Source organism: Suncus etruscus, chromosome 1 (genome assembly GCF_024139225.1).
Source record: "Suncus etruscus isolate mSunEtr1 chromosome 1, mSunEtr1.pri.cur, whole genome shotgun sequence".
Classification (NCBI taxonomy): domain Eukaryota; kingdom Metazoa; phylum Chordata; class Mammalia; order Eulipotyphla; family Soricidae; genus Suncus; species Suncus etruscus.
Window position 1 is genome coordinate 1,285,193 of NC_064848.1, and position 71,113 is coordinate 1,356,305.

General features: G+C 45.7%; 3 protein-coding genes across 3 annotated transcripts; 1 reads left to right on the forward strand and 2 right to left on the reverse strand.

Annotated features, from left to right (window-relative positions):
• The first annotated feature begins 2,237 nt into the window (after positions 1-2,237).
• CHRNA5 (cholinergic receptor nicotinic alpha 5 subunit) lies at positions 2,238-9,793 on the forward strand. Its single transcript, XM_049778456.1, has 4 exons — positions 2,238-2,279; positions 5,307-5,416; positions 7,925-8,756; positions 9,632-9,793. The coding sequence occupies exons 1-4, from the start codon at positions 2,253-2,255 to the stop codon at positions 9,791-9,793; spliced, it is 1,131 nt and encodes a 376-aa protein (XP_049634413.1). The 5' UTR covers positions 2,238-2,252.
• An 8,192-nt stretch (positions 9,794-17,985) lies between these two features.
• CHRNA3 (cholinergic receptor nicotinic alpha 3 subunit) lies at positions 17,986-34,436 on the reverse strand. Its single transcript, XM_049778696.1, has 6 exons — positions 34,346-34,436; positions 33,109-33,248; positions 32,954-32,998; positions 32,251-32,360; positions 26,542-27,556; positions 17,986-18,187 (listed from the first exon to the last, which is right to left on the reverse strand). The coding sequence occupies exons 1-6, from the start codon at positions 34,407-34,409 to the stop codon at positions 18,059-18,061; spliced, it is 1,503 nt and encodes a 500-aa protein (XP_049634653.1). The 5' UTR covers positions 34,410-34,436; the 3' UTR covers positions 17,986-18,058.
• A 7,643-nt stretch (positions 34,437-42,079) lies between these two features.
• On the reverse strand, positions 42,080-56,985 carry CHRNB4 (cholinergic receptor nicotinic beta 4 subunit). The gene is made up of 6 exons (XM_049777904.1): positions 56,917-56,985; positions 50,982-51,130; positions 49,627-49,671; positions 49,413-49,522; positions 46,364-47,309; positions 42,080-42,407 (listed from the first exon to the last, which is right to left on the reverse strand). Exons 1-6 carry the CDS (start codon positions 56,969-56,971, stop codon positions 42,267-42,269), a joined length of 1,446 nt encoding a protein of 481 aa, XP_049633861.1. The 5' UTR covers positions 56,972-56,985; the 3' UTR covers positions 42,080-42,266.
• Between the last annotated feature and the right edge of the window lie 14,128 nt (positions 56,986-71,113).

The following is a 71,113-nucleotide window of genomic DNA, read 5'->3' on the forward strand; positions in this document are numbered from 1 at the left end:
TCCTCCTTTGTGCTGCTCTATAGTATAGGTTTCTAGGAGATATATCTCTGGGGCTAGTTGTAAATTTATGGATTATTCTTTTACCTTTTTTTATTTTGTTTTGGGGTAATACCTGACAATGTTTTGGGGTTACTCCTGGCTCTTCACTCAGAAGTCATTCCTGGCATATTCTGGAGACCAAACCCAGATTTGCCATATGCAAAGCAAGTGCCTCACCTGCTGTATTATCTCTTTGGCCCCCTTTTGCTCATGTTACGTGGTGCTGTTTTAACTGGGTAGGAGGAAATTTTGTAATTTTCATTTGATTCTCAAAGATGTCAGAAAGCATCATAGATGGTATGTTTCCCTAACTATTAATACTTATGTTTAGGATTTTTATCTCTCAGGAATATTCAGATATTGGAACATCAGTTACTGAAAATGATGTGTGATTTGGGGCAGGGGTAGAGCTGGTAGGGAAGTTTCCATGTAGGTGTTTTGAGTTTTAGATTCTATTCTACCATTAGTTGGTAATGTGACTTTCGGCAATTTTCTTCACTGATCCAGTTTCTCTATTTACAGAATTGAGACATCAAAGTAGGTAAAAATAAATAATAAGTATTAAAAGTCTCTATCCTTTCCAGCACTGCATTTTTATCATCTACTTTTTGGATCTAAGGCTTTGGTGGGAAAGCCATCCTGTTTCCCAGGACTTCTTCCCGTGGAGGGCCCAGACAACAGGCCATTGTCCCTAGGGATGTGCTTCTCAATGGTCACCTCCTCTTACCTGGGACATTCACCTGTTGTTGGAGTGGAAGAGAAAATGGAAATTCTCTGGTCACCTGTACTGACAGCCATCACACCCCTCTCTTCTGCGCCACTTCCCTACCCCAGGCCTTCTCTCCACAGCTCTAGGGATTGCTTTATTGAGATAACCTGTAGGATTGCCTTAGGCTGCAGTTCATGATCATTCGTGATCATTCACTCGCCCCTATCCTACCACAGACTAGACTAGGAATGCTCTCACTTTGGCCTTGAAAATTCTGTGGTGACTGGCAAAACCAAGCAGGAAGGTAAAGAGGAAAGTACCAAGAACTCTTGGTTTTCTAGAGAGGTAGAATGTAAAAACATGATAAAATCACCATTCGGACACTGGAAAGATAATGCCGTGGTAAGACTATCTATCTGGCCTATTCTGCCAACGGGATTTAATTTCTGATACTACAGATGGGCCCCTACTCATCACCAAGAAAGATCCCTGAGCACAGAGCCAGGAATACATTTTGAGCATCATTAACGGATGTGGGCCCCCAACTAATAATAATGTATAAAATGACTATTCAAAGCTATGGCCCCAGTGTATTTTTTAATAAAGCAGTCTAAGAGAAACCCAGAATCATGCATCAGCAGAGGCAAAGGAGACAAGTTACAGCCCCTTTGTAATGCACAAAAATTCTCAGTGACATGAAGATGCATGCTTCCTATGTTTTAGCCTTTCTGATAGGAAGATGCTTACTAATAGCAGCTTAACCTTGTGACTCATTTTCTTTCTTAGTGCTAAGTACTTAAAATAGTGCTGTGCCTATTTCTTAGATTGTAGCTTAGATTAGAGGAATTTAATATTGCGACTATGAATGTTAAATCTTAAAAATGCCTTGGGCTGGAGAGAGACCACAGCTGTAGGGCATTTGCCTTGCAAGCAGTCAACCCAGGACAGATGGTGGTTTGAATTCCAGCATCTCATATGGTCCCCTGAGCCTGCCAGGAGTAATTTTTGAGGGCAGAGCCAGGAGTAACACCTGAGAGCTGCGGGTGTGACCCCAAAACAAACAAACAAACAAACAAAAATGCCATTGGTGGGGTTGGAGCAATAGCACAGCAATTAGGGTGTTTGCCTTGTACGTAGCCAACCAGGGTTCAATCTCTGTCACCCCAAATGATCCTTCAGGCTCACCAGGAGTAATACCTGAGTGCAGGGCCAGGAATAAGTCCTGAATACCACAGAGTGTGGCCCTAAAACAACAGCAACGACAACAAAAGCCATTCATGTACATTAGGGCAGTTGATCTGACATTCAGTATATATTGGAAGAAATAATGTGAATTTAGACGGGAAAGAGTCTACATTTTGAGAAGACAAGATCAATGTGCAGAGTATAGATACTATATGAAAAGGAATAGTATATAAAACCGAAAAAAATGGAAAGTTTTCTGTAATGGAAATAATCAGCCTCGTTTAAATTTTTATTTTTCTAGGATGAGAAAAATCAGTTGATGACAACAAATGTCTGGTTGAAACAGGTATGTGTAAAACTCAAAATCCGCCTGACTGGTGACTGTCACGACAGTTACAAGATCTGTAAGGGGAAGGGACAGGAGAGTAGGGTCTCAGTGGGTTGACAGGGTGCAGAAAGTGTTCCTCTTAGAATCAGTAGTCTTGGGATGTGATCTTTGTTGGGGAGGGAAGTGGCACACCTAGTGGTGTTGGAAGGTCCGGCAGTCCAGAAACTGCTCTGACGCGGAGAAATGAAAAGACGATTACTCAGGCAAAAGCTCAAGTGGGGTCTTTATTCTGGCCGGCCAGGGTGCCTTGCGTATTCAAAACCGGACAGAGGCAAAGGACCTCGTGGCTTTCTACATCCTTCCTTATATACTATAGGGGGGGGAAGGGGTAGTGACGACTTCCTTAGGTGCGGGACATCCGCCAAGGTTGACTTCCCTTTTCAGTGTTGCTCTCTGATCTGCTTGTGGGGGTCACTACTGCTAGTGCTTGGGGAATCAAGCAATGCTGAATGTTAACCCTGGCCCCCAGCTTGCAAAACATATTGTGAGCTCTTTGAATGATTGCTCTGGCCTATCATTCAATAAATAGCTGCTTTATAACCGGCTATGTGCCAGTCACAGAGAAATGGTAGTGAGCACAATAGATAAAATTCCCCACTCTAAATAAAATTTATTGTAGTGGTAAGAAATAAATAGGTAAGTTGTACAGCGTCTTAGAAACTCTTAAGTTTGGATGTAGGCTTCTGGCACCAGGTCTCCTGGCAAGGCCGATATAAGGGTGGGTAAGGGTCTCTTCCAGCTCGTGGCCTTGAGGCCAGACTTGGGAAAGAGAGGGAAGACTGAGCCACAGACCACTCACAGGGAAACATTATCAGAGCAATGGACTTTGTTTATTGAAGGTAGGGACAAGCTTTTAAGGGTAATCTTTAGGCAGGAAACAGAATGTGGGCAATACAGTTTAGACATTACAGCAACAAGATGGTATGCAGAGACAACAGTCACAAGGTACATGGCATCGTTGATTTGGATGGTATGCAAAGATAGCAGTTACAATGCCAATGGCATCATTAAATCAGGAAGCATCTAAAGATAGCGTAGCAATGCCCATGGCATTAGGAAGCATGTAAAGAGAGCGTAGCAATGCTCATGGCATCATTAAATTACGAAGTATGTAAAGATAGCGGTTGCAATGCTTGTGGCACTATTAGCCTAGACAGGTTGTTTGACCTGGATGACTTTCTTCTGCACTCATAACAGCAAGGACACAAGTCTCTAAACAGACTTTCTTTTATATTCAAGGTCAGCTTGCAGCCTTTCTCCCCACATTTGGAGAAAAATTACTTTGGGAAATTGGATAGGGCTTGTTTGGGACTGTACTTTCAAATAGGGTTGTCAAATGCGGTACCATCTCATGCCACAGAAACTGGCACACATCATAAAGAACAAGAACAATCAGTGCTGGTGGGGATGTGGGGAGAAAGGAACTTTTTTTTTTTTTTTTTTTTTTTTTTGCTTTTTGGGTCACATCTGGCAGTGCTCAGGGGACCATGTGAGATGCTGGGATTCGAACCACCAACCTTCTGCATGCAAGGCAAACATCTTACCTCCATGCTAGCTCTCTGGCCTCCATTTCTCTCTTTCTTTTCTTTTTTTAACATTTATTTCTTAAGCCAGACCCAGCAGTGCTCAGAGCTTATTTTTGGTTTTGTATTCAGAAATCACTCCCTATGATTCCAAGTCTGTACTCAGGGGACCATATATGGTGCCGGAGATTAAACCCAGGTCTGTGTGTGCAAGGCAAGCACCCTACCCATGCCTACCTTGTTGTTTTCTTTATCATCCCTGTCATTTATTACTTGTTACCAGCTCCTTAACCCCAAACTCTGAAAAGGCAAGAGTACTTTTCTTTAAATACAAGTCTTTTTTTCTTCTTTCTTTCTTTCTTTCTTTCTTTCTTTCTTTCTTTCTTTCTTTCTTTCTTTCTTTCTTTCTTTCTTTCTTTCTTTCTTTCTTTCTTTCTTTCTTTCTTTCTTTCTTTCTTTCTTTCTTTCTTTCTTTCTCTCTCTCTCTCTCTCTCTCTCTCTCTCTCTTTCTTTCTTTCTTTCTTTCTTTCTTTCTTTCTTTCTTTCTTTCTTTCTTTCTTTCTTTCTTTCTTTCTTTCTTTCTTTCTTTCTTTCTTTCTTTCTTTCTTTCTTTCTTTCTTTCTTTCTGTTTTTTTTTGAGCTATAGCCAATGGTGTTCAGAAATCAGTCCTGACAGACTCGGGATCATAAGTGATGCTGGGGATTGAACCCTGATTGGCTGTGTGAAAGGCAAATACCCTACCCATTATGCCATTACTCTGGTGAATGCAAGTCTTGACGTGACATTATAGATTTGTGATTATGTGAAGCGTGGACTTGTTTAGATATTCAGAATGTGTAAGAAATCTGTCGTCCAGGTGGCTGAGCATTACAGCCAGACACAATACTATTACTAAAATACCACTAGGATTATATTCTAGATATTTTATATATATATTATATATATATATATATATATATATATTGGCCACACCCAGCGGTGTTCAGGGGTTACTCCTGGCTGTCTGCTCAGAAATAGCTTCTGGCAGGCACGGGGGACCATATGGGACACCGGGATTCGAACCAACCACCTTCGGTCCTGGATCGGCTGCTTGCAAAGCAAACACCACTGTGCTATCTCTCTGGGCCCTATTATTGTGTTCTTGATAGAAAGCACCCTTTGATCCTGGATTCTAGATGACCAGGGCTCTAACTTCTGGGCTTGATGAGTTAGTATGAGTAAAGGAGTTGGGCTAAGTCCAGAATGTGTCCAACTTTGGTTCTAATCTGTGTCTCATGTTAACCATGGTTTGAGACTTGCCTGACAGACAGGCTCACCTCTGGTGCCCATGCAAAGCTAAGTGGATGTTAGTTTTCCCTGGGTGGGGAGTAGAGCTAATTTTATGTGCAAATTTTCTGTGCAAAAGAGCTGAAAAGGCCATTCATGTAATTGAAAAATAAGGTAGAATTATTTGTTTTTAAGGAATGGAGAGACGTAAAATTAAGATGGAACCCTGATGACTATGGTGGAATAAAAGTTATACGTGTTCCTTCCAACTCTATCTGGACCCCCGACATTGTTTTGTTTGATAAGTAAGTTATCTTCCAAATACAATTTTCTGCTTTCAGACGAGAATTTGTGTACTTATATTAGGCACTGTCATTTTTCCCCCTTTTGAAAATTATTTAGATATAAAACTGAATGACTTGATTGGTTTTGGTTTCAGGAATGGCTTCTTTGGTTTCAGAAATCTACAAATAGGTATGGTTGGCTCTGGCCTTTTTTGTATATATTGTTTTCTGATCATGAAAGTGTTCTTTGATTGCTAAAATGTGTATAACAATTGGGATATCTGGAAAGGTACACTAAAGTTGTGTGTTGGTGGGGGGTGAAACCTATATCAAGTCATGTAGAAGTGGAGGCTCTGGTAATACACTTTCAGGCTCTCCCACATGACTCATACTATGACTGACATTGTGCTGTTGACTAGGTGCAAATGGCTTCATGTGATTCTCAGGATAACTTTATTATCTCAACTTGAGTCCAGTCTCCTTGGCAGATGAGGGAATATGTTAGCCAGCTTGCTGTACAGCACATCTGGGAGGATGGTCTGCTATCAAGTCTGATTCATCTCCTCACTTATCCTCTTTTAATTGCCTTTGTGTTTGACAGAATCTATCCCACGTTTTCTTTTTTACTGCTTATTTAAATAGTTGAGGTCAGGGCCAGAGATATGGCACAGCGGTAGGGCATTTGCCTTGCATGTAGGACAGTGGTTTGAATCCCGGCATCCCATATGGTTCCCCGAGCCTGTCAGGAGCGATTTCTGAGCATAGAGCCAGGAGTAAGCTCTGAGCGCTTCCAGGTGTGACCCCAAAATCAAAAATAAATAAAAATAAAAAATAAGAAGAAAATAAATAGTTGAGGTCATACTTTATGTTTAACTGTATAGCCTTCTAATTTTGTATGATATGGTATCATAATTTTTCCTCAATAAGGAATGTTAGATTAATTTTGGGGGACACTCCCAGCAATTCTTGGGGCCATCAGGTCTACCTCCAACAGTGTTTGGGGTGCCAAAGAATGGGGGCTCAATCTAGGGCCTCATATATGCAAGACATGTACTCTACTCCTTAACCCAAACCCAAAGCCTTTTACTTATAATTATAGGCATTTGATTTAGGTGTGTGGAATATTTTGGCAATTATTTATAGTAAGATAACATGGTTTACAGCAGTTTCCATATTCTTGTTTCATATTTGCAATGCTGCTTCACCACTTCCACCACCAGAGTGTCACTAAACCTCCACCATTGTCCCACGACCCCTTCTCTAATATCCTTTTGTAACCTCACTTTGCTGATCTGTTGATTATCTCAGAGTTTTCACTGGGGGACTGTCTAGTTCCTTGTTTTGTGTCTTTATATTCTACATACGATTAAGATTATCTAGAATTTATCTTTTTTTTTTTTCTCTGACTCACTTCACTTAGCCCCAGGTTACAAACAAGTTGCAGTAAATGTCAAGATTTCATCTTTAGTTTGTTTTGGGGCCACTCCTGGCAGTGCTCAGGGAACAATGGTGCTAGTGATAGAACCTAGGTCATCTGTATGCAAGGGTAGCTCGTTATTTACTGTGGTCCCATTTTCATCTTTTCTCAGAGGTGTATACTATTCCATTGTGAACATACACCACAATTTCATTAGCCATTTCTCTGTTACTGAATGATTTGGGACAATGTCACGATGAATATGCTTGCAGATTTCTGTAGTCAGCTGCATGCAAGGCAGTGTACTACCTCTCTAGCCCCTAAGTGTTTTGAAGATATTTTTTTTATACTGAGTGAGGCTAATTCTGGACACAAGTTTCATTATTTTTCTAGGATTACTCAAGGGATCCCACAAAATCTTGTAATTTGTGTTTATCTTAAAGTGCTTTGTCTTATGCAGGAGTGCATTTGGTATGAGACTAGAACTAATACTAAGCAAAAATATTTTTCTATTGAAACCTTTACCTTCATCCTTCTCCATATGTAAGGTGTGAACAAAGCTGACAGGTAGCAAGATACAACTTCCTTAATTTTACACCAAGTTAGTATTTTCCCAAGTGGGATATCTTGCCCTGGGATAGGGAAGGGGCACTTGAACAACCCAGGGTAGCAGTAGCCCTAGGAAAAAACTGGGGCTGCTTTTTGGTGGTGACTCCTTGAGGTACTTAGGGTATTATGTTTGATACTAAGGATCCAAACCTGGTTTGGCCACATACAAGGCAAGCCCCTAATCCCGTACTCACTTTCTGGCCACATCAAATACAGTCATTTAAGAAGTGTATCATGGGACCAGAGTGATAGTACAGCAGTAGGATGTTTGCCTTGCACACAGATGACCAGGGACAGACCCAAGTTCAATCCCCGGCATCCATGGTCTCTCGAGCCTGCCAGGACTGATTTCTGAGTACAGAGCCAGGAGTAACTCCTGTTTGCTGCCGGGTGTGGCCCAAACACACACACACACACACACACACACACACACACACGTGTTTCATGCTATGGGATGGGCTTTGGATGGTTTCATCACTGTATTGTTATTGTGTGTGTTCCAGCGCAGATGGACGCTTCGAAGGGGCCAGCACCAAAACAGTTGTCAGGTATGATGGCACGGTCACCTGGACTCCACCGGCAAACTACAAAAGTTCTTGCACCATAGATGTCACCTTTTTTCCCTTTGATCTCCAAAACTGTTCCATGAAATTTGGTTCTTGGACATATGATGGTTCACAGGTTGATATCCTTTTAGAGGATCAAGAGGTAGACAAGAGGGATTACTTCGATAATGGAGAATGGGAAATTGTGAGCGCCACTGGAAGCAAAGGGAACAGAAATGATAGTTGCTGCTGGTACCCTTATATCACTTATTCATTTGTGATTAAGCGCCTGCCTCTATTTTATACCCTGTTCCTTATTATACCCTGTATAGGGCTCTCATTTTTAACTGTACTTGTCTTCTATCTTCCTTCAAATGAAGGTAAAAAGATTTGTCTCTGCACTTCTGTCCTTGTCTCCTTGACTGTCTTCCTTCTGGTTATCGAAGAGATCATTCCCTCCTCTTCCAAAGTAATCCCTCTGATTGGAGAATATCTGGTGTTCACCATGATTTTTGTGACCCTGTCCATCATGGTGACCGTCTTTGCCATCAACATCCATCATCGCTCTTCCTCAACACACAGTGCCATGGCGCCGTGGGTCCGCAGGATATTTCTCCACCAGCTTCCAAAGCTGCTCTGCATGCGAAGTCACGTAGATAGATACTTCACCCAGACAGAGGAGGCTGCGGGCACCGGTGCACCATCAGCTTCTAGAAACACCTTAGAGGCTGCACTCGAGTCTATTCGCTACATCACAAGACATGTGGTGAAGGAGAACGATGTCTGTGAGGTCTGTACTGGGGGGCACCTGCAAACATGGGGCTGCTTCTGTGCTCGCTGCCCTTGCACTGAGAGCACACTGGGGGCCAGAGAGGTGGACAGACTTGCTCTCTAAAAGGCTCTACTAGTATCTGCTGTGATACCCTATTGTGAATAGGGCACCTTCACAGAGTTCTTCACTTTTTTTTTCTTTGTACCCCTCTACTTTTCCTCCATAGCTTTGAGGAAAGTGTGAGGCTGGCTGCTCTGTTAGTCTATGAACTAGGATTTTTTTTTTAACCTCTAACAAGATTGACTTTAATTTTATCTTCATAACTTTGTTTCTGGATTCTGTGGTACTGTTCAAGCACTGCTGCATTAACTTAATCAAGTTAATGGTACATTTTTGCTTTGGGGCTGCACTTGGCAGTGCTCAGGGCTTACTCCTGACTCTGTACTCAGAGATGGTAAGGCAGGGCATGGAGCACCAGGATTTTATTTCAGGGGAAAAAATCTTAAAAAGCAGATGTTACCATTCCCTAAATTCTATTTGATCCCACAAACTAGGGTGTAGGGACCCGGGTTCCCATGCAGTATAAAATGTTCTGAAGGCTCTGGTCAAGACCATGAAGGGAGTCTCTGCTGCTCAGGTTTGTCTTCTTGCCTGTCCTTCCCTCAGTGGCTAAGGTCACTGAACCAGCCTTCCTGCATAGACTGCCGGAAGGAAGCAGCTCTCGAAGATAAGAGTAGGAACTTTCCTCAACTTTTCTGGTTTTGATAGTATATGAACATCTAGTCCCTTCTCTTTCAGTATTAAAGTAAGGCAGTGCAAGCCCAGTGTGTTATCTTAAAATAATTTCATATTGTTTGATGACCAATTTAATGTTTTATTTATTTTTGTAACAGGTTGTTGAAGAATGGAAATTCATAGCTCAGGTACTTGATCGGATGTTTCTGTGGATCTTTCTTCTGGTCTCAATTATTGGATCTCTTGGGCTTTTTGTTCCCGTGATTTATAAATGGGCAAATATCATAGTCCCAGTTCACATTGAGAATGCAAATAAGTAATACTTCTTAAGGACTTGTAGGAAGAATTTAGATACCAAAATTCACATTTACTGTATGGTATTATAAAATTGTGAATATGTAAGCAGTATTGGACATCTGGTATAAGCTTCAACAGATTAACAGTTGCTGACATCAATTTACCTTCTGGAGTGTCTGGTAGTATATCTACCTATATGTTTGAAGTAGTGATTCAGTCAGTAGCATATGATCTCCTAAAAATGGCTACATATCATGCTAGTGAAAAACCTGTATTTTGGCAAATATCACTAATTTGTAATGAACAGTGATAATTATTCTTTTGATTGTGCTGGAAAATTCTTGTTGTATTGACTTATTTCCGCTTTTAGCAGCTGGTATAAGTATACATTTTTTTTGGGGGGGCCACACCCGGTGGTGCTCAGGGGTTACTCCTGGCTGTCTTCTCAGAAATAGCTCCTGGCAGGCACAGGGAACCTGGGACTATGGGATTCGAACCAACTACCTTAGATCCTGGATCGGCTGCTTGCAAGGCAAACACCGCTGTGCTATCTCTCCGGGTCCAAGTATACATTTTTTAATTGAATTTGTAATTTGTTCACTAGAAGATAGCCAATTTGCACACATTATTTTTACTATGTTAAATAGTTGATTCCTTGATATAATAACAATTTATTGTGAGACTGCTTTTCTATAACTCTTGCTTTTAAAAATGAAAAAGAGGGAGCTGGAAACTTTATTAAAACTGGATTCTGGGGCCGGAGAGATAGCATGAAGGTAAGATGCTTGCCTTGCATGCAGAAGGACGGTGGTTCAAATCTCAGCATCCCATATAGTCCCCTGAGCCTGCCAGGAGCGGTTTCTGAGCATAGAGCCAGGAGTAACCCCTGATTGCTGCCGGGTGTGACCCAAAAACCAAAAATAAATACATAAATAAATAAATAAGTAAATAAAAAAATAAAAAAGCTTTTATAGGCCGGAGAAATGGCACAGCAGTGTTTGCCTTGCAAGCAGCCGACCCAGGACCTAAGGTGGTTGGTTCGAATCTCGGCATCCTATGTGGTCCCTGTGCCTGCCAGGAGCGATTTCTGAGCAGATAGCCAGGAGTAACCCCTGAACACCGCGGAGTGTGCCCCAAAAACAAAAAACAAAAAAAAAAAAACAAAAACAAGAAAATAAGACATTTATTGGGGCTGGAGAGATAGCATGGAGGTAAGGCATTTGCCTTCCTTGCAGAAAGACAGTGGTTCGAATCCCGGATCCCATATGGTCCCCTGTGCCTGCCAGGGGCGATTTCTGAGCATAGAGCCAGGAGTAACCCCTGAGCGCTGCCAGGTGTGACCCAAAAACCAAAACAACAACAACAACAACAAAAACCCTGCATTCTTTAGATATTTAAACTAATTATATTAACTGCTTTTATAGCTTTCTTTGTAAAAATCATACAATGACAGCTCTGGGGCACATGTGGCAGCATATCCCTGATATTTCAATTCCCTTGGCCAGTTACCTTTTCTGTAAATTATAGTCAATCTTTTTTATCTTAATCTTATAAGAATTCAATACAATTAAGTGAATTTCATGGGGAGAGGAGTGAGGTCACTCCAGGCAGGCACAGGAGATCATATGGGATGCCGGGATTAAAACCACCATCTATCCTGAATTGGCTGCGTGCAAGGCAAACACCCTACTGCTGTGCTTCAATATTAGCTTTTTAATTCTAATACTCAATCAAAAGTTAAAAGGACATTCACAGAGACAGGTCTCTGTTTATCCATGGCTTTGCTGTCTGTGATTTCAGTTACACATGGTCAACCATGACGCTACAATAAGCTAGTTTGAGAGAGACAGAGGGAGAGAGACCATTCACATAATTCTTACAAGTAGATTGCTATTCTGTGTTATTATAGTTTATTATTATGGAGTTGAGATATAGTACAGGATGCGGGCACTTTCCTTTCATACAACTGACCCTGGCAACATATATGGTTCCCTGAGCCCTACCAGAGTAACCTCCAAAATAAAACAATATAGTTATAATTCTGTTTTATTATTATTGTTAATCTTACTGTACCTAGTTTGTAAGTTAAAGCTTATCATAGTACAGGGGCAGCTCCCGGCCAAAATGAATGCGGCTCTTCACTTCTTATCATTCTTTTGTATACTGTGGCTCTTTGCCAAGTTTGGATTTTGTTCTGCTGCTTCTGAGGAGGGACCTCTGAGGAGAGATCTCGGAGCGCATAGTCCCACCCCCAGTCTGCGTCCTCTCTTTTCCCATCCCTCGGGAACAACTGCATGGGCCAGCAAGTGGGGGACCCTCAGTGGCACATGTTGGGTCACATCTTGCTGTTAGTTCTGAGTGTGGAGGACGAAGCACACCCTCACCATCACTGCAGGATTTTGACCCTCACTCAAAATGGCAAAATGCAATATGTGTTTCATAGATTATTGTTAAAATGAGATGCTTTTGTGTGAGTGTTTGTCTGTTTTGGCAGGTCACTGCGTGGTGTGGCTCTCTGACTCTCACAGTTTAAAATTTTGGCTCTTTGTGTCGAATTTGTTCACCACCCCTGTCATAGTATATAGGAAATAGAGGACTATCATGAGCTAGTTTACCAGTTGCCATTTAGTATGGCTTCAGTGCCACAAGAAGAAGAGTTAAATTTTTGCTTCCAGTGTCCTGGAGTTTCTGCTCTGACTAGGGAAGAAAATGTTGATAGAAATCTTGCCTTCAATTTAGAATTCTTAGCTCTTGACATGTATTGTATATACTAAGTAATCCAGCTAAGTTCAGATCATCACTGCTGGAAGGTGGAGGAGCGTCTCTCCAATCTGCATTTTATCATGCCAGGTATTTAATGCCATTTAATGAGTGAAACTCTGATTAGATGAATCTAAATGGCCCGTTATTTTCCTGTGTGTACATCCTCTCTTACTTTCTCATTATTGTTAATTCAATTTTTTATGTAAATAAATTCGACAGAAACCTTTATTGATTTAAACAGGAATCACAGTGGGCTGTACTTTTTTCAGCTCTATTTATTTTTTTTGCCATGGAAACACATTGTGACTAGTGAGAAGATAAACACAAGCTCTGGGATTCATTGGTTCCTGCCAGGGGTTATTCCGCCTTTGAAGTATAGGATGGAACACTCTTTTCCTTAGAAAGCAAGCTCTCCTTCCAAATTGAGAACCAGTGTGCTCTGAGGGAACACTGAACAATCTTTGGATATATTTTTGCTTGTTATAACTGTTGGGATACAAGTTTGTTATTGGGGGGGGGCCATACAGTGGCTAGTACTGAGAGACAGTACAGTGGGTAAGGCACTTGCCTTTCATGCAGCCAACCCAGATTCGATCCCCAGCATCCATATGATCCCTCAGGACTGATTACCAGGTGTGGCCCAAAGCAAAGCAAATAAAAGCTATTGGCTTGAAGTGGGTAAAGGCGAGACATTACTCATATCTGCCAATATACAGACAGACGTTCCCTTCCTACCTGATTCAGAATTATATGGCCCCAAATATCAGTGATCTAAAGATTTGTCAACAGTGAGGAGTGATTTCTCAGTTTCTCAGCATCTCATAGGCCATGGGGACATGGCCCTCAGACTTCTGCACAGCGGTCAAAAACAGAAACCATGGGAAATCTATTGTGCTACTGAATCAAATGGATTTTTGCGTATCTGAAAGAGTTTTATTTTTTTATTGGGGGGTCACACCCTGCAGCGCTCGGGTTACTCAATGCTCTGTGCTCAGAAATCACTCCTGGCAGGCACGGGGGACCATATGGGGTGCCAGGATTCGAACCACCATCCATCCTGGGTCGGTGTGTGCAAAGCAAATGCCCTATAGCTGTGCTATCTCTCTGGCCTCAGAAAAAGTTTTCTATCTATGTCTCAACTACTGGAAAAAGTAGATTTTCATATCTAGCCAATTTTTACATTTTCCATAGCACAGTCCACTTTTGTAGAAGAAGTATATTTTGGCTTCTGTTTTGTATTTCGGGACCATACCCTGTGGTACTAGGGACTGGATCAAACTCAATCATCCTGGATGCAAAGTATATACTATGCCCATTCATCCATCTCTTGCCAATCTCTAATTTGACTTTTGAGGAGGTGAGAGGTAGGAGGGGTAGTTGGCTATCGCCAGCACTGCAGGGGACATTTCTGGCTCTATGCTTGGGAATAACCCCTGGTGGTACTCAGAGTTGTAACAAGCAACTACAGATATGTAGTGCCAGGGAACTGAAGCAAGTTTGGCAAGGCAAGCATGTTGCCTCCTGAATTAATTCCTGAATATTTTTTCTAGTCCTTGGCTTTCTTTTTGCTCTCTACTCTTATCCAAAAATCTGGTTAAAGTTCATTTAAATTTGTCCACAATAACTACTTGCGCATTTTATTTATTTTTTTCTCTCTTTTTGGTGACATCAACTACACTTAGAGTCTGAGCTCAGGAATCACTTCTGGTGGTGCTCAGGGATGCTAAGGATTAAACCCAGATCAATGGCTTACAAGGCAAGCACCCTACCTACTGTACTATTGCGCCAGCCCCCATATACTTATACATTTTACTTGCATGAAACTTTTGAGACAAAAAAACAAGACAACTGCTATAATGCATGTAGGAATCTCAGGTTCTCTCCCAGGTACCACAGCATCCCCCAGGCACCAAGCCAGGGTAGCCCCTGAGTGGTCCCAGGTTTGTACTCACTCCTATCCTCTAAATGAAAACAAATGCAAAAGATAATGCCCCTAAATTTATGGGTGAGGGTGAGGGAGATGAATTTAAGGACTGGGGTACTTGCTGGGGTACTTGGTATGAGATCACTGAGCCAGGAACAGCCCAAGCACCACTGGATTTGTTTGTATGTGGAAAGTACTGAATTGTATGACAAAAGTTTTGCAGCACTGAACATGGCGATGATTTCTGAGATATGGCACACAAAGCATAAGTAAAAGAGAAAATAGAAAAATTGCACTTCATGAAAATGCTTTAAAGTATGCACCTAAAGATACCATCCAAGAGTAAAATAAGCAAGTTACAAACTGGTAGAAATATTTGCAAATTCTATCTCATGAGGTATTCTTCAGACATCTTAGATATGAATCCCTTAACTACATCAGCCTTATGCAACTGAAGGGCATAGAAGATAAAATTCAATAGCCTTTATCTATACTGTCTTAAGAGAAAAAGATCAGATAAATCAGAAATAAAGAGGACATCACAGCTAAAGCCACAAGAAACAGGCTCATCCAAGCTTAGTGTGACCAATCACATGTCAACAAATGAGAAAATAGTTAAGTGCTAGAAATGCACAGCACACATCGAGACTCATCAGAAGTAGGAAATACAATGAACTAATATTGGACTAGCAGAGGAATAGAATCAGCATTCAAAAGTCTCCCAATTCAAATAGAAAAAAAAAGTTCCTTTTTATAGTCACTCCAGTAATGACTAAAAAAAGTAAAATCTGTTAAGAATAGTTTGAAAAGACCAAGATCTCTGCAAAAGATAGTTTGAGAGACCAAACTATATATATAAACTTTACCAAAGTAAATATTGAAATGTAAAAAAAAAAAATAAGCTTCGTTAAACATTCACAGAAAAATACCGATCTGCCATTTCTTCACAGACACTGAGAAAGAGGAAACACTGTCAAGCTTCTTTTTGTTTTCTGCTTTGGACCACACTCAGCAATGCTTACTGGTGACACTGTGCTCAGGGATCACTCCTGGAGGTCCTGCATATGGATGCAGTGCGCTAAACTGCATTCAAGATGAACACTTGACCCAATGTACTATCTCTCCATCCTAGGAGAAAATATCAGCTATAGTAATCACAACAGTAGGATTTTTGTCATGAAGAACAGACACACAGATCAATAGAGAACAGAGAGCTCAGAAATGAACTCACACATATGGGTAATTCATTTACACCAAAGGATCTGAGAATATGCAATGGGCAAATCACAATATTTAATGAATGGTGCTGGGTAGTTCTATTTTGAAGAATTAAAGATCATTATCTGACACCAAGCACAAATTAATTGTATTGATTAAAGATTATTAAACTAATATCTAAAACAAAATACCTAGAAGAAAACAAGCATAATATGTTATTTGAATCTCTCTGTGTGTGTGTGTGTGTGTGTGTCTGTGTGTGTGTGTCTGTGTGTATGTGAGTGTTTGGGGGTCACACCTGGCAGTGCTCAGCAGTTACTGGTTACTCCTGGCTCTTCACTCAGAATCCCTCCTGGCAGCCTTGGGGGACCATATGGGACGTTGAGATTTGAACCACCATCCATCCTGGATCAGCTTGGTGTAAGGCAAATGCCCTACTGCTGTGCTATTGCTCCTGCCCGGCGGTACTCAGGAGTTACTCCTGGCTCAGAAATCGCTCCTGGTAGGCTTGGGGGACCATACGGGAATGCCAGAATTAGAATCATCGTCTGTCCTGGATCAGCTGCTTGCAAGGCAAATGCGAGAGCACAGTGCTAGAGCACTGTGATATCTCTCTGACCCTGTTACTTGAATCTTGGCATGATTTCTTGGATCTACCAAAAGTTAGAACACATGGACAACATCAAACTTTATATAGCCAAGGAAGTCATCCATGAAATGAAAAGGTGCCCTTCTGAAAGAAAAAAAATCAAATTCCACACCTGTCTGATAAAGAATATGAAAAATACATAGAATAAGTAATAAAGCAGAATAAGCTACCCAAATTTTTAAAAGGACAATGGAATGGAACAGATTTTCCCAAACAGGTAACCAACAGGGAGGTGAAATATTGCCTGTCATTAGAGAAATGCAAGTTAAAGCCATAATATGTCCCCATATATGTTAGAATTACTTAATTATCAAAGGGACAAATTAGCAAGTGTTGGCAAGACCGTGGAGGAAGGAAAATCCCCGTGTGCTGTTAGAATGTGAATGAGTGGCCACTGGGAACATTGACAGTTTTTTCAAACATTTAAAAATAGAATTATAGGCTAGAGCTATGTAGTCCAGTGGGTAGGGTATTTGCCTTGCACTCAGTTTCTATCCCCAGAATCCTATATGGTTCTCCCAAGCCACCAGGAGTGATTCCTGCATGTCAGGAATAACCCCTGATCACTTCTGGTATGGCCCTAACAAAATAATAAATAAAAACAGGATTACACGGGGCCAGAAGGCCATTAGTTCAAATCCCGACATCCCATATGGTCCCCCGAGCCTGCCAGGAGTGATTTCTGAGCATGGAGCCAGGAGTAACCCCTGAGTGCTGCTGGGTGTGACCCCAAAAAACAAAACAAAACAAAAAAATAGGATTACACAAGCTAGCAGTTCCACTTTATGTACATGCCCCAAAGAATGGAAAGCAGAAACTTATTTGTGTGTGCATGCCCACTGTGACATTACTTTAAATAGTTAAACATGGGAGCATCCCAGTGCCTATAAAGAAAGCAAAAAGTGATAGATACATGCAGTGGGCTCTTCAACCTTAGAGAAGGGAATTTGAAAATGGACTACAATAATGGAAAAGCCTTTGGGACAGTAAGTAAGTAAAATAAGCCAGTCACTAGATTTAATCAAAATTCTAAAGACAAAGTAGAAATGTGATTGCCAGGGGCTTAGATAGGAGTGGAAGCAAGAAGAGGGAATTATTATTTAATAAGTATAAAGTTTTTATTTTACAGGATGAAAAGGGTTATGAGGATGGAGGTGGTTATGTTACACAGTAGTGTGAATATTGTACTTAATATTACTGGACAGTCCACCACAAAATGGCTGAGATGAGGAAAATGGGGAGTTTTATAAACTTAATGTTAACAGCCTTGAGAATCAGTGACAGAATGTTTGGAGGTGAAAGGGGATTTTAGTGGAAGATTCTGATACTATGCTGATAGGTGCAGTGGCAAATAAAAACTGAAACTAACACTAAGACTATTGTAACTCACAGGGCCTTGATTAAAATCGAAGCATGTTAACAAATAAGAAGTAAATTTTATGTTCAGTGCACTTCACACAGAAACATTAAGTTAAAAAGAAAAAGTCCAGGGCTGAAGAGATAGCATGGAGGTAAGGCATTTGCCTTTCATGCAGAAGGTCATTGGTTTGAATGGGGGCATCCCATATGGTCCCCCGTGCCTGCCAGGAGCAATTTCTGAGCCTGGAGCCAGGAGTAACCCCTGAGCACTGCCGGGTGTGACCCAAAAACCACACAAAAAAAAAAAAAAAAAAGAAAAAGTCCTCCCTGCTATATACACACATACACACAGTCGTGAAATGTAGAATTCAATACTTAGGCATCATCCCTGATCATTAAGGGCTGCAGAAACAATCCAGCTGTCCCTAAAATACACACCAGGATGAAGACCCACAGGAAAATACGATCAATCACCATGGCAACATACTTCCAATCATCTTGAATCTGAAAGACAAAAGCAAGAATTGTGAAAGAGGAGAAGTTTAAACGCAAAGGTAAAGGCAATGTACACTCCTTCAGTGTTGAGTGTTTAATTGTGTTGTAGTAGAACATTGTGACTTCAACATGCAGGATACCTGGACAGTTTTTTTTTTTTTTTTTGAAATCACAACCAGGCATGCTTAGGGCTTACTTCTGGCTTTCCACACTTACTGCACTCAGGAATCACTTCTGGTGGTGCTCGGGGTCCATATGGGATGAAGGGATCAAATTAAGGTTGGTTTCATAAAAGGCAAGCACCTTACTATCACTCCAGCCCCCAAACTTTGTTTTCTAGCTGATGTATTCCAAGGAAATCTAGTCATATTTCTGTTTCTGTAATAGAGAAATAGAATATAGAATGTGGGGGCTGGAGCGATATCACAGCAGTAGGGCATTTGCCTTGCACGTAGCTGGCTTAGGACTGACCCTGGCGTCCCATATTGCCCCCTGAGCCAGGAGTGATTTCTGAGTACATAGCCAGGAGTAACCCCTGAGCATCATTGGGTGTGGTCCAACCCCATCCCAAAAAAGAATATAGAATGTGTCATGTTAAATCTGTAGAATATGTCATGTTAAATCTGTTCCCAATGAGAAATTTCTGAACCTATATATGGCCTATACTTTCTAAAAATTGAATTCCAAAGAAAGAGAGATTGAGAGAGTTGAGAGAAGCAAATCATCTGCCCTAGAGACACGTGGTGCTGGAGGTATGGGAGGGAAAAGGGAGACTTTGGTGACGGGAAGGGTGTACTCGTGAAGGATGGTGTATATTGTATGACTGAAACCCAACAATGAATAATTTTGTAACCATGGTGCTTAAATAAAGCAATTAAAAAAATAAAACCAGATCCCTGACTGGAGATCCTCTTTGGGAGAATTTTTGGTTATTGAAGAGTTAATACAACCCAACATAATTACCATTGTCTCCAAGTACTCATTCTTGTCCAATTTTAGATAATAATTTCCTTTTTAACATGTCTTCTATAATATTTTTCTCCTACTGTCCCATTCATAATGACAAACTAATCAGGTATCATCCCTAAATTACAGGCCAAAGTGTCACAGAATACTTTATATTATAGGCCAGGTTGAAAATAAAAAATAATTGACAATAGAGTAAGATGGAAGAAAGAATAAGACTAATTGTATATAATATGGTTTCAACTTAAGCTCAGAATAGGAAATACAATGATATGTTAATTACACTCTTAGACAACTCAGAAAGCAAGGAAACTATAATTGAATTGAGGAAGAGAGAACCTATGAATCAACTCATTTGAAGAAATAATCACATCACAAAGAGGCAGCATGTGATTTAGTAATTTAATTAAGTGCATTGAAATGGGACTGGGCGACCAGGATTTTATTTCCCTATTATGAATTTGAGTAAACGCATATCTTGGTAACACTAGGACATCAGAGGTAAAACTAAAATTCTAATGACATATTAGCCACAAAGTACTTTATTTGAATTCCTATGATTATGGTTTATAAGTACTTCAGCCATACAATAGATGTGTGATTCCTTCCCACTCCCCACCAATTGAAACTCTGGGCTGTAGGAAGCAAAGGGCTTGCAAGCAGAGAATTGGAAACAGGCTTGGATTTTAATACTAGCTCTGTTCTGCTCTTGTCATGAAAATGACCACGTTGAACCTTAATTTATTCCCTCAGCTGGATGTAGTGATAAGAAGAAACCTTAACTCAAAGAGCCATTGTGAGTTGAAAAGCCATTGCCTGCAGAATCCATACTGAAGAACATCTCTAGTATTAATTTTGTTGATCAGGTTTGGGAACTAGACCCAGCAATTTATTGAGGACAACTTATTTGGAGACTACACCAAGACTTATCCTAGTGTGGATAAGATTGGGGTACATAAGGCCTGGAGAGTGAGAAATAGAGAAAATCTAGACAGGGAGGAGAGAATTAAATGAGCACCAGCCAGGAATAGCCACTAAAAGAAAACAGGCTGCAAGCAGGGGCCTGTGGACCAGATTTCTGCTGCTTTGAGAAAAAAAGAAGTCCTCCCCTCCCACCATGAACCCCATTCCTTGTTGAGCAGAAATGAGCAGCACTGGCCAGAGATGAACCATCTATGTACCACTGCTCCGCTACCCAATCCTCACCTTTCCTTAAGTGACATTTTTGTTTGTTCTGATTCGCATCTGGTGGTGCTCTGGGCTTCCTCCTGGCTCTGTGCTCAGGACCACTTTTGACAGTTCAGGGTAACACATGGTATCAGGGATGGTATCTGGGTGGACCAGTTGCAAGGTACTAGCTCTCCAGCCCTAGTCACAATTTTAAATTACCTTTTTATTGGGGTATCATAGTTTATAATTCTACTGAAGTCATTGTTGTAAAGCTCCCCCTCCCCCCTTTTTTTTGGTTATTGTTTTTGGGGCACACCTGGCAGTGCTCGGGGTTTATTCCTGGCTCTGCACTCAGGAATCACTCCTGGCAGTTCTTGGAGGACCATATGAAATCAGGGATTGAGCTGGCTGTGTGGAAGGCAAGTGCCGCCCCTCTGTACTATTGCACTGGCTCTTTTTTTCTTTAATGTCTGTCTCTATACCGAAGGTCTTTGGATGATGCCTAGATAGCAGTTTTTGGAGCAAATGTCATGTTTACTGTACGAATAATACAAAGGCCAGACTGTACACTTGGATCTCATTCTTTAGTTAATTATTGCTACTGTCAAATGATTTAATAGAGGGTGCTGAAAAGAGATAAAGTAATATGCATGATACCCCTTCAGTAACAATATTGAAAACCACGGTGTCTAAAAAAAAATGAGAGAGAGAGAAGTGAGAGAGAGAAGTCTCGGGCCCGGAGAGATAGCCTTGCAAGCAGCTGATCCAGGACCAAAGGTGGTTGTTCGAATCCCTGTGTCCCATATGGTCCCCCGTGCCTGCTAGGAGCTATTTCTGAGCAGACAGCCAGGAGTAACCCCTGAGCAACGTCGGGTGTGGCCCAAAAACCAAAAAGAAAAAAAAAGAGAGAGAGAAGTCTCTAGAGATGTCTGCTCTAGAGATGCGGGGGGGGGGGGGTGCGGGGAGAGATGAGGGACAGGGGGAAGGAAACTGGGGATACTGGTGGCAGGAAATGTGAAGAGTGTTGTACATTATATGACTGAAATTCAATCATGAACAACTTTGTAACTAAAAAATAAACAACTGTAATTGCTGTGTTTAAATAAAGTAAAAATAAATAAATAAAATTAAAATCAAGAGTCTAAAGCAGTTTTATGACAGTTTTTAAGGGTCAGACACCTTTTCCACTCATCACTTACTTAAGGTCCAACAGTTGCTTCATCTTTAAAAATGATATGTTTTTGAGGGAAGGCATCTTTCACGCAGCCTCCTGGGGGTCTGGCGGTCCCCCCCCATGATACCAACCCGGCCTGAATTTAAGACTTGAGCTCAGCTATGCTGAAAGCCACTAGGCTCCCACCTGAGTAGACCCTGCAGAAGGGACAGAGCATATGGCGCTGGGGGTGGAACTTGGGGTCTTGCACACGTAAGGCCCCCTCCCATAACCCCAGTGCCACTTCCCCAGCCTGCTCCCAACAAATCAAAGACAGGACTGACTCTTTGGCTAAATTATAAGCAGCAACAGGGGTTATGCTTTATGATAGTTACAAGACACACTCAGAGCTGCGGGGACAGTGAGGGGAAGATCAGCTGTTTCTTCTCCAGTCTTATATGCACTCACAGAGGAACCAAAGAGGCACCATACTGCTCCATCAACATTAATTACTTCCAGCACATCAGGAGCTGACATTAGCTGGTAATTAGCTCTGTGCTAATTATCAAGTTAAGGCAAAGCCAATTAATTCCACAGCAGATCTTCTTATGGAATTACTGAGCTCGAGTCTGGTAACCCTGGGGGTAAGTAAACAGAAGGTTGGGGAGCCCCCAGAAGTGGGGGTCAAATTCACCTATTCTCAGCACTCGACATTAGTTCTCACATCAGTGTGGGGAGGAAACCACTCACCCAATTTGAAGACTGGGTGAGCAAATTTAAACAAGACAACTTGAAAGATATTTATATGACCAATAGACACATGAAAAAAGAGCCTTAATCATAACAGCCTAGGACAATGTTCATTAAAATAGCAAAGATCTTCCTCTTCACACGTTCTGGCAAGGATGCAAAACCACTGGAACTTCGAAACATTGGTGTGAATGACAATTGAGTCAAACACTTTGGAAATTTCACAGTATCCATTAAAGTTAAAAATACCTCTCTCTGGGGCTGGGAAGGTGGCGGTCGAGGTAAGGTGTCTGCCTTGCAAGCGCTAGCGTAGGACGGACCGCGGTTCGATCCCCCAGCGTCCCATATGGTCCCCCCAAGCCAGGGGCGATTTCTGAGCGCCTAGCCAGGAGTAACCCCTGAGCGTCAAACGGGTGTGGCCCAAAAACCAAAAACCAAAAACCAAAAAACCTCTCTCTGGGTCGGAGAGATAGCACAGTGGTAGGGCGTTTGCCTTGCACGCAGCTGATCCAGGATGGACGGTGGTGGTTTGAATCCCAGCATCCAATATGGTCCCCCGAGTCTGCCAGGAGCGATTTCTGAGCACAGAGCCAGGAGTAACCCCTGAGTGCTGCCGGGTGTGATCCAAAAACCAAAAAAAAAAAAAAAAAAAAAAAAAAACAAACAAAAAAAACCAACACACAAAACCCAACTCACCACCGCCCCCAAACCAAATCTCTCTCAGGACCAGAGCTATAGTACAGTGAATAGGGTTCATGCCTTGCACAAGGCTGACCAGGATTGGATCTTTGCCACCCCATATAGTCCCCTGAGCCCACCAGGAGTGATCTCTGAGTACAGAGCCAGGAGTAAGTCCTGAGTATAGCCAAAGCAAAGAACAGATGACATTAAAAAGGGGGTCTTCATACAGTCTCTGTTTTGGTATCATGTTTCTGTATTAAAGATCCCGGAATCTGCATATCCTACATAGAAGTCAGGATGTGGAGCGTCCTCTCGTTTCACCTCACCATTAAAGGGCAATGCAGGAAGTTTGTTGGCACTACAGACAATGTCTTGGATTGGACGATCTAACTTGCCTGGAGCCTAGAGTTGGTCTTATGCCAGGAAACTTCAGGGGTCGGGTCTCTTTGTATTTAGGCCAAGGTTATTTCTTTCCATGCCTCTCATATTTTGGTGGGCCTATGCAAACAACAATTGCCACTCTAACACCATTTTTACTGTGTTCCTTTTACTCTAATCCTTAAAAAAAACACTTAAAATTTGAGGTTAACTTAAGCTAATATGCATGTACAGGGAAATGTAAAAGATACTATGCCTCTAATGTTTAAGGAGCTACGTAAGTTTTATGGCTTTAGATTGCCTTGTGTGCTGTTAAGAAATATTATGTGTTACAATCTGAGGACTTGAGGGACAAAGTAATTGTACATGGATTCTATTTTGTTTGTCTTAATGTTCTTTGGCTGAAAGTTCAAAGTTAAGATATCAGCAAGGGGACTTCTTCTGAGAATTATGTTATGGGTGATTGTCCTTCCACTGTAACTTTACTTTGTCCTCTTTCTTTGCATCTTTGTTCTCATAATTAAAAATAAAAATTTTTAAAAATTAAATAAAATTGAACTATTAAAAAAAAGGGGGTCTTCCCCCTTGATATCAGACCTGAACCCATAAGGTACATAGAGAAAAACACAGGCAGAACTCTCCATAACATAGAAGCTGAAGGCATCTTCAAGGATGAAATATTACTGACTAAGCAAGTGGAAGTGAAGATAAATAAATGGGACTACATTAAACTAAGAACCTTCTCTACCTCAAAGGAAATGAAGACAAGGGTACAAAGACTACCCATGGAATGGAAGAGATTATTTATTCAATACCAATCTGATAAGGGATTAATATCTAAAATATAATATAAGACACTGGTAGAGATGAATAAAAAAAAGCATTCAGCCCCACCAAAAAATAGGAGGAAGCAATAAACAAAAACTTCCTCAAAGAAGAAATACAAATGGCCAAAATGCACAAGAAAAAAGCCATTAGGGAGATGCAAATCAAAACAAATGATATATCATCTCATACCACAGAGACTGGCACTTGTCAAAACACAAAAACCAAGCACAAGCAGTGCTGGTGTGGATGTGGGGACTCGCAATCATTGCTGGTGGGAATGTAGACTCGTAGGAATGTGCAGCCTTTGGGGAAAGCACTATGGACTTTACTCAGAAGATTAGGAAGGGAGCTTCCATTCAACCCAGCATTGTTTTTGGACCCCTGGGGATATGCCCTCGAGATCCAAAAACAGTGCAGAAAAGGCATCTGCACTCATGTTCATTGCAGCACTACTCACAATCTGGAAACAACCCAAATGCTTGAGAATAGATGAGTGAGTAAAGAAACGAGTTCAAAGATGGAGCTTATCATGTTGAGTGAAATGAGTCAGAGGGAGAGGGACAGAAAGAATGATCACAATAGTGGGTTATCTAAAAAAATAAAGCAAACAAGTATGAGAATAATATCTAAAGACAATAGGAACCAAGGCCAGGAGGACTGGCCTATGGTAGAAAGCTTGTCACAATACTGGGAAAAATGCAGAGAAGATACCATTATGACAGTAGTGGCAAGAGTGGTCAGAGATGATTAATCTTGGGGCTGGAGCAATAGCACACACACAGGAGGGCATTTGCCTGTGTGCACCCGATCCGGGACAGACCTGCGTTCAATTTCCAGCATCCCATATGGTCCCCTGAGCCTGCCAGGAGCAATTTCTGAGTGCAGAGCCAGGAGTAACCCATGAGTACCGCCATGTGTGATGCAAAAACAAACAAAAATTTATTACTCTGGACATTAATAGGTGCTGAGTAGGAGATAAAGTGATATTCATGATACCCCTACAGTAATAGTATTGCAGACCACAATGTCTAAAAGGGAAAGGGGGAAATAAGGAGAGAAAAAAAAAGTGCCATAGTGGCAGGCTCAGAATGGAGGAGATGGGAGGAAAACTGGGGACATCAGTGGTGGGAAATGAGCATTCCATGAAGGGACGTTGTTGGAACACTGGATGACTGACATGCGATCATAAATAACGTTGTAAGTGTATCTTACAGTAATTCATTTTTAATAATGGAGGTCTTCCCAGATCAGAGGGGGCTATCATCTGGGTGGAGACAGGAAGGATCTTTACATGGTCACGGCTATAAGATGTAACAACTCAGTGGACTGTACCCAGAAGAAGTACTTTGTACTGTACAATACTCCTGAAAGTGGGGAATACAATTAGAAAGTAAAAACCGCCATGCGGGTTCATTGGTGGTGGTGTTGGTGGAGTATAGTAACTTCGAACACCAAAATCTATCACCAGGTTACCTAAACTACAATACACTCTAGCAAATACATTATCATCAAAAATTCTAAGAAAAGGGCCGGAGAGATAGCATGGAGGTAAGGCATTTGCCTTGCATGCAGAAGGTCGATGATTCGAATCCCGGCATCCCATATAGTCCCCTGAGCCTGCCAGGAGCGATTTCTGAGCGTAGAGCCAGGAGGAACCCCTGAGCATTGCTGGGTGTGACCCCCCCAACCCCCCAAAACAAACAAAATATATAAAAATTCTAAAAAAGGAAAAAATTTAATTGTAGGTTCAGGGACAGGAGAGAGAGTTCAACAGGCTGGGCACATGCTTTGCATACAAGAGGCCTGGGTTCCATCCCTAGCAGTGCTTGGTCCTCTGAGCACTAGAGTAGCCCTCAGCACTAAGCCAGTAGTATCAAATAACTGGCAGGCATGATCCAGAAACCATTAATAAAGATAAACAATAAGTTAGTAAATAAAAATAAATAACAAAAAATTGTATATAATTAAAACCCAACTACAGGGGCTGGAGAGATAGCATGGCGGTAAGGCATTTGCCTTTCATGTGGAAGGCCATTGGTTTGAGTCCCGGCATCCCATATGGTCCCCTGAGCCTGCCAGGAGCGATTTCTGAGCATAGAGCCAGGAGTAACCCCTGAGCACTGCCGGGTGTGACCCAAACCCCCCCCCCCAAAAAAAAACCCAACTACAAACATGCTTTAATCATAGTGCTTAAATAAAGATATTTTAAAAAAGAAATAAAAATAATTAACAAGGAGATACAGTGGATCAATACTGATGCGGAGATGATCCAGTCTCATGCCTTTTCCTGTCACTGTGCCAGCCCTCACTCCCTCTCTTCCACCATGGATGTTCTGAAGGCCCCGCTGCACTCAGAAGCTCTACACTCCCACCTTAGAGGCAACGCAAGGAGCCAATGTTTGCAGAAAGACCTACCTAGGCCGCAGCGTTTCCTTACCTCTTTGGCTTCGTTTTGTGCTTTCATGTTTTCGGCAATATAACGGACACTTTGGATGGCCTCTCTGATCTCCGGTGACAGGGCAGAGAGGGACATCACGGCCTCCAGGGACTCGGAACTGGAGCTCCTGGTCAGGTTGGCGTTGAAATTGGAGACTTTGAGCTTGCGCCTTCGGCACGAGCCGCAGGGTCCATCCTGGCACAGGAAACCCTCCTGGCAGCCTTTGGTCTCCCGTGGGCGAAAGCAGTTCAGGTTCGAGAGCTCAGCGCCGTGCAGGGCTTTGGGCTGCCGAGCCAGGGGGTCCTCACTGCTGGCCGGTCTGGTCATGAACATGACCCTGGGAAGCACGTCCAGGAAGATGGCCTTGACCCAGGCGGGCATGGTGTGCGTGGTGGGGGTGCGGTAGTGCACGTTGAGCACAAACACGGTGATGACGATGGACAAGGTGACGAAGATCATGGTGAACAGGAGGTACTCGCCGATCAGGGGGATGACCAGGGAGGTGGACGGGATGGTCTCGGTGATGACGAGCAGGAACACGGTGAGGGAGAGCAGCACCGAGATGCACAGGGTCACCTTCTCGCCGCAGTCGGACGGCAGGTAGAAGACCAGCACCGTGAGGAAAGAGATAAGCAGGCAGGGGATGATGAGGTTGATGGTGTAGAACAGCGGCAGGCGACGGATGTAGAGCGAGTAGGTGATGTCGGGGTAAATCTCCTCGCAGCAGTTGTACTTGATGTCGTGCTTGTAGCCTGGTGCTTTGATGACTGCCCACTCGCCGCTCTCCCAGTAGTCCTTGAGGTTCATGGAGGAGCCGATCAGCACCAGGTCGATCTTGGCCTTGTCGTAGGACCAGGACCCGAATTTCATGGTGCAGTTTTGGTAATCGAATGGGAAGTAGGTCACATCGATTTTGCAGGAACTCTTGAAGATGGCAGGGGGCATCCAAGTCACTTCCCCTGTGTACTTGAGTAAAGCTTTGGTCTTGTCGTCCACCTGGAAGTCTCCGACGACACTGGGAAGACAAAGAGAGGGCGTGATGGCCTCTGGTCTTCAGAGCAGAGCCACTGAGTCCAGCTGCTCATGTGACAATGTCTGAAATGAGGGACAGGGGAGTCAGTCTCATGAAAGGGACCCAATCTGTTGCCACCCTGCTCCTCTCCCCAACAGATCACCTTGCCACCACATGGTTCATTCCACAATGCCTGACTCTCCACCTACACGTCAGCGTCCTCTTTAAAAACAAACTGATGTGGGAAAAGGAGGCCTCAATGGGCTGAGCACATGCTTGCATGTAGGAGATACAGGCTCAATTCTTGCTGCTGCACAGACCCCAGAGCATATAAAATATGGCTCCCAAATACCCAACAAAAATCAATGAAATCGGGCCCGGAGAGATAGCACAGCGGCGTTTGCCTTGCAAGCAGCCGATCCAGGACCAAAGGTGGTGGGTTCGAATCCCGGTGTCCCACAGGGTCCCCCGTGCCTGCCAGGAGCTATTTCTGAGCAGACAGCCAGGAGGAACCCCTGAGCACTGCAGGGTGTGGCCCAAAAACCAAAAACCAAAAAAAAAAAAAATCAATGAAATCAACAAACATTGTCTTCTTGGAGGCAGGGTTGCTTTTTGTTGTTTTTTGTGGTGGTGGTGGTGATGGTGCCCCACACCTGGAAGTGCTCAGGGCTTACTTATGGCTCTATACTCAGGGATCAATCCCAGGTTGACCACATGAAAGGCAAGTGCCTTCTTTACTCACTTTATTATCTTTCTGTCCCCTAGAAACTATTTTCATCAGAACACACAACCGTGCCCGATTGAGATCTATGGTCAACAGCTGTGTTTCAGACTAAAAAGCAGAGCCAAAACTATTTATTGTCAAGCACTTTCCAGAAAAAAAAAAAAAACAAAACAGAAAGAAAGAAAGATTGCCAGCCCTCACACTCTTCCATGTCCCAGCATTTTACAGAAGATAATAGGGTTGACCTGTTCAGGGGCCACAGAGAGTAGGGTGCTGTGAGGCAGAAGGGAAACTGAGGACACTAGTATTGGGAAATGTGCACTGGTGAAGGGATGGGTGTTGGAACATGGTGTGAATGAAACTCAATCATCAACAACAACTTTGTAATTCACAGCGATTTAACTTTTAAAAATGGGGTGGGTGGGGTGGGGGAAACAGTTATAGTCCAGGAAGTTAAATAAAGAACTGAGGGGAGAAAACCATTTCTGACAAAAAACTAAACTAAAAGCACCAGAACAGACATCACAGAAAGCACAGTGATGAAATTAAAAGCCAGAAGGTAACATTTCTAAAAAAAAGAAATTCATCTGAGAAGAAGGAATATGGACAGAATACAGGTAAAGAAGTTCCAGTAAGTGCCAAAAGGAACTGGGGAGAAAAATCAAAACAAAGGAGTTGAACAAATCTTTAAAAGCTGTAATTAGAAAAATAATAAAATCTTGTCTCTGGGACCAGAGCTATATATAGGGCATTTGCCTTGCAAGTGGCTGACCTCAGGTTCAATTCCTGGCATCCTGTATGGTCCCCTGAATACCACCAGGAGTGATCCCTGAGTGCAGAGCCAGGAGTAACCCTCTGTACTACTGAAAACAAAAATGACAGAGAGAGAGAGAGAGAGAGAGAGAGAGAGAGAGAGAGAGAGAGAGAGAGAGAGAGAGAGAGAGAGAGAGAGAGAGAGAGAGAGAGAGAGACTTTTCTGTAATACAGGAAGATGCTGTACAGGGTAAAATAACTAAACTGTAAAGTCAAAGGCAAAAAATATCTTTTGCTGGCCCCAGAACAAAGAATGATCCTCTCTGACATTCTGGCATGGATGCCTGCATGTGCCACCCTAGACTAGCACACACTTATTACCTTACCCACAAAGAAAATCAGCTTAGTATCACATTTTGTCGGCAACACTTCTCCACCAGAACACAGTGGGTGAGAAGAGTCAAGACGGTCACAGATGAGCAGCAAAATTTAAGAACTGGGCTTAGAATCTAAGCTGGGCTTTCCATGGCAGTAAGATGTAGTGGTCAGGGGTACCTAGATGAGGGGTGTGAGGGATTTGAGACAGTGGTGGAGAAAAATAGACACTCTAGTAGGGGGTGCAGTCTTGGAATGTTGTCTTCATGACATCCTGTTATTGACAATTTTGTAAATTTATAAATTACAGTGATTAAAAAAATTTATTTTAAAGATTGTCCTGGATGGAGACAAAGAGCCAAGCAAATATCCAGCTCAGAAACCTAAATTTAAAGGAGCTACAGGCATTAGAAACTTATGAATACCTATGCCAGGTCATATCTATGAGCCATTTCTGAGGATTCCACTAGAGAATAAACTTCCAAAAACAAAAATGTCACAGGAGAAACTTTGGCAGGAGGTCAAGGGTGTTTCTGGTGTGTTGAAATCAAGAGGACCCTCCACTGAGGTCCAATCCTTAGAAACAGAATCTTTGAACTAGGGCAGAGAAGCAGAAAGATTTTCTCTAAAGGCACTTTCGGGCTGTATTCCAAGGAGATTCCTTATGCTATCTGCACCTCTCTACATCCAATTTGGAGCATTTGCCGTGTCTCTCAGCCTTGTTAAAAAATCACACATCCAGAAGCACTCCAGCTGTTCGCCTAAGACTGCCAGCAAGAGAACAGCTAGAAAATTCCAATCAGGAGATGAAAATGTTGACTCAAGCTCTTTATTCAAAATGTCTCACCAGCCTGCCCAGCTTTATAAGGGGCTCTGGACCAGTGACAGCTCCCCTTCTGCAAACCAATGCAGTTCAACCTCTGTTCCAGTTCCTCAGAGATTATTTTACACATAGAAATTGCCTGAGGGGCTGGAGAAATAGTACAGGGTATAAGGTCTTTTTCTTGCATGAAGAGTTTGATTTCCAGCATCCCATATGTCCCCAAAACACCACCAGGACTAATTCCTGAGTGTAGAGCCAGGAGTAACTCCTGAGCGTTGCCAAGTGTGGCTCAAAAAAATTACATGAAATTTGGTGTTGGAGAGATAGTACAGCGGCAGGGTGCTTGCTTGTATGTGGCATACATAGGTTCAATCTCTTGCATCCCATATGGTCCCCTGATCTCTCTGAGGAGTGATCTCTGAGTGCAGAACCAGTAATAAGCCCGACCACTGCCAGATGTGGCCCTCAAAACAAAAAGAAATTGCATGAAAAATATTTATAAATGTTATGTTTCCCTTGGAAAATAGCAAATAAGATTCAGACTGTCATGGAAGTGGTAAAGAGGCCCCTTATTTTTGCCAGTGACAAAAAGAAGAGTTAGCCAAAACCAGCTTTTTTAATCCTCTTAGGACATCAAAACCTAAACTCAGAATACTTCAAAAAATATTTTTAATTTTGCTTTACATGCTTAATCCTAGTTTTGAACTCAACGATCACTCCTGGCAGGCTCAGGGGACCACATAAGTGCCCTACCCACTGTACTATCTTTCCAGCTCCTAAACTCAGAGTACTTTTTCTACAGAATTCAATACAAAACAGTAGATTGGGCTTTCTGAGGAGTGAAATTGTATTCCTAAAACACAGAGAGTCATAGAAACCTATATTATCTCAATAAAAATAATCAGATTAAAAATTATATATTGGTTCCGGTGAGGTGGCACTAGAGGTAAGGTGTCTGCCTTGCAAGCCAAGAAAGGACTGTTGTTCGATCCCCTGGCGTCCCGATCCCCTGGTGTCCCATATGGTTCCCCCAAGCCAGGGGCAATTTCTGAGCACTTAGCCAGGAGTAACCCCTGAGCATCAAACGGGTGTGGCCCCCCCAAACAAAACCAAAAAAAATTATATATTAAGTATTTTGGCTGTGAAAATAAAAGACAAAAACATTGTAACATAGAGAGAAGAAACACAGGGGCAAAAATGAAACCTTTCAGCACTCAGAGGACATGCTAGTTGACATCACAAAGGGCCGATTAATGGCTGTGATATAGTGGCAGACTAATTGCTTTGTTTGGGCATGTGCCTCTATGAGGCCCTGGCTTGATTTCTGGTAATGCTTGATTCTCCAGCACTGCTAGGACTCCTGAGCACTAACCTAGGAGTAGTCCCTAACCATTACCGGGTGTGGCTCCATAACAAAATAATCAAAAAGTTTCTTGCCCCCACTATAATGCATTGACATTTTTGTTGCCTAATAAAGTAGCTTGAATGTGGAGAGTGTTGCTTCCTGAAGGCTGAGGAAAGAGACGGGTCTTGGAGGTGCTGTAAGAGCAGGATGCCATTGTTGGGGGCAGTACACTCTGGGGAACACAGGGGAGCACAAGCATAGGGTCAGCAGGTACACAGGCGAAGGAGATGCTCAGAGGCTGAGTACATGCTTTGTATGTGAGAGCACTGGTTTTGATTCCGCCAGTCCAAACGGAATGCAGGTACCCTGGGCACACAAGGGTACAGGGAAGCAGTGTCCCAGGCCCAATTCAATAGGGACTGCTTTGTGGGTTTCCAGATGTCAGGCCTGCGTTACAGAAGTGTGCTTGCAGGGCAAAAACCCTCTCCCCCTTCCTTCAGCACCTGCCTGTTCTCTTGAAAGCTGCTCCTCCCTGGGGTGTGGAAAACCCCTGGAAGAAGGGGGCTGTCTGCATGGTGCATACCTCTGTCCCTAGCCCCTGTAAAGAGCCCTTTGTCAAAAGTCAGGAAAACCCTATTCTTTACATCACTAGCTGGGGGCCAGGTTTAGCACCTTACTTATTGTACAGCACGATGTCCGGCTTCCAGATCTTCTGTGCAGGGACGCGCATGAACTCTGCCCCGTCATAGTCAGAGGGGTTCCACTTCAGTTTGTAGTCATTCCAGATCTGTAGGCAGCGAAGGGCTGGGCTGTACTGCTGCTACTACTCACTTGGGAGACTCCCACCCCCTTGCCCGGCCCTGAGCCTCCTGGGGCTGCAGGCCGAGACCACCCTGCCGCACCCCACCCAGTTACTCCGGTGGGTGGTGCCCATGGGAGTGATGGACAGGAAGGAGGCATCGTCTAGTAAGAACTACTAGTCTTTTCTCATGTTGCCTCCAGTGCCAGGTCCAGGTTGGAGCCTTCAGCTCTTCACACCCCTGAAATGGGTTTTCAGAAGCCTTTTCAGACAAGGTCCTTGCCATCACCTCCAGGTCTAATGGGTTGGCCTTTGAAGGGCTCTAGGGAAGGAGCCAGGGAGGGGCTCATTGGGCCCAAGAGATGTTCAGAGCAGAAACCACGAGCTTTGAGCCTGAGCACCATAACTCTCGCCCAGACAAGAGCTGTGACCAGAGGAGCCAGAGCTACGAATGCCCCCAATCCCTCCCATGCAACCCCCCAAAGAAGAGCTCCCAAGCCTTGGGAGAATTCTGCTCGATTCACACTAACAAATAAGACATGACCACCAGGGGGCGGCAGTGTCCAGGCCTGGTCACTTACTTGCTTGAGCCACAGGTTGGTCTCAATGATCTGGTTGACTTCATCCTAGAGAGATTCAAGTTGACTGTGAGTGGCAACAACAAGACTGGGCTTGGGAAAGGCACCTCCAGAAGCCCCCGTACCCCATGGCCATGGCTGGCGGCTCCGGGACTTACCACCTTCACCAGCTGAGACATGGACACCTCAAACTGGATGATGACTGGGTCGGACACATTGGCCACTGGCCGGATGATCTCGTTGTAGTCTTCAAACAGCTTCTCAAACAGGCGGTGCTCCGCGTCGGAGGCGCTGGCCACTGAGGACAGAGACCCGTCAGACTCAGCTGTCTGAGTCTGCCTAAGTCCCTCACTCCCCTCCAGGGTTGAGGGGCCTCTGTGGCGACCCAGACTCCCAGATCTGCCGGCCCCCCGTGTTACAGACTGAGATGCAGGCCCTGAGAGTCCACTGGGCCTCTCACGTTTGGTGGGAAGTTCCAAGGTCCAAAGCCTGGGTCCTGGTTTGGAAAGATCTCATAGGTCCCAGATAATTATTGTGTGAGCGCTGGCTCACGGCTGAGAGCATTTAGGGCTGGTACTTGGGAAGACCCTCTCTGTGTTGACGATGAAGAGATAGATGACTGGGGCGGGGGGGGGGGGAAGCAGGCTACCCAGGGCAGATGGTCTGCCTTCTTGCCTGCTGGGGGTGCACCGCGGGTCTCCCTCATACTGCCCTACTTCCTGCCCAAGATCCTGTCAAGGCCTGACCACTGACCCGCTTAGAAAACACGTTTTGCCCACGTGGGTCAGTGACCTCAGAGTGTGGTCCTGGTTCCTGCTGGTTCTGGGACAGCGGCAGCCTTCACACCCTGAGCCCAGCGCCTGGCCTCTGGAAGTCTCTTTATTCCTGAACCACACCTGGGGCATCTTAGGCAGCTGTTTCCTACTTAACGGATCTGGGGACAGTCTGGGAGAGGAGAGGAGGAGACTTGGCGCAGCTCCATCTGGTTTCTTTCTCCAGAGACCGAAATGGCCCCTTGCCGGCTCCCTCCTAGAGTTCTTCTGGCTTCCTGGGGTCCCTTGTGGCTCCGCGGAGACGCGCTCCAGATGCGCTCGGCTCGGCCCTCGCCAGGGGTCTGCGAGCCCTGCGCCCTCCCCGCCGCGCCCCTTCTCCCGACGGTGTTTGGGTCGCGCCTTTAACAGCCTATGGTGCTGTGGCCTCAGTTTCCCCACCTGCTCCTAAGCAGGGAGGCGGTAGGCAGTCCTACCCTCCCGGACTCCGCTCCCGTCCCCAGCGCGCCGGTTGGAGCTGTCCAGGCGCGCGCCCTAAAAGCCGGCAGGGCGAAAGTCGGGGCACCCGGCCTCCCGCAGCCCCTCCCGGCTCCCCGCGTCTCCAGCCCGGCCCGTTCCCCGGTACCCGGCGGCAGCAGCAGCAGCAGTAGCAGCAGCAGGTGCGGCGGCGCCCGGAGCGCGGTGGGCATCGCGGCGCGCGCTCGGAGGCGGCAGGGCCGGGGTTGCGGGGTTCGGGGGCCGGAGCAGAGAGCGGGGCACAGGCTGGTGCGGCGGCAGCAGCGGCGGCGAAGACGGACGAGCTTCTCCCGGCTTCTAGAGCCGCCGCCCACCGGGGTGTGGCTAGCCGCGGGGCTCGGCCTTCTGGTGCCCGCCGGTGCCAGCGATCGGAGTGCCCGCCCGCCCCGGTCCGCGCCTGGGCAAGCCCGCGGGAACGGGCGCTGGTTCTGGCACAGCTGCGGGAGGGGACGGAACCCCCAGCCCGCTCCCCAGAACAAGAAACTTTCGGCTTTCGAGGCTATTAGGCGATTGGTGGGGGTGAGACAAGACAGAAGATCCTCAAGGCTGGGGAAAGGGGGCGCAGAGAATCGAGATCCGTGGAGACCCCTGCGTACTTTATAAGCTGCGCCTTCGTACCCAGGGGCCACTGTGCCCTGTCCACTCTCCTCCACAGTTCCCATCGGGTGAATCTGTAAAAAAACAAACAAAAACAAACAAACAAAAAAAAAACAACAAAACGAACCGATGGGAAATAAAACCCCTTTCAGAAGTGAACCCACCAGCCCGAGTCCCTTTTGTTCAGGACTCAGCTGTACTGAAATTTAAGGAGAGGGCAGGCACCTAGAGCAGAGCCGAAGCTCCGGGTCACTAGGGGATGGATGGTTGCTGAGGCTGGATGGGGAAGGTTTGAAGATGTGTTTAACTCCTCCGCAGAATGTCTGAAATGTGTTTGATCGTGGGACGAGAACAGAAGTTTAGAAATGTCCTCACCTGGAGCTGTCACAGAAGGTACTGTGTATCTCCCCTGAGCTGCATCCCCATCTACCCCCGGACCCCTGATGCTCCATCATTGGGCCAGGCAGATCTGCCAGGGCCTCTCTGATAAACCCATCAGGACAGGCTGGGGCACCCCCACAGACTTCTTGAGGGACAGAAGCTCAACTGAAGGACCGGTGAGTTGACTTTATTCACCCATGGTAAATGTCTTAAAGATTTTGAAGGAGCCAGAAAATGTAAGACTCGGGGCTTATCTCTTGGGCCCTCATTTAGAGCATTCTCATTCTTCTTAACTTGCTAATTTGATCAACTTTTATGGGGATGGGGAGAGTTCTGTCACACAGTAGGTGCTGAGGGGTGGTGCTGGTGATTGCTTGGATTGGGTACATGCAAGGCAAGTGTCTCCCCCTAATCTCCCTGCTCCAAACAATCTTTTTTCCTCCCTCTGTCTCTAGTTCATTATGCTTAATTTGAAAAGGGCTAAAAATCACTTGTATTCAGAGCACATAAAGAATCCTTAAAAGGTGAGAACATTTAGAGCCGGAGAGAGAGCACAGCGGTGTTTGCCTTGCAAGCAGCCGACCCAGGACCTAAGGTGGTTGGTTCGAATTCCGGCGTCCCATATAGTCCCCCATGCTTGCCAGGAGCTATTTCTGAGCAGATAGCCAGGAGTAACCCCTGAGTACCCCCCCAAAAAATGAGAACATTCATGGGCCTGAACAGCGGTAGGGAGTTTGACTTGCATGCGGCTGACCCAGGAAGGACCTTGGTTAGATCCCCGGCGTTTCATATGGTCTCCCAAGCCAGGAGCGATTTCTTAGCTCATAGCCAGGAGTAACCCTTGAGAGTCACAGGATGTACCCCCCACACACACAAAAAGTGAGAACATTCAAACCACGCCCACAAATGCAGTCACCATGTTTGAACCAGACCAACTCCATAGACTCGTTCTTTTCATGATTCAGATATAAACCAAGCTTTGAAAGATTATGGTTACACTGGCCCATGCAACAGAAAGCTGGCCATCTCCGGAAAAGGGCGGAGCAAATCCTACCCTCTAAAGCCAGGCTTGCCTCCTCCATCACCCAGAATCACCATTTCCCCAATGACCCTGCCTCATCACTGACCCTTTACAATTCCCCGTGGGGACACCAATCTGACCACAGTTTCAGGTACATCTCAGTTTGAAGGAAGATATCACCAGGGCTTTTTGGAGTGAATGTAGGCATTCCTCCTCCCAATCTTCCTTCTTCCAGGAGGCCTGGAAGCTGAGTACATCCTCTAAAAGTCAGAGTATCAGTAATAGTGCCTTGAATTTCTGGACAACTTCATTTGTTTGATGCTGGCATCCCTAATTAGCAAAATGGACAACTAAAAGAACTTACTAAACCCTCTGCCATTGTACTAATGACTTCATTGAAGATACAATAATTTTCACAAATGTGTTTGTTACTATACTTTTTCCTTTTCCTTTTTTTTCTTTTTAAAACTCAATTGATTAATTGGTTTCTGGGCCACACCCAGCAGCACTGAGGGGTTACTCCTGGCTCTCCACTCAGAAATCACCCCTGGCAGGCTGGGGGACCATATGGGATGCCTGGAACCTAATGGGTTCCTCCCAAATCGGCTGCATGCAAGTCAAACACCCTACTGCTGTGCTGTCTCTCCAGCCCCACTTTTTCCTTCCTTCCTTTCTTTTTTCTTCTCTTCCATTTTAGCTTTTCATTTTTCTTTTTAATTTTTTCTTTATATTTTTTAAACAAATATGATTTCACTTATCTGAAAACAAATGTGTTATGATCAACTATGTCAACTATGTGATAAATTTTCTTTAAATAAATAAATTAAAATAAGAAGAAGTGAGAATACTCAAAGGTAATCCTAAAACTGAACTAAGAGGATACACTTACAAAGACTCATTGTATTGTTCATTTAATATGAGGACATTTAGGACCAGAGAGATAATGCAGAAGTTAAGATGCTTGTCTTAGGGGCCGGCGAGGTGGCGCTAGAGGTAAAGTGTCTGCCTTGCAAGCACTAGCCAAGGATCAGGACCACGGTTCCATCCCCGGAGTCCCATATGGTCCCCCCAAGCCAGGGGCAATTTCTGAACACTTAGCCAGGAATAACCCCTGAGCATCAAACAGGTGTGGCTGAAAAACCAAAAAAAAAAAAAAAAAGATGCTTGCCTTACATGCAACTATGGCCATGAATCTGATTAAACCCCCCAGCATTGCATATAATCCCCTGATCATGGCCAGGCATGGTTCCTCAACACCTCTGGGTACAGCAAAAATAATAAAAAGGCCAGAGGGTATATTAGCCATCAGGAAAGATGAAGTCATGAAATTTTCCTATACATGAATGTACATGGAATCTATTATGTTGAGTGAAATAAGTCAGAGGGAGAAAGACACAGAATAGTCTCACTCATCTATGGGTTTTAAGAAAAATTAAAGACATTACTGTAATAAGGCCCAGAGACAATAGAGTTAAGGGTTGGAAGGGTCGGAAGGACCGGCTCACAATTTGAAGCACATCACAAAGAGTGGTGAAGGCTGTTAGGGAAATAACTACACTAACACTAGCATGACAATGTTAAAGAATGAGAGAAGTAGAATGCCTGTCATGAATACAGGCAGGGGCAGGAGATGTGGTGGGGATGTTGCACTGGTGAAGTGGGGGGGGTATTCTGTTTATGACTGAAACCCAACTACAAACATGCTTGTAATCATGGTGCTTAAATATTTATAAAAAAAAGGGCCCGGAGAGATAGCACAGCGGCGTTTGCCTTGCAAGCAGCCGATCCAGGACCAAAGGTGGTTGGTTCGAATCCCGGTGTCCCATAGGGTCCCCCGTACCTGCCAGAGCTATTTCTGAGCAGACAGCCAGGAGCAACCCCTGAGCACCGCCGGGTGTGGCCCAAAAACCAAAAACCAAAAACCAAAAAAAAAAAAATTATAAAAGCAAATAAAAAGGCCAGAGGGATAGTACAGCAGGTAAGGCACTTGCCTTGCACACAGCCAAACTATGTTTGATCCTCAGCATCCCATATGGTCCCAAGTACTGCCAGGACTGATCCCTGAGTGCAGATTGTGGTCCCCAAATGAAAACAACCAAAAATAATAAAATGAGTGCATTTGCTAGATGGTGATGTGACTCAAGTGGTAGAAGGCCCTGGGGAATTCCTCCCTAGGCATCCAAAAACTACAGAGGCTCGGCTGGGCTCAGAGCACTCCGCATGCCAGGATTTCTGGGTGTCTTTGCCTGGTATGTTGGGGCTCTGGGCAGGACAGCTAGCCACAGGCCCCCTGGGCTGACCACCTAGTCCAGGGGTCCAAGGTCCCCCAAACCTGGTGGGTCTTCAAGGACATGCCTGGTTAATTGGGCCCTGGGGGGAGGGGGGGGAGAAATTCCTCCCTAGGCATCCAAAAACTACAGAGGCTCGGCTGGGCTCAGAACACTCCGCATGCCAGGATTTCTGGGTGTCTTTGCCTGGTATGTTGGGGGCTCTGGGCAGGACAGCTAGCCATAGGACCCCTGGGCTGACCACTTGGTCCAGGTGAACAAGATTCCCCCCACACCAGGCGGGTCTTCAGGGCCACGCCTGGTTAATCGGGCCCTGGGGGGAGGGGGTGAGAAATTCCTCCCTAGGCATCCAAAAACTACAGAACCACGCGGGGGCTCACGCCCCCGCGCGTACTTCATGTACTTCATGTATTCAGAATATTCCTTATTCTTATGTTATGTTTTGCATATACAGAATGTTCATTTTGTATTCTGCCCTTTCCCACACCCATACAAAGCTCTTTTTTACTCCTTAACTCTCTAACCCCCTCTCAAACATCACTAACCTACATTACTCTTTTTAACTTCAGTAGTGTACAATCCTAATCACAGTCCAAAGCTGTGCATTGTGTGTGACAACCCCAAACTGTTTCAAGATACATAAAATGGACACGTATTTCTTTAGAATATTTTGTGGTTTTTTTTTGGACAGCTATAATTCTTTTTTTTGTGTGTGTGTGTGTGTGGTTTTTGGGTCACACCCGGCAGTGCTCAGGGGTTATTTCTGGCTCCAGGCTCAGAAATTGCTCCTGGCAGGCACAGGGAACCATATGGGGCGCCGGGATTCGAACCGATGACCTCCTGCATGAAAGGCAAATGCCTTACCTCCATGCTATCTCTCCGGCCCCCAGCTATAATTCTTACTAAATTTTGTCTTATACAGTGATGATTCTAACCACTTTTTATCTTCTCTTTTTGAGCTGTTTAACAAGGAATTTTGGTGGAAGAGTCCCCCAGTTTAATTCTTATGATTGAACCATGTCATGGGAATCATTGGAATTGTTCTTATGGCCCCCATATGCGCCAATAACACCACGTGGCATTGCTTCTTATTTGCATAGGCACATTAAAATGGGAAAATACTATACATACAAATAAGATCCTATCTGATAGAGATTGGAACACACAAATCTTGTAGTGCAGAGGGACCTTACACCCTGAACATTGACATAACGACCTGGCACAGACCTCAGAAGAAAGGGCATAATCCATTCTCCCCTGAACCAGGGAAGCCATCCACGAAACCTCCAGGCTGGTCTATAACATCACCTGGAAGCAATCCTCTACCACGGAAGACCTACACTGCTCAGACTTTGACCTGCTCAAAAGAGACTTCCCTTAACACTGAGAAGACTTAACAACAACAATGACCTGCTTACAGGACAGGGCTCCCTGCATTGCCCTTTGATTGTGAGGTGAAAGGAGAGGACGCTCCACATCCTGACTTCAATGTAAGATATGCAGATTCCAGGATCTTTAATACAGAAACATGATACCAACAACAGAGACTGTGTGAAAAATAAAAGTGTGTTGGCACTACAGACAATGTATTGGATTGGACGATCTAGCTTGCCTGGAGCCTAGACTTGGTCTTGTGCCAGGAAACTTCAGGGGTCTGGTCTCTTTGTACTTAGGCCAAGGTTATTTCTTTCCATGTCCCTCATATTTTGGTGGGCCTATGCAAACAACAATTGCCACTCTAACACCATTTTTACTGTGCTCCTTTGACTCTAATCCTTAAAAAGAACTCACTTAAAATTTGAGGTTAACGTAAGCTAATATGCATGTATATGGAAATGTAAGAAAATACTATGCCTGTAATATTTAAGGAGTTACGTAAGTTTTATGGCTTTAGATTGCTTTGTGTACTGTTAAGAAATATTATAATGTGTTACAATCTGGGGACTTGAGGGACAAAGTAATTGTACATGGATTCTGTCTTATTTATCTTAATGTTCTTTGGCTGAAATTTCAAAGTTAAGATATCAGCAAGGGGACTTCTGAGAATTGTTATGGGTGATTGTCCTTCCACTGTAACTTTACCTTGTCCTCTTTCTTTGCACCCTTGTTCTCATAATTAAAAAACAAAACAAAACAAAACAAAACAATGCATCAACAATACTGTAAAATTGTACACTCTCGTGAGTAAAATAAAATTATTTTAAAAAGGAAAAAAAAAAAAGAAGAAGGCCCTGGGTTTGATTCTGGGCATTACCATTGTTCTCGCATCTCTATTCCAACAGTGATGTTTGTCACCCTGCTGGACTGAATACAGCACCGTCAGGAGCTCCCCCTCAAGAGGGTGAATAATATGATGCCTGCATCAGACCTTACTAAAATGGTTCTTAGGAACTCAATAGTAAGAAAGCTAAATCCAAGCAAAAGAGGGCTGGACAGGTGGTTCAGTACTATTACATGCGTTGGATGTAGAAGGCCTAGTTTGATTCCACAGCATTGCATGGCTCTCCCTGTAAGAACTACTCGGTGTGAGTCCAAAACTGAAACAAATAAAAAGGACAAGAATAATGAAGTATTGGGGATGGAGTGATAGCACAGTGGGTAAGCCTTTACTTAGTATTGCGGCCAAGCCAGGTTTAATCTCCAGTATCCCATATCGTCGCCTGAACACCACCACGAGTGATTTCTCAGCACAGACTCAGGAGTAACTACTGAGTTCCACTAGGTATAGCCCCCAAACAAAACAAAACTAAAAAGAAGCCTTTTACCTTCTCTTACTAAAAAGAAGCCTTTTATTCATTTAAAATGAATAAAGACACATGAAGAAACAATCAACATTACTAGCCACTAGGGAGAAGCAGATTGTTTCTGTTTGTTTTGTTCTTAGGCCACATCTCGGCTTACGCTTACTCCTGGCTCTGCACTTAAGAATCATTCTTGGCAGGCTCCAGAACTGTCTGGGTGCTAGGAATCAAACCTGGGCAGGCCATATGCAAGACAAATAACCTTCCCACTGTACTATCACTTTGGCCCCAGAAGCAAACTAAAACCAGAATCAGTGAGCTAGATATGGTGGAAGTGTGCTCAGAAAGGAATAAGGAATATATATCCGATCAATTTCATTTAACAGGATTAGGAAAAAGTGTTCTTCACCCTCCCACTGGGCACCTTGCATGGGGCATCTGTGAAGGAGTGGAGTTCAGTGCTAAGGGGTAGGGGCACCAGAGTTTGAAGGAGGAAGTGGAGCCACTCACTCATTGAGCAAAAGTTTATTGAGTTTATTGATCTCCCACTGCAGTGCTAAGCCCTGTGCAGGACAGACACAGGTGTGAGGCCAGTTCACACATGGCCCAGAACCTCAGGCATGGAGGGGCGTAGGAAGGTGGCCTGTGGAAAGATTTTAGAAGAGTTAACGAAGGAAGACACCCTAGAGGAGGGTCACGGAAGGAAGGGGGATCTGGAGAGGTTTAGGGAAGAAGGGTGAGCAGATACTTGGAAGGCAGTGGGGACTGGGGGCGCTGAGCGGCAGCCAAGAGGGTGAAGGCAACAGGGGAAGGGGTCTTCCCTCTGCTGGACGAATGAACTACACCAAGCAGTTTCATGCCAGGGTTTCCAAAGGTTCCTCCAAGGCCCAGGCACCCACCCAGCCTCTCCCCTCCCTCGCAGGGCCCTGGGAAGGGCTGTTGATCACAGTTCTCACTATTTCAGACTTGGCAGGGGCCATCATCTTCTCCAACCCGGGCAGCCTAGGGTTGCTCTGGAGGTTTGTGGGTCTGAAAGAGGGGAGGCAGGAAGAGCCCCCCGGTGCCGAGCACACACACGACCACAAACACCCACAGGAAGAGCCGGTCAACCACCATGGCCACATATTTCCAGTCTTCGACCACCTGCAGGTAGAGAGCAAAGTTACAGGGAACCATCCGGGGGCCCCCTTCCAGCCAGATCGTCACTTTGCCCAGTGGCATCATTGGCCTTTCACAACTTGGAGGGGTTAAATCTCAGTGGGTCAGGGGGACACTGGTGCATATCTTCTGTGACCTCCTCCCAGCAGAGCCACAAGAATCTGGGTACCACAGGAAAGTTGAGATTATCCCCCTCACACTTGGGGGACTCTGAAACCAAAATAAATCATAAATAAGGAGTCTGGGGATGGAGGGTCACAAGTGCCTTCTCTCATTTGCACCCCCCATATTCCTGCCTGAGGTTTATCCCAACGAAGGTTTGAGGCCTGTGGAGCTTGGAAGCCTCTGGTGCCTGCAGAGCCCCTGGAAATCCCGCTGTTTAATTTGCTTAATTTGCTCAATTCAGTCCTGTAATTAAGATCCAACTTCCTCCTCCTGCATTATCTAGGTTGTCTCTTCCACCCACCCTTCCCCAGAGTCAGCTGTGGGATGTGGAATTGGCAGAAGCAGAGCTGGCCCCAGGAGGTGGGACCTGTCTGCTCCACTGGCTTGGAAGAGGGACCTAGAAGTCCTGATGCCTGATACCTCTGTGCTATCCATCAGCTCCTTGGAGCAGGCTCCAGGGTAGAAAGTCAGGAGTGGCCGGGCCAGCTGACAGGAGCGACCCAACAGTACCTCCAGGATAATCCTGTATCCCTAGAGCCTTGACACATGCACACATATGCACACACACACACACACACACACACACACACACACACACACACGAAGCTGCCTAGCCCAAGTGTGTGTGTGTGTGTGTGTGTGTGTGTGTGTGTGTGTGTGTGTGTGTGTGTACATGCACCTGCCTTTCCACTTTTTATACTTTTTTTTTTTTGGGCCACACCCGGTAACGCTCAGGGGTTACTCCTGGCTATGTGCTCAGAAGTTGCTCCTGGCTTGGGGGACCATATGGGACACCGGGGATCGAACCGCGGTCCGTCCAAGGCTAGCGCAGGCCAGGCAGGCACCTTACCTTTAGCGCCACCGCCCGGCCCCCTCACTTTTTATACTTTTATGCTATTTACAGAGTCCACTGATTCACAAGGGAAGATGCAGTGCTAAGAGAAACATTCCCTACTGGCTTTGGGCAGGGGGGCCCAACCTGGGTCAGGGAGAAAGCCTCTTCTGTCTATCCAGTGGGAAACTACTGGACCGGTGAGTATGCTGGCTCACAGCAGGGCAAGGTATCTTGAAGACAACAGAAGGATCCATGTCTGGTGCTAGGCTGCCCAACATCTGCTGTGAGACCCAAAACGAGTCTCTCTAAACCTCACTACCCTCTGCAAGCTGAGACCCCGTCTCACTGCAAGGGGCCAGCAATACTGGGAGGGTTGACAGCAGCATGCTGGTAGGCCAGATCTGGCTAATACTGACAATTGCAGGGAGAGTGGGTTCTGCTGACTTCTTTCAAGAGCCTTTTAATTAATTGGGTTAGAAAAAGCAGGAGGCCTCAGCGTGCCAAAGGGGCAGGGAGCGCTCTGGAGAAGAAAACTTCGGGCACATGCTGCTCAGTCAGGGGTCAGGCAACCAGCCCTTCCTGACCCCCACTAGAGGTTGGGTGAAGAAGGCAATTCCTGGATACCTCCATGAAGATCGGGCCAGCGGAGGTTCCCCCTTCTAGGCTGGGGCTTGAAATCTCATGCCTGTGCAGACCTCACAAATCAAGACACAGCACCTTAGACTGGCCATCTGGGGGCTGCTGTAGTTGGAGCAGCAGGACTGCCTGGCTTTACATATACAAGAACCCCAGGGAATCCTCTTCAGGAAGTGAAATCTGATGAACCTCTATGGCTGGATGAAGTGTGTGTAGTCCTCCCAGGTCGGGGCTGCAGATCTGGAGTGGCGAGCCTGGGGCAGGAGCAACACCCTAGTGGCCAGGATAGAACCTGCATCCTACTTGCTGCTGTCAGCAACTCTGCTCCCCACACTGGGTGGAGGAGCTTCTCCCATCTATTCTTTTCCCTCCCTCCAACTAAAGAAGAAACCCCAGCACCTTCCCAGGAGCCCAGACCTGGACACTGGGCAGGAGGAGGCTCTGACAGTGCAGCTGCCTCCATTTCTTGTTTCTCAGGCAGCTCACTGTGCTCTGATAACTAGTTGTCCTCAGCTGGGACTTGTGGAAAGGAGGATGTTTGCATATCAGCCCGAGAGGTGTGCTTCCTTGTCCAGTACAACTGAGGGAAAATTTCCCTCACTCCAAACCCCATCCAACGTTCTATGACTAGAAATATGTCCCCCCAGAAGCATTATTCACTCCAGGAATTTGCCCAAGTACCCTACACTCCAGTACTAATCACTTTGTAGTACAAAAAAAGAACCTGAAAACCTTGAAAATAGATCTACATCTGGGGTCTCAAACTCAATTTACCTGGGGGCCACAGGAGGCAAAGTCGGGGTGAGGCAGGGCCACATAAGGGATTTTGCTTACCGAATATTCGTAATAAAAAAAATTGCATTAGTAAGAAAAAAAATCACAAAAAATCGTATTAAACATTTCCACAAACCGAACGCAACTGCTCGGGGTATGCAAATGTTTAATGCGATTTTTTTCTTACTAATGTGATTTTTATTGTGGTTATTCGATAAGCGAATAATCACAAATACTGTGATTTTTTTTTTGTTTGTTTTTTTGGGCCACACCTGTTTGATACTCAGGGTTTACTCCTGGCTAAGTGCTCAGAAATTGCCCCTGGCTTGGGGGACCATATGGGACGCCAGGGGATCTAACCCCGATCCTGATCCTTGGCTAGCACTTGCAAGGCAGACACCTTACCTCTAGTGCCACCTCGCTGGCCCCGAATACTGTGGTATTTAAAGGCCAGCCTCGGGCCACAAAATGTTGTACGGAGGGCTACAAACGGCTTGCGGGCCGAGAGTTTGAGACCCCTGATCTACATATAATGTGATTGTAACCATCCCAGTGGATCATATATTGCATGTTTTGCTGGCCACGATGTTGTGTTTCTTGACTTCTCAACTCTGCAGTGTCTGTGTGGTGAGCCTGATAGAGGATTGAAGCTACACCTAGTAGATTCATTGTTGCCCAAAGGCTACAGAAGGAAGGCAGCACCAGTCTCTGGGAACTCTCCTGTAGTCTCCTCCTTTGCTTCAGAATCATAGCTGCATCTTGCTGCTGGCTCCAAAGTGAGCAAGAGTTTTACATTGGGGCCTTTCTATCTGTGTAGATGATGGCAGATGCCAGGCTCCCTCCTAGGAACTGATTTTTAGGCTTCTCCTTAACATCCACGGTGTTTTCCAGAATGCAGCCCTCCACCCAGACCCTATTTCTCTGCCTTTTCCTGCTTCCTTTCCTCTCTTTTTTCTATAAAGTTACTGGGGTCTTTGTTCAGAGTAACTATCTTGACCTGGGTTCTTATTTTCATGGTCTGCCTTTTAGGAACCCCCAAAGAAACAAAGGAAGGGGACTTGTACCTCCTTCTCTCCCTCATGCATGAAAATATAATAAAACCTGTTTGTTTTAGGTTCAGATTCTTTGTTTGTTTGTTTTAGCTATATCCAGCGGTGCTCAAGGGTTACTCCTGACTGCACTGAGAAATCGCTCCTGGTAGGCTCGCCACATGGGATCAAACCTGTGTCCATCCTGGGTTAGCCATGTGCAAGGCAAATGCCCTACCATTGTGCTATCACTCTGGCCCCCAGATATGGATTATTTGTTTTTGTTTTTGTTTGGGGGCTATGCCTGGTGATGCTCAGAAATTACTCTCAGCAAGCTCACGGGACCATACAGGATGTTGGGATCAAACTCAAATTGGCCACTCAAATTGCCATTGCAAGGCAAATGTCCTACCCGCTGTTCAATCCCTGGGGTCAGGGAAAGGGAAGCTCGAGGCCCCTCCCATGGATGAGACCCTTCCTGAAGGGGTGGACCACCAACTCACGCTCTGATCTTGGTCTTCACTCCGCATGTGCTGAGCTATGAAGCTGACGCCCTCCATCGCCTCTTGCACCTCCTGCTGGAAGCGCCCAGAAGGTCGCAGCCGGACATCCCCAGGGAGCCCCATGGAGTCCGAGCCCGCTGGAGACTTGGACTCCACAGAGGCAGGATTCACAAAGAACATGGAGTTACCATAGAGGTGGGGGGCTCTGGCTGGGAGGGGCTGGCTAGGCTGGGAGCTACATGGGGGGCCACTGTCTGGACGCTTCATGAAGAGGAAGGTGGGCAGCTGGTGCAGGAAGTAGCGCTGGACCCAGGGCGCCATGCTGTGTGTGCTGGGCGAGCGGTGGTGCACATTGAGCACACACACACTGGTGACGATAGAGAAGGTGACCAGCACCATGGTGAACATGAGGTACTTGCCGATGAGGGGCACATCCAGCGAGGTAGGGGGCACGATCTTGGAGATGAGCAGCAGGAAGACAGTGAGCGCCAGTAGCACCGAGATGCACAGTGTCATCTTCTCGCCACAGTCCGACGGCAGGTAGAAGACCAGAATGGCCAGGGAAGTGATGAGCATGCAAGGGATGATGAGGTTGATGGTATAGAATAGTGGCTTGCGCTTAATGACAAAATCGTAGGTGATGTCCACATAGCTGGGGTCCTGTGGGTTCACTGTCCTCCGCCCTGGCAGGGCCACGATGTCCCACTCGCCACTAGGTGTGAAGTCGTCCATACTGGCTGATGGTGACTTGAGGACCATGTCGATCTCTGTGTGGTCGTAGGTCCAGGAGCGGAACTTGAGGGTGCAGTTCTGCTGATCAAAGGGGAAGTGCTTCACCTCAATCTTGCAGGCACTCTTGTAGATGGCAGGAGGCACCCACATGACACTGCCGTTGGACCACACCAGGGCATTGGTATAGAGGGACACTTCATAGGACCCATCCGCGCTGGGGCAGGACATAAAGCAGAAATTAGGAGACCCACAGAGAGGCCGGTTCTATGCTCTGAACTCACTAAAGCGTTGTGAATCTTTCTGGAGAATCACACACTACTAATCACCCTCTAAAGCAGTGCTTCTCAATTTTTTTCTGTCATGCCCGCCTGGGAAGAAGAAAATATTTTTCGCAGCCTCCCCGCGTGACTGTAAATAGTATCTTTATTAAAAAAAAAAAAAACTTTAGGGGCCAGGCGGTGGCGCAAGAGGTAAGGTGCCTGCCTTGCCTGCGCTAGCCTTGGACGGACCACAGTTCGATCCCCCGGCGTCCCATATGGTCCCCCAAGCCAGGAGCAACTTCTGAGCACATAGCCAGGAGTAACCCCTGAGTGTTACCGGGTGTGGCCCAAAAACCAAAAAAAAAAAAAAAAACAAAAAAACTTTAATCAGCAAAACAAAAATATATAAAATAATTTGAGCTGATTTTTTTAATCAGAGGCAATGTCTGGATTAATGGCTCCAATGAGCACATTTTGCAATGCATAGCTTTTTGAAGTGGGGTTTGAAGCAGGACACAGCGACTCTCAGCTCCAGACACATACAGAAACATAAACTCGGGGCTTAGCTTGTTAGGACAGTGTTTGCTAAGGTCAAATGTGCCCTCCCTTTATGGAGCCTCCTGCCCCCCCTGAGGGCGTGCCCTACCATTTGAGAACCATTGCTCTAGAGGCACCTCTCCTGTCCCATCCACAGAAAAGGAATGCCTCACCTGGTAATCGTGGAGTCGAAAAAGCCTTATCAGTCCAAAGGACCACAGCATGAACTCATTTAAACATAGCAATCACCCAACAGGACTTAGCCTCATTTTACAGATGGGAAAAGCAAGGCCCAGAAAAATCTTGTGAATTCTTCAAGGGCAGTCTGACTAAGAGAGTATACATCTGAGATTTGAATTTAGTCTTTGTTTTGTTTCTGGGCCACATCTGATGATGCTCAGGGGTTACTTTTAGTTCTACACTCAGAACTCACTCCTGGCAGGGATCAAGGAGCCATATGGAATGTCAGAGATTGAACAAGGGCTGGCTACATGCAAGGCAAATGCCCAACTCATTGTGATATCACTCCTGTTCTTGAGTTTGATCTTACTATTCCCACATCACACATGCTCATCATCATCTCTAACTTCCTCCAGTTAAAACTTCACCCAGAAGAGCCAGAGAGATAGCACAGCAGTAGGGCATTTGCCTTGCATGCAGCCAATCCAGGATGGAGGGAGGTTTGAGTCCAGCATCCCCTATGGTCCAGTGAGCCTGCCAGGGAGGATTTTTGAGTGCAGAGCCAGGTGTAACCCCTGACCACCACTGGGTGTGACCAAAAAAAAAAAAAAACAAAAAACAAAAAACCCCAAAAACAAAACAAAAAAACCTAATACCAAATAAATAAATAAATTTTTAAAAGTCCACCTTTCAGGGGCCAGAGCAGTTGTGCAAGTGGTAAGGCCTTTGTTTGCCTTGCATAGGCTAATCTATAGGACGAACCATGGTTCAATCTCCCAGTGTCCCATATGGCCCCCCAAGCCAGAAACAATTTCTGAGCGCATAGCCAGGAGTAACCCCTCAGCATCACCGGGTGTGGCCCAAAAACCAAAACCAAAAAAAAAAATCCACTTTTCAGCCCTGTGGCCTGGAAGGAGGGGGGGAGGACACACACACACACACACACACACACACACACACACACACACACAGCAGGGATGGACCCATTTTGGGAGACTCTTAGTGAGCCAACACACACACACACACACACACAGCAGGGATGGACCCATTTTGGGAGACTCTTAGTGAGCCAACACACACACACACACACACACACACAGCAGGGATGGACCCATTCTGGGAGACCTCTCAGTTAGCCAACACACACACACACACACAGACACACACACAGCAGGGATGGACCCATTTTGGGAGACCTCTCAGTGAGCCAACTGACCTGGCCTGCCTTGGCTTATTTAAGCCTTCGAACAGTCCAACAGGACTTATTAGGAAAAACCAAGACTCAGGGAAGACTTAGTCAAGGGTAAAATTCCTCGGATACTAGCCATTCCCACACTCACTTGTTGTAAAGCACAATGTCAGGCAGCCAGAGGTGCTTGGCTGGGATCCTTAGGATCTTGACATCTTCATAGCGGGAGCTGTTCCATGCTAGGCGGTAGTCGGTCCATTCCTGGGTATACAGGCAGGCCCCATTTTGAGCAGGCCCCTTATCCCAAGGGCCTGCCCTAGAGGAAAGGCTGCTCAGAAGAGTCAGGGACCGTGCGGCACTCTTACCTGTTTCAGCCAGATGTTGGTGGTCATGATCTGCTCACGCTCATTCTGGGAAGGACACAGTGGTCAGTCCAGAGTCAGAAACTTCCTCATTGAGCGCCCTGCCTCCTGGCTGTATGGAGCCTCTGTACACCCTGACTAATGGCTATAGGGGGCCTCGTTGGTACTTCTCACTTGGAACTGTGGGAGGCAAGTCCCAGGGGACTCTGATCCCCTCAAACAAGTCCCCCTCTCCCACATAACCCCCCAACTCCTCAATGCCCTCTACCTCATCCCAAACCCCTTACACATTCCACACACATGCCCATACCCCAAACTCCCACAGCTCACACAAACACTTCCCACAAACCCACATATACCCTCAATACTCCTACCCCCACACCCATACCCCCACACCCTATACATCCTCCCTACTTAACACACCACACGTACACCCTACATAATCCCTCCCAAGTCCCTCCCCACATCTCTCCCCACTACACCACCCACAGACACAAACACAAACAGCCAATCTTTTTTTTTTTTTTGGTTTTTGGTTTTTGGGTCACACCTGACAGTGCTCAGGGGTTCCTCCTGGCTCTACGCTCAGAAATCATTCCTGGTAGGCTTGGGCCATATGGGATGCTGGGATTCGAACCACCATCCTTCTGCATTCAAGGCAAATGCCTTACCTCCATGCTATCTCTCTGCCCTCCCCTCCCACAGCCATTCTGTGTGCTCTTTGAGAGAGGTCAAGAATGTTCTGTTGCTTCAGGAATTTGTAGTTAGAGCTTGGTTACTTGAAGTCAAAGTCTTTCATCAATACAGAAATCTTGGGTTTGTAGGTGACTTCAAACTGTGGAGCTGGAGTGCAGATGTGGGTTGGACCCCTTCCCCCAAGTGTCCCCAACACCCTCAATAGAGTGAGCAGAGGAAAAGGCAAAGAAACTTTGGGATGAAAGAATCATAACTGAGGCATTTGCCCTGCATTAATCCAATGTGGTTTAAATCTGGTTCCCTGAGCACCCCCAGGATTCACTCTTGAGTTCAGTACAGAATAAGCCCTGGGCATTGTCAAGTGTGGCCCCAGCACAAAAATAAAACAAAATGAATAAAAAAGAATCACAGTTTGGGGTCATAGTTGGCCTCTGCAAAGTTAGCATACTACTCAACCTCTGAATTTGGAAAACAGCATCCAAACCTCTTAGGATCTCTTCCAGAAATCTGGGTGATGCCAGGGTGCAAACCCACATGTCCCACCTACATGCCCCGAGTCCTGGTAGGCAGCATGACTACTGGCCACTGCTCTTCCGTGCTGGGCCTCTGAAGACCTTCCCCACCCCTCTGGACGAGGACCCCGGCAAGCCGCATGCACCTACCACACTGATGAGCTGCGCCACCAAGAGTTGCAGTTGAATGGAGATGAGCTGGGAGGAGCTGGTGGCTGGGCGGATCAAGTTGTTGTAGCGGGTTTTGTTGAGCAGGTCATCCATGAGCTTCTCCTCTGCGTTGGCCACACGGCAGAACCCTGGGAAAACAGAATCAGCCCCGCTGGCCTGATTCGGCTCTCTCCTTGCCTGAGAGAGGGCCAGCTGGGGAGACCAGGCACTACCAGGTAGGCCTACCTCTCTGTGAAGACCTGAAATCAAGCATCTCTCTGCTTCCTGATCCATGGTACCCTTCAGTCCTCCGTCCCCTCTAGCAAGGAGTGACCACCAAACTGAGCATCTTCTCTGGCCCAGCTATCCCCATCTCATTCTCTAGCCCTGGTTCAAGCTCACTGGCCTGCTTTGATTTGTAGTGGCTTCTTCCTGGCCTCCCCAGACCACCACCCCTCAAAAAAGTTCAAAGGGATTCAGGCAGAAGACAGACCCACATGGTAACACTGTGCCCTGGTCCAAATGCCTTGTTTGCTCGTTTGTTTGCTTGGGGGCCACACCCACCTATATTTAGTAGTTACTCCTGACTATGCTCAGGAATCACTCCTGATGGTGACCGGGGGCACCATATGGGATGCCAGGAATCCAAGTACGTACCACCTTGTACCTACTGCTGTACTATCACTCCAGCTCAGGGCCCTGATGGTTCTTGGCTCCTCCCCCAGGCCCTGGCTGTCTGCCTTCTTTTTCCACTTCTATCTGGGAGCACTGCTTCTGCCTAGAAATGTTCCTGGGTTCTTTTTGAGCAAACAAGGCCAGACTGGAAGCAGATGCCACTCAGGCCTGTACTGCTGCTGGGCAGAGACACCCACTAAGGGCTGCAGGGTGCAAAGCTTAGGAGCAATGGTGCTTTCACTGAGAATTGTCTGGGGATCCACACTTGGATCTTCAGCATGCAACATGCCTAAAGGAACCAACCAGGGGCCTCACTTGTCAGCAGCCTCTTGTCCTAGATAATAAAAAGGGGAATTTCAGAGCCTGGGCTACGGTTGGAGCAAGTGGCATGCCGATCACATGCTTAGCATGCACTAGACCAAGTTCAATCTCAGGCATTGCTTTGCCCATGAGCACTCTGGTAGCTTCCAAGTCCCACTGGGGTGTCTTGTAATTTCTTCCTCAGTTCCTAAACCCCGAGCTTAAACCTCTCTTAAACCCCAGATCTCTGACTCTGCGGTATTTGGGTCTTCGTCCCCTCTCCCAGATAGGTCTGAGGTAGAAGGGGAGATTCTGAGTGCTCCCATCTTTCTACTCTGGGTCCATCTTGGGTGAATGTCAGGATTGGGCAGCAGAGAGAGATGGAGAGAAGGAGAGGTAGGGCCTTGCAGAGGAAAGATAGTGCTGAGGGAAGTGGTGCAAAGATGGGGGTGCTCAGAAGAACTCGCGCCAGCACAGGGACAGGAAAGAGAGACACTGAGGAGGGGAGTTTCAGGGCTCTGATGACCCCCGCCCTGATGGGGCTCACCATGTCTTCCCCGGTGCTGCCTCTTCTGGATAGAGCAAGTGTGAGGTTGTGAGATGGGTGCGTTGGGGCGACAGTTAGTTGGATATAATGCACTGGGTACAGCCACCCCCTACCCGCTCTCTGCTCTTTCCAACTCGCTGCCTATCTGGAGCGGCTGTGCTGCTGTATTTAGTGGTTGTGTGCAGGCTGCTTCCAGCCCACCTGCAGCTGGAGGCCCTTGGGGGCTGCCCCAGGAATGTTCTATAGAGCCTTGACCTACATTCCCAGCCCTGCACTCAGACCTGACAGGCCAGCTGCAGCTGGCTTCTACAACCAGTCTCTCTGGTACATGCACTAGGGAGGAGCCATCCACTCTGGGGTAGGGGACACAATGGACATCCCCTCACATGGAAGAGGCAGCTCTGGGGCAAATGTGCAGTGCCACAGCCTCATAGCACTGGGGGAGGCTGGCACCCACCTCTCTGCAGCTCCCCAGATACTAGGGCTGCCCTGCAGGCAAAGGCCTATGTATTCTGACTTCAAGCCCACCAGAGCAGCTCAGCTTTGAGCCTGACCAGCCTTTTGGGGCCTTATCTGGTCCCAAGGGGTCTTGTCTAAAGGTGGATAAATATGGGATCCAGAGTTAACTTGACCATTTCCAAAAGTCGGAAAGTATGATCATGAAAGAGATGATCATAGCTGTAGGTGCCATAGGTGGGCACTTTCTTCTTCTTTTTTTTTTTTTTTGTTTTTGGGCCACACCTGGCGTTGCTCAGGGGTCACTCCTGGCTGTCTGCTCAGAAATAGCTCCTGGCAGGCACGGGGGACCATATGGGACACCAGGATTTGAACCAACCACCTTTGGTTCTGGATTGGCTGCTTGCAAGGCAAACGCCGCTGTGCTATCTCTCCGGGCCCAGGTGGGCACTTTCTGTTCATTCGCTTAAGGGAGGTAGATTTCTGGGGGCAGGGGTACAATAATTTGTTTCTCCCCAGAAAGGGGTACGTAGGTCCAATGAACCTGGGAACTTCTGATCTACACATTCTACTCGTTGAGGATGCTGAGATCAAAGAGAGGAAGGAGCACACTTAAAGGTCTCCCCAACCAGTAGCAGCAAAGCTGAGTCTAGAAGCTTGTGTTTTAAATTATTTCTTTTTTTTTTTTTAATGTAATTTTTATTTTGATCATAGTGGCTTACATATTGTTGACAATAATATTTTAGGTATATATTTACATAAAATCAGGGGGGATTCCCATCCCTAAATTGTCCTCCCTACACCTCCGTTTTTGTCCTACCTCCCATTTCCTCTTCCCTCTCCCCCAGGGCGTCTAGAATATGTGGTCCCCTTTGTATCTAACCTACTACTTAGTAGTCTTGCATCAGTTTGGTCTTGATGCCTCCCTGATTTCCCCCTCTAAGTGGGGGCAGGGCTAGCTAGTTCAAGTTGCGTGGTTTTGCCTGAAAAGGTGAAAATATATAAACTGGGGGTAAAAGTCTAATACCCCGAAGATGGGGAGAATCCTTCTAGAGGTTCTCATCATCGATTTGGGAAATGAGTGAGAGAAAGAATGTGAAACACTCCACCAGTACCAAAAGAAGTGTCAAATATCCAGTGAGGACTCCAGCTATATCGATAAGCACCACAAAAGACAGATAAACAAAATAAAACAAAACAAACAAAAACCAAAAACAAACAAACAAAAAAAAAACACGCCGTGGTCTTGAAATAAGAAACATGGCATAGCCCCTCTTGAAAGAAAAGGAAGAGAGAAAAGAAAAAAAGTAAATAAATAAATAAGGATATCTGGGGACAACGATTTCAATAATCACATCCAAACAGAGAAATCGACCAAAATAGCTAGGTAAATAAAAATAATAATAACAATAATTAATGAAGGTAATATATATATACATATACATATACATATATATATAAATGTCCAAGGTTTTGTGGTTTTTTTTTTCCCTTCTGCCCTGGCACAGTAAATATTGGGTTTATTCGAAAAGGAATTCACTTGCCCTATGCGATATGGGGTTTCTCCGTCCTTGGAGTATACTGTCATGGGATCAACTCTAGTCTTTGCTCAGGATCATTTACTCTCCCGGTGGTGGGTTTTTTTTTTTTTTTTTTTTTTTTTTTTTGGTGTGTGGAAGACTTCTGCTCTGTCCAGGGTGATGCAATCAGAGCTCTGTGTTTAGAGGTCTCAGTATCTGTACAGATCCTGAGATGGGACTTATGGTGAAGTCAGTCTTTGTGAATCTAGAGGTTCTGTTACCTCAGTGCCATTTTAATCCGTCTTCTGTGGTTGGTGATCTTAGTCTTTGCCCTGAACCTAGGATGGCATCTAGGATAGCGTCTTTCTTTGTGCTTCCAGAAGCCCCTTTCCGTTACAATTGTCTCTGCTGGACCTTTGGAACTGAGGATCATGCTTATTGTGCAGGTCTTAGTTCAAACCCTAGACTAGGGCTTTTTTATTGGTCCCATAAATTATTTCTTAATTGTTTGTCTTTTGGGCTATTCTATGAGGTACTAGGTGCTGCTCCTGGTTCTTTGATTGGGGATCATGCCTGCCAGTGCTTGGGGGACCATGCAGTGCAGATATCAAACCTGGGCCTCCTGCATGCTAAGCAGGAGTCTCCTTTCTGACCCGAGAAGCCTCTTTAGATGGACAAACTCCTTGCTCAGGCGTTACTTCCCCATCCAGCATGTCCCTAAGTAAGGTCAAAGGGTTGCTCGTACCCATGTATGTGAGTAACTGAGAGCTAGGGTGGGAACGGCCAGCAGCACTGCTGAGGGTCCCAGAATATCCCTAACTATGCTCCACTGTGGGGAAAGCCCAAAACAACATGTATTCAGACTTTCCAATCTGCTGCTTTATGCCTGGGATGTCCAGCAGGTTCAAAATAGAAGGGATGGGACAAGAGAATGGGTGGAAGCTTCTGAGGTAGTTGTGTGTGTGTGTGTGTGTGTGTGTGTGTGTGTGTGTGTGTGTGTGTGTGTGTCAGAAATTCTAGGGGGGGGGCACACAGATAGGGAGGCCACCACTAGGGGTCAACCCAGTGTTTCTGATGAAGAGCGGGCCACCAGCCTGATCAGGATTCCTGTAAAACTACTATCCAGCAAGGAAAAAAAAAAGGGGGGGAGGGGGAGATTAAGGGCTAGAAAGAAAGCCACCCTAGAATCCTAAATTGTGGGAATAGGTATTCAGCCTGCAAAAGCACAAGTGATCTCCAAAACTACAAAGGAAAGCTAGAAATATAACCCCTACTGTTTAGGAATACAAACTACAGAAACAAATAGCAACAATCATCTTAGCAAACCATAGTAAGGCAGAGAAGGCAGAAAAACGGATTTTCACTTGGGGATGGAGTGAGAGAGGTGGGCCCTTAACCTCTGAAGAAAATGGGTTTGTATTTACCAAAAGGCAGCTCTAGATTTTGTTTTCTAAAGTTGAGGTCTTAACTTTTTCCACTAGAATTCACCAGATGTTAAACTGCAGCTTTCCCAACCAAGTGTCAGATCATCTGGATGCCCCCCTCCCCGGCTCCATTTACAAATATTTTTAATGCAGGGGGTCTACTGTGGGACCCAGGAATAGGGATGTGATTCAGAGATGAGCAGCACCAGATCGGTACTTAAGAAACCCTGCAACTGGGGACAGAGCCAGCTGATAGTACAGCGGGCAGGGGGCTTCTTGCGCAATGACCAACCCGGGTTTAACCCCAACACATTTGGTCCCAGAGCCCCACCAGGAGTGAGTACAGTGGGGTGCTACCCAAACAAAAACCCAAACAAAAAAGAAACTGCAACTAGCCATTCCCATATTTGAGTCCCAAATGTGGATGCTGCCTCAGAGGCCAGATGGGCAAAGCGAGGCCCCGATGGGGGGATATTCTGGGGGTCCCAGGGCGCGCCCTAGTCTCGGCCTGCCTTCCAGCATCCCTGTGGTCCCTGTGATGTCCGGGCATCTGGGACCAGCATGGACCCCAGGGGAGCAGAAGGAGTCCTGAGATCTCGGATGGGGACACTGAGGCCAGAAGTATTTCCCGTGGGGCGCCGCCGGGTGTGACCCCAAAACCAACCAACCAAGCCAAACACCTCCCGCTCAGGTGCCAGGGGAGCGGGCTTCTGAGAGCAACCGCGCGGGGTCCGAGCTGGTCAGCTCCTGGCTCGGGGCCCTGAAGCGCGTCTCTTGGGGGTTCGCCCCCCACCACCTCGCGCGTCCCCCCCTCCGGCCTGCGGTCCTCGCCCAGCGCCCGGGTCTCTCCAGGGCCGGACGGCGGCTCTGTCTCCGCCTGACCTGCACCGCAGGGCCCGGGCCCGGCCGCGACTGAAGCTGCGGGGCAGCGCGGCCCTCGCAGGCCCGGACCTGGCCGCTCCCGGCCGCCGGACGTCCCACCTGTGGCGCCCCTGGGCTCCCCAGACACTCACCGCGCGCGCCGAGAGCCGCCAGGGCGCAGAGGACCAGGGCGCGCGCGCTCCCCATGCCGGCCGGACGCGGGCAGGCGGCCACGGTCAGTCGGGGCGCCGGCAGCGCGAGCCCCGAAAGTGACAGGCGCGGCCCCGAAGTGGCAGCTCGGGAGGGAGGCCGCGCCCACAAAGGGGTGGCGAGAGGCCCGGGCGGGCGTGGCCGGGCGCGGGTCCGAGGCCTCGGGACCCGCCTCCGAGGAGCTCAGCCCCGGGCAGCAGGTGGGGACACTGAGGCAGGCACGGGACCCCCCCTGCCCCCCAACCACCACCACCAGGGCGATCCCAGCCGGGCTGGGCAGCGCTCTGAGGTCTGGTCGGGAGGTGGCCAGCGGGAGGCCTTCGGGGCCGAGGGATCTGCCGGCTGGACTTGATCTCTGAGGTCCGGTGCAAGGGAAAGTGCGAGGAAAAACACCCCGAAGAGCCAGCCGGGTGTCCGCGCTCTGAATAGACAGCAAGGTGCCAACCCACAAAAATACAGTGGAAAGGGGGGTCAGGGCGATGGACAGTGGGCTTTTTGCCTTCTACGAGACTGACCCAGGTTCGGGAGAACAGCCTTTGGCAGCCAGGCACCCAGGAGCAATTCTGAGCGCATAGCCAGGAGGAACCCCTGAACGTCACCGGGTGTGGCTCCTAAAACTCCAAAAAGAGTTAAAATTAAAAAGGGGTGAGAGAGGTAGTACAGGGGGTAGGCTATTTGCCTTATATCAGACGGATACAGGTCCAATCCCCAGCATCCCATATAAATCCCAAGCACTCCCAGGAGAAATTCCTGAGCATAGTACCAGGAGTGATTCCCCGAAGACCACCAGGTGTGCCCTTGAAATCTAAATAAATAAGTAAAATTAAGTAAAACTCCCAAAACTTTTAACTAGATAGCAAAGGTGGAAGGCTAGGAAGAGAACAAGAGAGTATGAGAGGAAATTATGTCCTTTCAAAATAACCTTCGCTGGTGCCTAACAGTAAAAGCTGTTTTCAGAATGGGAAACATCAAAGTAACAAAAATAACCTGGAAGGAAGTCTGTGGACCAAATCTGGGGCAGGTTGAACCTTAAAATAAAGAATGATAATAGTAAGGGTGATGATTACTCATTGAATAAAACAAGGGACTATAAAGCTATGTGGGAGCCAATAAATGACTGAAACTTTGATGATAAGGAATCAGGAGATAGCACAGTGTGAGAGTTTTAACTCCAGTGTCGCTGGGTGTGACCCAAGCAACTCAGGGCTTGGCAGCACGGCATCCTTGGGCCAAGCTTTAAATGACCACCTCAGTTGGCTGAGAAGTGCCAGGAAAGGCCCAGGAATCCCTGAGTTGGGAATCCTCCTCAAAGAAATGTCTGAAAAAATCCACATATTTGCAATATACCTTCCTATGAAAGCACTGATAAGGAGAAAGAGTTAACTGTGCAGTGAAAAAGGCACGCAGATAGCTTACGATCCATGGACTGAAAAATGTCCTCACCCATCAACTGCATCCTCATCTCAATCCCAGGACTTGTGTAAGTCACTTTATTTATTTAATGATTTTTGGGGGCACACCCAGTGACGCTCAGGGGTTACTCCTGGCTATGTGCTCAGAAATTGCTCCTGGCTTGAGGGATCATATGGGATGCCAAGGATGGAAGGATGGAAAAGCAGTTCGTCCTAGGTCAGCTGCATGCAAGGCAAGCGTTCTACCTCTGTGCTATCACTCAGGCCCTTGTAAGTCACTTTATATGGCCAATGGGACTATGGAGATGCTAGTCCAAGAAGAATCAGAGGATCTGGAGCTTGTTCCTGTGGTCCTGATGTAGGAAGCAGAGTGGAAAGATGTAGGGCATAAAAATGAAAACAGGGATCCAAGTAATGCAGCTTTGAGTCCACTAATGCCAGCCAGTTCCACCAAGAAAAAAAAGTTTGAATCGGTTCTCCTTTAGAATCTAGAAGCTGCCAATGTCTTCCTGTTAGTGCCCAAGACTGATATGAGGCTTTAACTCTGCAGAGAGAGAAAAAATGTTGTTTCAAGCCACTACATTTGTGGTCATTTGCTATGGCATCATTAAGAAATTAATAGACCTTCTGACCAAGAGATTAAAATTAACATCAGTTATGGGGCAAGTTGAAACTGTAAATGTACCTGAGAGGAAGCCATAAAAAGAGAACAGAATGACTTCTGTGATAGTTCTGCTGAAGGTGTGGTATAGATCAGAAAGTGATGGAGAAACATTCTACAAAGAAACTGGTCTTCAGAAAATAGGAAAGCTTGCCAAAGAACCCAGATTATGAAGCCAAGAAAAGACCGAGGAACTGTTTTCCATGGAAGGAAACTAGAGACATCAGAGCCAAATACAGAAGTCAAAAATACAGGCCTCAAGGGCTGGAGTTTAAGTGTCGCAAACCAGAGTTCTGAACTTTGTGTCCTGAGCACAAAGTCAAAAGAATCCCCAGAGCACTGCTGGTGTGAGTCCAAAACAAAACAGGACTGGAGAGTTAGTACAACAGGGAGGGCTCTTGCTCTTGTCTGACCTGGGTTTGATCTCTGGCATCTTTTATGGTCCCCAAACCCTACCTAGCCTTGCCTTCCCTGTGGAAACCAGCCATCTCCTTGTTCCATCAACCTCCTTATCAAGCTTATTGCTTTGTAGTCCTCTGGGAATTCATATGTGATTTTCTACAGAGTAATGTATGTTTAAGATAATAAAGTTTTAATGGGCTTTGCATTTAGTTGACCCAGGTTTGATCCCCAGAACCCCCTATGTTCCCCGAATCTGCCAGGAGTGATCCCTGAACATAGAGCCAGGAGTAACCCCCAAGCACCCCAAAAAACAAAAACAAAAAAATAGAAAGGAGATTCTTGGGGATTGTGATATAGCTCATTGGCAAAGTACTTGCCTTTTGTTATGAGACTTGGGTTTGATCTCCTGCACTACAGAAAAGAAACAAAGAAAAAGAAAAACAATGGCCGTCTCTTTTGGTGGTTGGCTCAGGTTGGGAATGGCTGTGGAGATGGGCAGAGCTCTCCCAACAATGTGCCTGGCTCCAGCTGTAAGCTGCGCTACTGTCCAGGGGCCAGACAGACTAACTAACATCCTGGCTTGGGGTTCTGCCACTGCCTGCCACCTGCTCCTTCTGCAGTAACCTTGGCCCTTTGGGAGGCTGGCTGGCTGACCAGCTGAGCCCTGACTGTGGCACTCTTGACCAGTGAGATGGAGACATTAGGGACCCATCACAAGTCTACACACAACTCAGGGTCCTGAGGATAGAGTTTGGGGTGTCCGGGGTTCATCAAGTGCTCTTCTTGAGTGCTGAGTTGGCCTTGACGCCTAAAGCCTGGAGTCCAGCCCTGCCAAACAATGTAACAGGAAGTCAGTCTGCAAAGGCTTAACTTCTCAACATTTTTCTGTGCTGTCAGGTCTTTGATTTTATGTTTTGTTATTATTCAGTTTGGAAGCCCAGCGGAGCTCTGTGCTCAGAAATCACTCTTGGTTGGATCAGGGGACCCCAGAGAGTGCTGGGGATTGAACCCAGGTTGGCTGTGTGCAAAGCAAATTCCTTATTCTATGCACCTCTGGCCCACTTTTGTTCTCATTGGCCTCCACTCTTGCACAGACAAAGACAGGAGAATCTGTGGAGAAATTGATTTGGGTGCCTCGGGGATCTCAGAGTCCCTCCATGGTGAGGAGTGGGGTACATCTGTGTCCCTAGTGCTGGGAGGGCAGCAGGACAGGGGGCTGGACATTTCAGTTGAAGGTGTGGGGTGAGTAGCCAAGTCCTGAAGACTAGGAAATCACTCCTACGGGCAACTCCTAGCCACTAGCTGAGGGCAAGAGTCTGGGGGCAGGGGAAGGAGATATTATAGCAGGTAAGTCATTTGCTTTGCACACAGCTTACAGGGTTTAATCCCCAGCATCCCATATAGTCCCTAGAGCCTTCCAGGAATAATTTTAGAGCACAGAGCTTAGAGTAACTTCTGAATAAAGATGATGTGGCCCTGGGGCCAGAGAGATAGCATGGAGGGAAGGCGTTTGCCTTGCATGCAGAAGGATGGTGGCTCAAATCCCGGCATCCCATAAGGTCCCCTGAGCCTGCCAGGAGCAATTTCTGAGTGGAGAGCCAGGAGGAACCTGGCATTGCCAGATGTGACCCTCCTCAAATAAAAGATGATGTGACCCAACCCCCTTCTCCCCAAAGAGTCTGGAAGCACTGAGCACCTTTGCCCATCCCCAGTCCTGCAACTCCAAAACCATTCCAACTCTCTCTAGGTCTCTCTGTTTCCCGGAAATTGCTTCCTCAAAGCCCCTCCACATCTAGCACTAACCCAGCTCCCTTAAGGGATGGCTGCAAAGGTGACTCCTTGGAGAGGGCAATCCAGAAAATGTGACAAACTAAAAGACCTGAGAGCTGGCCCCAGACATTTTGAGATACTTCATGACCCTGCCCCAGGTGAATGTGCATTTCTCTTGCCTCCTACCCTGTCTGCATCACTGTGGTCCAGTTGGGAAGTGCAGGTAAGGCTTGGAAGATTTGGAGGACAGCTTCTCACTACTACAGTCATCCCATACAGTCTCTTGGTAGGAAAACAACCTCCTGGAAAAGAGAGCGGCTACACTGCTGGGCTCAGAGGGTACAAGCTAGTTCCACTTAATTCTGGGCTATGGCTCAGTAGGGCCAGGGGAAGGGGGCAGGCCGGCTTAGAGCCTTCAAGGACTCCAGACATCCTCATGCACTCAAATGAGACCCTGTGGGGCCAGAGATATAGCATACAGGTAGGGCATTTGCCTTGCATGCAGCCGACCCAGGAGGACCCCGGTTTGATTCCCAGCATCCCATATGGTTGCCTAGCCTGCCAGGGGCAATTTCTGAACGTAGAGCCAGGAGGACCCCTGAACTCTGCTGGGTTTTGCCCAGAAACCAATCAATCAATAAAGTTTGAAAAAAAATAAAGGAGCCTGTGACCATCTGTTGCACCATTTGTTGGGTTCCGTATACTCCTTTGTTGATTGTTTGAGTATCCACAAAGAGCTCCCAGAGTGAGAAATTGATTCCCATCCTCTTGACCCTTTTTGCGGGGAGATCTTGCTAATATTTATCCACAGCAAATAATCCACACAGACAGGAGAGTTAAGGGGGTAAAAGGTTGGGCAAAGAGAGTCTTTTGTCAGCCGGCTGCTAGCTCCAAAACACACCTAGAGCCAGCCAGCCAACTCTGGCAGAAGACCCCGAACACCTCGCTCCCAAACTATTTATTCGGCTCTCAACAGCGCCACCACCTGGAAGGTCAAGGTGGGACAACAGGCGAAGAATAATCTTATGGAAATATTTTCATATGCAACAACCATCCTGTCCCACCTTGACGTGAGGCACCACCTTGAGGACGATGTCTCTGTGCCTCAGAGACCAGTGACCTTGGGAGCAATAGACATGTGGAGAGAGACTCAGGCTAAGACTCACTAAGACTTAACTGGGCGATTTTCACTTTAGTGGTGCCAGGAATTGAACCCAGGAACTCATGCATGTGAGTTCAGACTAATACTTGGTTTCAGACTAATACTTAGAACCGGAGTTTCCACAACCCAGAGACAGCTGTGCCTTCAAAGGGAATCGTACCTCCATGGGTTAGTGATTCTATTTATTGTAAGGGAGGGGAAGGCCACACTTGGAAGGTGCGCTGGAGCACTTCCTGATTCGGTGTTCAGGGTTGCAGCATGTGCTGCTGAGGCTTCAAACTGGGTTGACTACACGCAAGACAAAGGCCACAACCCCCACGCTAGCTCTGCCTGGCTGGAGTTGGTGACTATAAAATCTGCTCAGGGAGGCCTGATTTCCTTTTGCTTATTTTGTTAGAAGACCTTCCGATGGAGACCTCTTAATCATAACCACAATGGCAGCAAAGAGCATTTAATCTCTGCTGCCCATTTGTGGGCTCCAAGTAAGTGCATCCGGAAAAGCTTTGCTTAAGAAGGGCTATATTCGCTCTCTGATCTGGAGGCTAGATCTAGCCGGCATGGGGTCTGGGGAGACCCCAGATCGAACGCTTTCTCCCTAGCTTGGGCGTGCTGGGAGCCTTGGTAGGCCCCCAGCCGTCCCCTCTCCTGCCCCTCAGCCTCCAGGCCTTCCTGGGGTGGCAGCCCAGGCGGCCAGAAAAGGTGGGTCCAAATTGAGGGTGCTTAGAGCTGTTCATTTTTACTAAGGCAGTATCTGGCAATTTCTTACCAGTCTACATGTTCAAAACCGCACGGTATATATTTATAGTATATCCTATTGTTAAGTTATGTTTTGTGTATGTAGAATATCCATCTGGTATTCTGCCCTTTCGCACACCCCTGTAAAGCTCATTTTAACTCCTTAACTCTATCACCCCCAACCATCAGTACACCCCATTTACCCTTTTTAACTTCAGTACTGCACTGTCCTAATCACACACCAAAGTGGTGCACTGGATTTAACAACCTCCAACTATTTTAAAAGACTTAAAATGGACACGTATGGCTTTTGAATATTTTATGTCTATTTTCTTTGACAGCTATAACTCTTACTAAATATTCCCTTATACAGTGAAGATTTTCCCCCATTTTAATCTTTTCTCTCTGTGAGATGTTCAATAAGGAATATTCAGTGAAGGAATCCCTCAGTGTAATGCTTATGTTTAACCATGTCATGGGGATTTTTGGACTTGTTCTTGCAGCCCCCATATAGGCCTATATGTGGCATTGTTCCTTGTTTGCATAGGCAGATTAAAATGGGAAAATACTATACATACAAATAAGTTCTTATCTAATAGAGGTAGGAACACAGATATCTTGTAGAGCAATGGGTCCTTACACCCTGAACATTGGCATAATGACCTGGCACAGGCCTCAGAAGAATGGGCATTTTCCATTCACCCCTGAACCATGGAAGCTAACTACGAAACAGCCAAGGTCATTTATAACATCATCTGGAAGCAATCCTCTACCAGGGAAGACCCTACCACTACCCTGACACTGACCTGCTCAAAAGAGACTTCCCTCAACACTAAGAAGACTTCACAACAACAACCTGCTTACAGGACAGAGCTCTCTGCATTGCCCTTTTATTGTGAGGTGAAACTAGAGGACGTTCTACCATCTTGATTTCAATTTAGGATATGCAGATTCCAGGGTCTTTAATACAGAAACATGATACCAACAACAGAGACTGTGTGAAAAATAAAAGTGTAATGGCACTACAGCCAATGACTTGGATTGGACAAACTAGTTTGCCTGGAGCCTAGAGTTGGTCTTATGCCAGGAAACTTCAGGGGTAGGGTCTCCTTGTATTTAGGCCAAGGCTTTTCCTTTCCATGTCCCTCATATTTTAGTGGGCTTATGCAAACAATAATTGACACTCTAATGTGGGGAGCCTAGCTGATGAAACCTGGGACATAGGACACCTCAGTAATTCCTAATCTGGTCACCCACGTGACCAAAAGGCCCATGCCTTGAGAACAAAGGAAATAGACAAAAATAAAGTAATTCAGAGCAGCCCAATATATCCAGCCAGAAAGAAAAATATAGAGTTTGCCTTTGTGTTAGCAAACATTATTAAGAACTTTGTTTGAATCTTATGCCTTTTAGTAAAACGTGCTCAGGTCTACCTCTGCCCCTCCCTACTACCTGCCCCAATTTATGCTAATGAATGCTTGTAACTGTGATTGGTGTAAAATTTGTAACACCCCTGACGTGTTTCAGCCCTTAAAAGCTGATCCCCCAACAATAAACTTCCCTTTTTGAACAGCATGCGTTGTCTTGAAGGCTTCTTTTACTAATCTCTCTAGTTCTTCTTTACAGGTCGGTTCTGCTCGAGTGAACCCACTAATAACTAGCAACTTCCATTTCCACACCCCCGCGGGTCGGGGGACTCCCACGAAAGTTGCACTCTAACACCGTTTTTACTGTGCTCCTTTGACTCTAATCCCTAAGAAAAACAACCCACTTAAACTTTTGAGGTTAACTTAAACTAATATGCATGTGCATGAAAATGTAAAAATGTACTTTGCCTTCAATGTTTAAGGAGTTACATAAGTTTTATGGCTTTAGATTACTTTGTGTGCTGCTAAGAATTATTATTTATTACAATCTGGGGACTTGTGGGACAAAGTAATTGTACAAGGGTTCTGTTTTATTTTTCTTAATGTTCTTTGGCTGAAAGTTCAAAGTTCGGATATCAGCAAGGGGATTTCTGAGAATTCTGTTTAAGGGTGATTTTCCTTCCTCTGTAACTTTACCTTGTCTTCTTTCTTTGCATCTTTGTTCTCATAATTAAAAATACATTTATTATAAAAAAAAAGAAGGGCTATATTCGTGAGCCCTAGAGTCAGACATTCTGGATTTATAAGCTATTGCTCACTGTATGACTTGGGAGTCTTTTACTTTTACGTTTTGTTTTCTTTTGTTTCCTTTTGTTTCTCCAAGTCATACTTGGAGCTCTCATTCTCAGTTCTGTGCTGAGGAATTACTCCTGGCTCTGTTTGGGGGAACTATATGTGGTGCTGAGGATTGAACTGTGGTTTGGTTGCATGCAAGACAAGTGCCTTATCCACCATCCTATCCTTCTGGCCCTCAAAGTCCAGTCTTAGCCCTTGAGTCCATCATCTTAAAGATGCAAAACCAAAACTGCTTTTTATTAATACAGAATATACATGTAGGAAAGTTCACAACTAATAACCAGTTCAGTAAATTTCTACTAACTGAACACACCTATGTATCCAGGGTCCAGCTTAAAACATAGAACATTGACAATGACTGAAAAGATGTCCTGGGCCCATTCTTACCAAACCCAGATGAAAGCTATTCTGGTTTCTAATGATATTGACTAATTTTACCTGTATTTGAAGTAGAATTAAGCTCAAATATTTAAAATGTAAATTTTGATTAGGAGGAATTCTTGAGGACTATTTCAGGCTCTCTGTGTGTGTGAGGTCTCTCCGAGTGACAGAGACCATCCAGTGGCAGTGATGAAATCTGTTGATGGAACCTGAAGCCTCCTACAAGCAAAGCTGCACTTAGCCCTTGGAACTTTCTCTTGGGATCCCTCTTTGATCGCTTTTTATGTGTGTGATGCAAGGTAGCATTTATTGAAAGACAATTTCTTAGAAAGATGCGAGAGGAGAAAAAGGGGAAGTAGATATTTAAAGAGAATCTGAGCTTTTCCAGAGTGAAAGATGAAAACAGAGACAAGCAATAGAGCTAATGCTCAAGGGAGAACGGGGGCTTGAAGTGCAAGTCCCAACTTGATCACTTTTGACCATTTTGTATATATCTAGAACACCCATAGGTATTGGGAGGGCACACCCAACTATGCTCAGGGCTTACTCCTGGCTCTGAACTCAGGGGAGTATTTGAGGTGCCCAGGATCAAGCCTGGGTCAGCCAGAAGCAAGGAAAACACCTCACCCACTGCTGTATTACTTCTCTAGTCCCAACACTTGGTATCCAGAGCTCCCTCCATCATGTCATTGGCAATTGCAGATCCTCTTGTGATCCCTATGGACTAGTTTCACTTTCTAGAATTTTATGTATGTGGAATTACATGTATGCTATATTCTCTGGGGTGGGGAATTTATAGAGACAAATACGAAATTGTATTTTGTACAATTTGAGAGGATGGCTCTCTGGTTTCTTTGCCTCAGGAAAGCAGTTTTGAGATTTATCCACTGGGAATATATGTCAGCATTTTGTTGCCTGCTGTTGCTGACCAGCGTTCCTTGGCAGGGCTGTGCCACAGTTTATCTATTCACTTGATAGAAATTTGGGTTTTTTTCAATTTTGTGCCATTACAAAGAAAGCTATGAAATTCCACAAATAGGTACTAGTGTGGAAATACATTTTTCTTGGGTAAATATCCATGAGTGAGATAAACGAATTGTACAGTGAAAGGTGATCCCTGAGAGCAGTGCCAGGAGGAAGGCCTGAATAAACATGGGGAGGTGACCCAAAAACAAAACCTAATTTTGAAAAAAGTTTTGTTTTTTTGTTTGTTTGTTTTAGGTCACACCTGGCAGGGCTCAGGGGTTACTCCTGATTCTACGCTCAGAAATTGCTCCTGGCAGGCTCGGGAGTCCATATGAGATGCCAGGATTCGAACTACTGTCCTCCTACATGCAAGGCAAATGCCCTACCTCCACGCTATCTCTCTGGCCCGTTTTGACAGGGTTTAAGAGGTGGAGGACCACTAGATTCTCAGCCCACCAGACTGTCACTTCAGCAAGGGCCTCAGAACATGATGTTTCTCTGACCCTGCAACATGGTGCATACCCAGGACACCCTGGCAATTCTGGGGACATTCAGGACTGTACCTGGCAATGCCTGGAAGACCATAAAGTGCAAGAAATAGAACCCAGGTCAGGCACATGCTAGACATCAACCCTAATCACGGTAGTATCTCCTGGGCTGTGAGTTTAATTTCTTTTTTTGTTTGTTTGTTTTTTTTTTGTTTTTTGTTTTTTGGGCCACACCCGGCAGTGCTCAGGGGTTACTCCTGGCTGTCTGCTCAGAAATTGCTCCTGGCAGGCACGGGGGACCATATGGGATGCCGGGATTCGAACCAACCACTTTGGTCCTGGATCGGCTGCTTACAAGGCAAACACCGCTGTGCTATCTCTCCGGGCCCGAGTTTAATTTCTTATCTTTTTTGTTTGTTTGTTTGTTTTTGTTTTGTTTTTTCGGGCCACACCCGTTAGATGCTCAGGGGTTACTCCTGGCTATGCGCTCAGAAATTGCCCCTGGCTTGGGGGGACCATATGGGACGCCGGGGGATCGAACCGTGGTCCTTTCCTTGGCTAGCGCTTGCAAGGCAGACACCTTACCTCTAGCGCCACCTCGCCGGCCCCGAGTTTAATTTCTTAAGACCATCAAATGGTTTTCCAAAGTGGTTGTATCATTTTTACATTTCCAGCAATAGTATTTTAGACTTTCTTTTTGTTTGTTTGTTTGTTTGTTTTTTGGGCCATACTCGGTGACTCCTGGCTATGAACTCACTAATTGCTCCTGCTTTGGGGGACCATATGGAACAAGAGGGATTGAATCGCTGTCCGTCCTGGGTCAGATGCGTGCAAGGCAACCGCCTTACCTCTGTGCCACCACTCCGGCCCCAAATTGCTCCAAAACCTCACTGACAGATGCTGTGGTCCCTTCTTTACATTTTAATTATTTTTGTTTTTTGTTTTGGGGCTATACCTGGAGTTGCTCAGGGCTTACTTCTGGTTCTCTGCTCAGGGATCACTCCTAGCAATGCTGGGGGACCAAATGGGGTGCTAGAGATCAAACTCAGGTTGGCTGCAGACAAGGTAAACAGCTTCTCATTGTACTATCTCTCTGGCCCCATTTTAACCTTTATAGTATGTGATAGAGTATCATTGTAGTTATATTTATATTTCTTTGATAACTGATATGAGACTTTCATACTATGCTTATTAACCAATTTTATATTTATTTTTATAAAGAGTTCATTCAAATCACTTGCCTACTTCTTTTGTGTGTATGTGTGTGTGTGTGTGGGGAGGTTGTGCCACACCTGGATGTGCTCAGGAATCACTTTTTTTTTTTTTTGGTTTTTGGGTCACACCCGGCAGTGCTCAGGGGTTCCTCCTGGCTCTATGCTCAGAAATCGCCCCTGGCAGGCACGGGGGACCATATGAGATGCCGGGATTCGAACCACCGTCTTTCTGCATAAAAGGCAAATGCCTTACCTCCATGCTATGTCTCCGGTCCCTCAGGAATCACTTCTGGCAGGCTTGGGGGACCATATGAGTTACTGGGGATCAAGCCCCGGTTGGGAGATTGTAAGGCAAACACCCACTGTGCTATTACTCCGGCCTTCATTTGCCCATTTCTTAAGGAATCATTTATCTTATTATTGAGCTGTAAGATTCTTTGTATATTTCACATAATTGTCGTTTTATTGATATGCATATTATGTATAGCCTCCCAAAGTGACTTGCTGTTTCGTTTATTTAAATGTCGATTTTTGAAGTCAAAGAGACAGCACGGGATTAAGGTACTTTCCTTGAATTCAGCAACATCTCTTAAAACTCCAGCACCATAGATGCTTCTCATTCTATTGCAAGTGATGACTAGGAGTGATCCCTGAGCACTAAGCTCAGGGTTGACTGTGTACCACCCCCACCCAAACAGAATAAAACAAAAAATTGACTTTCAAATACAGATTTTTTTTTTTTACTTTAAAAGAACCTAATTTAGGGGGCTGGAGTGATAGCACAATGGTAGTGCCTGTGTGCAGTCAACTTGGGTTTGATTCCTGGCATCCCATATGGTCCCCCAAGCCTGCCAGGAGTGAGTATCCCCTGAGCATCACCGGGTGTGGCCAGAAAACAAAAATATAAATAAATAAATAAAATTTGAGGCCAGCGGTAGGGCATTTGCCTTGCATGCAGCTGATTCGAACAGACGGTGGTTTGAATCCTGGCATCCTATATGGTCCCCTGTGCCTGCCAGGAGCAACTTCTGAGTGCAGAGCCAGGATTAACCCCTTTGTGCCACCAAGTGTGACACAAAACTCAAAAAAACAAAACCCAAATAAATAAATAAAACCTAAAAAAAAAAAAAAAAAAGGAACCTGGGACCTGAGCGATAGCACAGCGGTGGGACGTGGTCCCCAGAGCCAGGAGCAATTTATGAGTTCATAGCCAGGAGTAGCCCCTGAGTGTCACCGGATGTGGCCCAAACCCTCACCCCCCCAAAAAAAAGGGGACTTAATTTATGTTTTTTCCTTAGAAGTTTTTGTTTGTTTGTTCATTAGCTTACTTGTTTGTTTTAGACCATACCTGGTGATGTTCAAAGATGATACCTGACAATCTCAAGGGACCACATAATGGTGTTGGAAATCAAACCTGGGCCAATCATGTGTAAGGGAAATGCTCTATCTGCTGTACTTTTGCAGATACTTTTTACTATAACCTTTTTTATAGCACAAGTAAGAGATTTTTGCCTATCTCAAGTTTGTAAAGTTAGTCTCATTGTTTTGTCTAAAAGTTCATATTTTTAGGTTTTATATTTAGATCTCTGATCCTACTTTAAGTAAATTTTTGTATGTAGTATATAATATCAAAATCCACTTTTATGGGGCCAGCGAGGTGGCGCTAGAGGTAAGGTGTCTGCCTTGTCAGCACTAGCCAAGGAAGGACAGCGGTTCAATCCCCGGTGTCCCATATGATCCCTCCAAGCCAGGGGCAATTTCTGAGCGCTTAGCCAGGAGTAACCCCTGAGCATCAAATGGGTGTGGCCCCCCAAAAAACAAAAAAAAAAAAAATCCACTTTTATGTCCATGGAATGGGAGAGATTATTCGCCAAATAATCATCTAATAGGAAATCAATATCTAATATATTGACACTAGTAGAGCTTAACAAGAAAAATATCTAACCCCATCAAAAATAGGAATAGATAAACAGATGTTTCTTCAAAGAAGAAATATAGATGGCCAAAAAGCACATGAAAAAATGCTCCACATCGTCCATCACCAAGGGAATGCAAATCAAAACTACAAAGTGATATAACCTCATACCACAGACAATGGCACACATCAAAAAGAACAACAACTAGTTCTGGTGTTCTAGTTCTGGATATAGTGGGAATGTAGATTGGTTCAGCCTTTTTGGAAAAATATGGATATTTCTCAAAAAACTAGAAATTGAACTTCCATATGACCAGTAAAACTGCTCTAGAAACCAAAAAAACACAACACAGAAAAGTGCTTTGCATTTCTATGTTTATTGCAGGATTATTCACAATAGCCAGGATCTGAAAACAACCTAAGTGCCTGAGAAGAAACTGTGATAGATCTACACAATGAAATACTATCTAACTGTTAGGAAAAATGAAGTAATGAAATGTTTTTGTACATGAATAATTATGGAGATTATGATCCTGAAATGAGTCAGAAGGATTGGGATAAACAAAGAATGCTCACACTCGATTTTAGGATATAAAAAATAGTAAGGTAATAATGCTCAAAGCTATAGAGATGACAACCAGGAGGATCAGACCATGTCAGGATGCTTGCCACAAAAAATGGGGAGTGCAGTTAGGGCTGAGAAGGGACCACTATGACAATAATAGTTGGGAATGATCAATGTGGACAAGAACTGGGTGCTGAAAGAAAATGAAATTATATGCATAATACTTCAGTAATTCATATCTCAAAC

Bases quoted from the DNA above. Each gene is read 5' to 3' on its own strand.
- CHRNA5 (XM_049778456.1), top strand. From the start codon at position 2,253: ATGACAACAAATGTCTGGTTGAAACAG. The intron at 5,417-7,924 runs GTAAGTTATCTT...TGTGTGTTCCAG, and splicing joins GACATTGTTTTGTTTGATAA to CGCAGATGGACGCTTCGAAG. The intron at 8,757-9,631 runs GTCTGTACTGGG...TTTTTGTAACAG, and splicing joins AGGAGAACGATGTCTGTGAG to GTTGTTGAAGAATGGAAATT.
- CHRNA3 (XM_049778696.1), bottom strand. From the start codon at position 34,409: ATGCCCACCGCGCTCCGGGCGCCGCCGCACCTGCTGCTGCTACTGCTG. The intron at 33,249-34,345 runs GTACCGGGGAAC...CTCTGTCCTCAG, and splicing joins GCTGCTGCTGCTGCCGCCGG to TGGCCAGCGCCTCCGACGCG. The intron at 18,188-26,541 runs GTAAGGAAACGC...TTTGTCTTTCAG, and splicing joins CACAAAACGAAGCCAAAGAG to ATTCAAGATGATTGGAAGTA.
- CHRNB4 (XM_049777904.1), bottom strand. From the start codon at position 56,971: ATGGGGAGCGCGCGCGCCCTGGTCCTCTGCGCCCTGGCGGCTCTCGGC. The intron at 49,672-50,981 runs GTAGGTGCATGC...TGTCCTTCCCAG, and splicing joins TGGCGCAGCTCATCAGTGTG to AATGAGCGTGAGCAGATCAT. The intron at 42,408-46,363 runs GTGAGTTGGTGG...CTCTACCTGCAG, and splicing joins GTGAAGACCAAGATCAGAGC to GTGGTCGAAGACTGGAAATA.